Genomic DNA, 70,542 nt, shown 5'->3' with positions numbered 1-70,542 from the left:
AGATTTCGAGTTAGTTCGTAGCCATCTAAAGTTACATAGATGCACGAATTTTCTTTAGCCTTCATCTTATTTGTTAATAGAGTTAATCATAAAATGTAAAGTTGATTGCCCAAAGTCAGAGACTTCAAATTTAAAGTCTATTTTTTAAATTAAAAAATCTAGAACTTAAACTCTAAATGGTTATACTACAGTCTAAATGAGATTAATAGAGCCGAAGAAAAATTAGCAAAAATGAGATTTTCCGAATACGGCATGATTATCTCTAAAAATTTTTGACGGGCAGTGGAACTTTATCTATTATAAAGGATATTCAACGCCAATTTATGTGTTTTTTCCTCTATCCATTCGAATTTTTGAACTGAGTTCCAACTAGTCGAGGATGTGCATGAACACACACACACACACACACACACACACACACACTGACTGTATAAGTGCGCACATGTGTCTCCTCCTTCGTTATTGTTGGTTTTCTCTTGGGACGGGCTACCATGCGCATCAAATATAATGAAGGAAAGGACGGAGTTGTTCCTTGTTTGATTAGATGGTGGTGCATGTAGTAGCTAGGAGCCATTCGTTTCCTTGCTTGCCCTGAAACCCCTATATATTTTCTGTCAGTTCTTTAGAAATCTTGTTTTTTACTTTGCTTTTAGTATTAGGGTTTTATTGGAACACACGTCGAACAAAAAAGAATATATGTTTTCAAAAGGTATTGTTATTAGCATTTTAAGAATCATATTTTGTACTCCAAATTTTTTATACTTAAAAAAAAAAAAAACACTTGTGATGAATATAGAATAAATTTTTTAGAGTAATAATGATAGTTTTCTTTTAAAATACACTTCTTTTGCTTTTGAAAATTACACATACATTGATTTAACATCTTTTTAATTAGCTGGGCATACCACACTGCTTTGATAAGTCAACGGTTTTCCTAAGACCAAGTCTTCCCTAACAAATTGGAAGGTAATGTGAATACCACCAACAATTTACTCCCAATTTTTTGGTTTCAGTTGTTATATTTATAGAAGAGGTAAATAGTAAGAGTTATTTCTTAGACTAAGTTACACAATACTTAAATTTAGAGGATTATCTATGGAAGGTAATAACCCAAGTGTTAATGAACAATATACAATAATAAAAAAGCCCCATTCTTTAAGAGCCCCTCTCTGACAAGGAAAGAAACAAACTAATCTCAATTTTAAGACAAAATTGCTGTTCTCCGCTAATCACAAGGATATGGGGACTCTAAATTTCTTCTTCGGTGCCATTGGTTCGTTGTACAGTTTCCGAAAAGGAAAATGTTGTCGACCTAATTAAAATATAAGAAAAGAGAATAATTCATACTTTTTTTTTATTAAAAAACATTACACCTTACTACATATTATAGATCGCACACGTATAACAATATGCAGATAGCAGTGATCACAATCCGTAGGAAACAAACTATATACATATATGCATAGTTGCCTCTAACCAAACGATGTTGTTTTTGCAGTTTTATTTCTGTCGAAACTCACAACAATGCTTACACTGCATTAGTAACATGCATTACATATTCTAACAAAAAATATAATTATTGGCAGTTTAGACTATCTCAAAAGGAGATGTCAAATTATAAACATAAAATTTAAAGGGAAGTGTTATTGGCACTTCAAAAATCTTATTTTACACTCCTCACAAGTGTATTTTTTTTCCCAATATAAAAAGTTTGGAGTGTAGAATGAGATTTTTGGAGTGCTAATAAATTTGACAGCTTTTGTGACACTTTCACAACTTTTAAAATTTTACTCTCCACCCAATATGTCAAATTTTAAATATAAAATAAAATTCATATTTACTTTTTTGCATTGGTAATGAAAGGAAATGAAAGAAAGGGTATAAGAATATTTAAACATTGCATTGGTAATGAAAGAAAAGGAAAAGACAATATACATTTTTGAGAGAGTCTCCGTAGCATTTCCATTTAAACTAATAAAAAATAATAAAAAGCATTTAATAGTTAATTAAAAATTATTTGAAGTTGTTGTCAAATTTAACAGGTACAATCTTTGTTGTCAATCAATTGACATTTCAATTAGAAAACACTAAAGTTGTCTTTTTTTAACCGTTTTTGTCAATGCGGAAATTTTGACATCTCCTTTGGATATGCTCTTGAAAATTTAATTGTACACCTCTTATAAGAGTTTTTCTTCTAAATATAAAAAATTTAAAATTTACAGTTAGATTTTTAGAATGACAATAACAATTAAATACTTCTCAATAAAAAATTCAAGTTTCAAATGAAGCATTACTATATCAATGAACGCCCTGAATATGACAACTGTTAGATTATATTTAAGGAAGAATTGTTTTTTTCGAGTGTTATCTATTTCTAGATAAAAAAATGTTACTTTTACCACATTTGTACTATTTCTCTAATAGAGATGTGATCCGCATGTATTGGTAGAACCTACATAGCTATTAAAAAAATGATACAAATATAGTATAAATATGTGATAAGTGTAACATTACTATATGAAAAATGTGGTAATTACTCTTTCTAAATGCCCATTTTTTCCTTGGAACAGATTTCCGAGGATGCACATTAATTTGGCAAAGAAACCCTCTTTATGTTTGAGCGGTTTTGCTTATGCATTCACAGATCCTCTCGTTCTTTTTTTGTTGTATCCTCGTCACATCCTCACAAATTAAGACAATGGTTTCCCAAAGCCCTTCTTATTTAATCAACATCATTTGTAGACAAAATGACAACACACATATCCCTCTATAACAATACCTTGCTCTCCCATCATAACCAAGTTTTCATCGTCCACCTCTCTTTGTCTTTCCTCGTCAATCTTGATTGAAAGGCAAGAAATATGAGAGAGATGGACAAGATGAGGCCAACTTATGGTTCAACATATATGCCTGACGGTGACCATGATCACGAAAGTTATCCGTGGGAAAACCGAAAGTATTCATGCAAAGCATCTTCAATCTACAACTTCGGACACTCAGAGGTCAAGAGACAACGTCGGGTGGCTAAGTACAAGTCCTATGCCGTTGAAGCCAAATTCAAGACTGCTTTAAAGAATGGGGTACGTTGGTTCAAGAACAAATATTATGCGCTTGTGTACGCGTAGTTTGAGAGAATGCAAAGGGATATATCTCAGATTTGAGGTTTTCATGAAAATTCTAGCTAGTGAGCTTTGCATGCATTTGGCTTTGGCCTCAAATTAAGATTGTGTTTAATTAATTCTTTCAATTTTTGTGGGATTGATCGATCTATCCATTCATGTTTTTCTGCCTCTCGATTTATTCAATTTATGGTTAGTAACGTGAAAATCTTGAGAGACATTTGTGATCTATTTATATGCGATGAATGGCCTGTTCTTTTTTTTTTTTGAAATTCTCGCCGAGTCTTCTTCTTCTTTAGTAATTTTTCCGGATCTGGAATGTTTACCTTAACAATGTATATATAGGATTTTACGTATAAACTATGACCCAAAAAACACGATCGAGTTTAATAATTTTTCAAACACGAAACGTTTCTAATTTGTCCCCACTCTTGATCATGAATTCCATGGTGTTACCAGTAAAGATTGACTTATAGCTATAAATATTCGATCTTTGTGTGAAACTGTCATTGGACGTTGTTTCTAAGTTTACCTTCTTCATTTGTTTTTATTTAGAGTTATTAATAAACACTTATTATCGTCCATGAGATTTGAATTTAAAACTTTTTCCAATAACTCTTAACAAAATAGATGGAATGACATTAGACTAAATGATTATGACCGGTTCCACTCTACTAGTAAAAAGGAGAATCATAATATATACGTTCAACACTTCATTAGAAGATGGGTCCTTATTTACCAAAAGAAAAGAAGGGTCATTCTGTGCTATACCTCAGTAGTTTGCATGTCTTGAGTCATAAAAATATTTGTTACACTTCAAAATAAGCGAAGAAGAATTTCTACTCTTAATTTCTATGAATGTGTTGGAGTTCCCTAGGTCGAAACACTAATTTTTTTTTCTTTTTAACAACCATCGTACATAAAATTTAAGTTGGAAATTTCTTCTAACAAACGAAGACCGACGATTTTTGTTCTAATTAAATAAATATAAATCTTACTACTACAGCAACGACATGCTAAATTAACCAATCGACTTTTAGCACTTCTCTTCTTAATAGTTCAAAGGAGGTTTAAATTTGACCAGTCCCTCATTATAAAAAAAACCAAGATATAAAGAGTATTAGAGATCAATTATATATTCTAAGCCGTAAACCGAGACAACTAAAATTGGGTATCAAATTTATAATTTGTGGACGTCGATCCTGACACTTTCGATTTTTTTATTTTTTATTTTTTATTTTTGTGTGTGTGTGCGCGTGTGTTCAAATGTCACTTTCGATTTATAAATGAAAAAAATTCATTAACGCCCAAGGCCCAACGACAGAAAACTAAAGTATGGCTCCCGGGTCGTAGCCCAACATGCACCGGAGCTTCATTTCGTCTTCTATTATTTGACTTTTGAAAAACCACTATCCTCACCGAAGTACGTACAACGAATTACATACCCTCTCCCCATTCAACTGCCACGTACCCGTCACCTCACTTCCCACGTCACAAACCCTCATCCTCCGCATGCAGTGCCAGGTAACTTTATCTCGCTGCCTCACTCCAACGCCCACATTTGGAATTTGAAATGAAGCCCCTATCTAAAGAGACGTTAGAAAATTACAACCTTTTCTGCATTTTACTATATTTTTTAATTTTCAAAAAAAAAAAAAAAAAAAAATTTATGTTTGTATAAAAAACAGTAGAGTCCCACTGTCTATCCCCATTTATTCCTTCGAACTACACAGGGGGAGTCAGTAAATGAGTTTCTGGACGAAGACTCTGACCTCTGATAGAAAATAAATGAAAGATTTTTCATTAAATGTGTTTCCTCCATCCTGCTGAATCTTTCATTGCTTCCTTCACTTTACTTCACTTGTTAGAGAGAGAGAGAGAGAGAGAGAGAGAGAGAGAGAGAGAGAGAGAGAGGCTGAGTTGATTCCTGCCCACTAGTTCTTGTAAGTTTTTTACTTTGAATTTCAATAAAAGTTGGAATCTTTGTTATTGGTTTTTGGATTTGTGGATTGGGTCTGATTTGTTTTGTATCTTGTATTGGGGGGAGCGATTGGTTGCTGGGAAAATGTTGCATATTCTACGTTTATGTAATTTACTTGAATTATTTGGTTGTTGGGAACTCATTGAGCTGAATGTTGATTTACGGTTATTTATTTGCAGAATGGATCTCTTTTTTCATAGTTAGGTGCATAAAGAATCAAAGATGCAAAATTTTCTTTTTATTTGTCTTTTGGATTTGTTTGACCTTATTTAGATCAGGGACATTTGGGATTTTTGTGTTTGATGATCTTCTGAATCGGGTTATGCAATTTGTTGATCCTATTGGGTTTAGAAAGCTAGGTATTTGAAGAGCATATGATGCAAGGGTAAATTCGAGTTGCATGTCTTAAGTTGAAGCAGAAAGGTCAGTGTTTGATTCAGCTTATTGAATTTCATAGGCTAGTCTATGCTTGAAGATACCGAAAGCTAGAACAATAGTTCTCAGCATTGTCTTTCTTGGTGAGGTTCACAGTGTCTTGATTTCGAAAGCTAGAACGATAGTTGACTAGTAATTATTTACCATAGAAATAATCTTCCCTGAAGGTTATATAGGACTCACAACATTTTAGATCATCTGATACAAGATTATCATTGTTTGGTATGATTTGACTTGCTAAGAAAAAGATTGATATGCAGGATTGTGTACCTGTGATCTTTGAAGAAAATGTTTTTCTGAATCATGAAACAACTAAACTAAGTGAAGGTTTGCTGCTTAGGACTTCCGTGCTAATTACCATTTTAATGGGTTATGTTATACTTGTTACGTTTCATAAAATTATTTTGTTCTGATCAAGTGGAATAGAAATTGTTTTCCTCCTTGATTATTTTACTTAATTGTTGATGTGTTCTTATTTTTTCCATCAGGACAATGGGAGTTGAGAGAGAAGGTTCGAAAAGTGGAGCAGGTCATGTGGGTGGTTTCTTTCATCTATTTGACTGGACTGCAAAGTCTCGAAAAAAATTATTCTCTGGCAAGTCGGATTCACCAGGTACAGCATTATTGTATCAGCGTACGCATACAACATATATGTTTTTCACTTTTGGTCTTGTATCATTTTCCTATTCCATGGTTGGTTGTTTTGAATTTTGATTTCTTCTTTTTATTTAGAACGCTCAAAACTGGGAAAGAAAAGCCATGGGAACTTGCCAATGACGCGACAGCATCTGGTGGTCAGTGTTCTAGAATTGCTTATTTCTTTAGTCCATTTCGGTATGGAGTTTGGACTAATACTGTTTACACTTCTTGTTTTATTTCTAGGTAGACGAGGATGAAACTGGGGCAGCGTCAAGCATCAGAGGTAGCAGCGATTATAGTTGTGCTTCATCTGTTACAGATGAAGAAGGACTTGGAGCGAAAGCCCCTAGTGTGGTAGCCAAGCTTATGGGATTAGACTCCTTACCCACATCCAGTTTTTCTGAGCCTTACTCTACCCCATATTTTGACACTCAATCTCTCCAAGATGCTCGTTATCACAGGAGAAACGTCGAGTGCTATTATGATGATCAGTTAAGGTATTCTGGAAATCCCATAAAAAGGATGGATGGCCCTACCAGGAATTCTTTGGAGCCAAAGGCCCAGAATGTGCAAAGCACGCCAATTGAGAGGTTCCAGACAGAAACATTGCCTCCTAGATCAGCTAAGTCTATTCCGCTCACACACCATAAACTTTTGTCTCCCATTAAGAATCCCGGCTTTGTTTCCACTAGGAATGCTGCTCACATAATGGAAGCTGCTGCAAAAATTATTGAGCCTGGACCTCCAGCCACCGCCAAGGCCAAGATGCCTTTAGTAGGGGCCTCTTCTGTGCCCCTGAAGGTTCAGGCTCTCAAAGAAAAGGTGGAGGCATCCCGAAAAGTTCCACTGGTTGGGTCTTCTTCAGAAACCTTGAAAGATCAAGATTTAAAAGATAAAGTTGGAGCTGCTTACAAGAAAACGAAGCCTTCTGCGGTGTCCCGAAAGCCTGTTGAATCAAATGCTGCTAAGTCTCTTCAGGGACAGTCTTTGAATAAGAGCTGGAATGGATCTCTCGATTTGTCATTCAGGGCTTCTTCGGAGATGGAAGAAACTAAGGGGAAGTCCATTTCTCTTGCAATCCAAGCAAAGGTCAATGTTCAGAAAAGAGGTCAGAATTTAAGTAGAAATATAAGCTCGGTAGGTCAGAGAGAACAGAATGAGGTCATCTCAAACCAGCCCATCCGGACCCAACCGAATGTTCAAAAGAATCTGCACAAGAAACCTTCTACACATAATGCTTCTGGTGCTCTTAAGCAGAATAACCAGAAACAAAATGGTGTAGTTGATAAAGAGAAATTACCTTCAAAGCCTTTGGTTTCCAACTGGCAGGGTAGAAAAGTGCTGTCTGGGGAATCTTCTTCTGGTCGTCACAAAAGCTCAGTTCGAAGTAGTGGAAATTCCAAAATTGGATCCAGAAAGTTGGGCTCAGAGGCAACGGATAGTGAAAAAGAAGTGTCCTACTCGAACGAAGGGAATTATCCGAGGAAGAAACGATCAATAGATGGAAACTTTCAGTTTAACAAAGATCGTGCTGTTGATGATATGTTGAGTGACAAAAATCAGAAGCGAGTTCAGTCTAATCCAGTTAGTGACAGGCACTATAATTGGGCTGAAGATAGCAGAAAGAAAGGCATGGATGTTGTTTCGTTTACATTCACAGCCCCACTTACACGATCACCGCTTGGCACCGACATCTCAGCTCTGGTTGCGCAGAAGAGCAACAGTCTTTGCACAGATCACCGAGGTAAACGGTTGTTGCTTGACACAGACAGTATGAAGCCATCCTCAGTGGGTTACAATGTGATAGGCGGTGATGCTTTGAGTGCTCTTTTGGAACAAAAGTTAAGGGAATTATCCTATGGAAGTGAATCTTCTAGTCGTGAAGCTGCAAAAGTATGCTCAGCTTCAACTGCTTCAAATTTGGACGTGAAACCCAATTATAATGCAGTTAGCTCCATGCAAAGGTTAAATGACCAGAGAGACCAACATCTGTTGGTTACCGAGAAATCGGGTGATCGATTTGAAGCTGACACTCCTCCTGCATTCAGATTGAAACACAAGTTTCAGGTTGGGCCGACTTTCACTATTACTAGCTAATTCTGTTGATAATGCTGGTCTTTTTCTGTGGAATTCCCCTTCTTTTTATCCTTTCATTTTTCCACTTTTGTTTATTCCTTTTCCCACAAAGTTATGAGATTACTGGTGGTATAACTTTGCACTTGATCTGACTGTAACTGACAAAAATTCAACATTTTCAGGGAGTCGATAAGGCAGACGAATATAGCAGCAGTCCTATTGAAGCTGGACAGGTGCATTGCCGGCATCCTAGTCCAGTCTCTGTTCTGGAATCTTCTTTTTCAAATGAAAGTTATGACTCTTCCATTACCACTGATAGTACAGAAGGTATAAGATGCTTATGTATATATATTTTTTATTATTTTGTTTCCACTCTTTGAATTTTGAAATGTGTCTTATTTAGGTTGCCTGAACACATTTTTTTGGTTTCTTCAGCAAGCAGGTTGTGCTCATCCGTCCAAGCTCGGGAAGTTAATGTTTTCAGTTGTTCCAAGAAGTTCCATTTAGTAGAAGCTGACACCGAGTTATCAGATTCCGCTTCTTCAACATATACAGGAACTGTGGCAAGAAACCAAGCACTTACAGTTCACATAAAAGAATCTTTGAGATCAAATGAGTGGGAATTGGAATACATAAAGGAGACACTATGTAATGTCGAATTGATGTTTCAAGACTTTACATTGGGCCGGGCCAGGAAGATCATAAACCCTCATCTCTTCAATCTGCTGGAATGTCGAAGAGGACAGTTCGAAATTGATGGTGGAGAGTCCAGGGTAAGGCGAAAGGAACTATTTGATTGTACAAGTGAATGCTTGGACTTGAAATGCAGGCGTTATGTGGGCGGGGGATACAGTGCATGGGTCAAAGGAGTAGCAATGGTGAGGAGAAAGGCGTCTTTAGCCGAAGAAGTGTACAAAGAACTCTCATGTTGGAAAGGCATGTGGGAATGCATGGTGGACGAGCTCGTGGGCAAGGACATGAGCAGCCCCTATGGCAGATGGCTGGACTTCGAAACCGATGCATTTGCACTAGGAGTAGATGTTGAGGGTCAAATATTTGATTCTTTGGTAGATGAAGTGGTTGCTGATATGTTGCAATTGTAATGCCTGAGACATGTTTATATATCAGCTCCACCTTAGTTTCCTGCATATGTTTCTTTTGCCGATCTTGTTGTATTTGGGTACTTGTTAGTATTCAAATCATTGGTTTATTTTATACATATCACTATGTTTCTCTTGTTCATCACAAGTTGAGCTTTCAGTTTAGATTCTGTGTGGAAACAATATAAATTTAACTTAAGATGGACATGAATGATTATAAGTTTGATCACTATGTTTCTCTTTATACATCACGTTAATTGATGTTGAATGAGTGTGATTAATCTACCGACTACACTAATCTCGAAACTTTAACTTATCTAACGGAAATTATTATGATGGTGATGCTCACCATCACTTAAGGGTGGTGGATAGGCGCAGGGAGACGCATCCCAAACTCGAACCTTGGATTACAACGAATGTTGTAAAATTTTTTAAAATCGATTGGAAAATTGTTACGGAAAAAACTGAAATTTTTAGCTTTAAAAAATATTTTGTCTCGGAGTTAAGGAAAATGTTGCAAGATGTTTAGACGTGATCCTACCGTTTATTAGGTCTCAAAACTATTTTTTATTGATTCTTAAAGTTGAAAATTACAAAAAATATCTTTAAATATAGGTTTTAAATCGTTGATTTCAAGTGTTTAAATATGAATTATAATAGGTTTTGTACAGAAAAATATATTTTGAAGAACATGAAAATTATAGTTTGTTGTTATGGTAAGAGAAATAAAAGAAAAAAAAATGAAAATGGGTGGATCGGTATGTAATTAACGACTTAGTTCATGTAATGTCGTTACATACTAGCAATATTGTCGCTAAAATACTAGCAACTACTAGTGCAAAGGATCGGTATCAAAGTACCGATCGTATCCTTTTCTATTTTTTTCACCTTTTTTCTTTTTCCATTGAATATTTTTTTCTTCCTACATTACTTTATTTAGATTGAAATTCCTTTAGATTAAGATTAATATCCTTGTTTTCAGATTTTTTGACATGGATTATAAGAAAATTTTCATCAAAAACACATTTTCTATCACATGAAGATGATAGTTTGGTGTTGTGGTATGGGAAAAAACAAAAACTAAAAAATAAAATAAAATTAATGGTTTAGGCGCAGGGAGATGCATCCCAAACTCGAACCTTGGATTACAACGAATGTTGTAAAATTTCTTAAAATCGATTGGAAAATTGTTACGGAAAAAATTGAAATTTTTAGCTTTAAAAAATATTTTGTCTCGGAGTTATGGAAAATGTTGCAAGATGTTTAGACGTGATCCTACCGTTTATTAGGTCTCAAAACTATTTTTTATTGATTCTTAAAGTTGAAAATTACAAAAAATATCTTTAAATATAGGTTTTAAATCGTTGATTTCAAGTGTTTAAATATGAATTATAATAGGTTTTGTACAGAAAAATATATTTCCAAGAACAAGAAAATTATAGTTTGTTGTTATGGTAAGAGAAATAAAAGAAAAAAAAACTGAAAAAGAAAAAAAATGAAAATGGGTGGATCGGTATGTAACTAGCGACTTAGTTCATGTATTGTCGTTACATACTAGCAATATTGTCGCTAACATATTAGCAACTACTAGTGAAAAGGATCAGTACCAAAGTACCGATCGTATCCTTTTCTATTTTTTTCACCTTTTTTCTTTTTCCATTGAATTTTTCTTTCTTCATACATTACTTTATTTAGATTGAAATTCCTTTAGATTAAGATTTATATCCTTGTTTTCAGATTTTTTGACATGGATTATAAGAAAATTTTCATCAAAAACACATTTTCTATCACATGAAGATGATAGTTTGGTGTTGTGGTATGGGAAAAAACAAAAACTAAAAAATAAAATAAAATTAACAGTTTAGGCGCAGGGAGACGCATCCCAAACTCGAACCTTGGATTACAACGAATGTTGTAAAATTTCTTAAAATCGATTGGAAAATTGTTACGGAAAAAATTGAAATTTTTAGCTTTAAAAAATATTTTGTCTCGGAGTTATGGAAAATGTTGCAAGATGTTTAGACGTGATCCTACCGTTTATTAGGTCTCAAAACTATTTTTTATTGATTCTTAAAGTTGAAAATTACAAAAAATATCTTTAAATATAGGTTTTAAATCGTTGATTTCAAGTGTTTAAATATGAATTATAATAGGTTTTGTACAGAAAAATATATTTAGATGAACATGAAAATTATAGTTTGTTGTTATGGTAAGAGAAATAAAAGAAAAAAAAACTGAAAAAGAAAAAAAATGAAAATGGGTGGATCGGTATGTAACTAGAGACTTAGTTCTTGTATTGTCGTTACATACTAGCAATATTATCGCTAACATACTAGCAACTACTAGTGAAAAGGATCAGTACCAAAGTACCGATCGTATCCTTTTCTATTTTTTTCACCTTTTTTCTTTTTCCATTGAATTTTTCTTTCTTCCTACATTACTTTATTTAGATTGAAATTCCTTTAGATTAAGATTTATATCCTTGTTTTCAGATTTTTTGACATGGATTATAAGAAAATTTTCATCAAAAACACATTTTCAATCACATGAAGATGATAGTTTGGTGTTGTGGTATGGGAAAAAAAAAAAACTAAAAAATAAAATAAAATTAAGGGTTTAGGCGCAGGGAGACGCATCCCAAACTCGAACCTTGGATTACAACGAATGTTGTAAAATTTCTTAAAATCGATTGCAAAATTGTTACGGAAAAAATTGAAATTTTTAACTTTAAAAAATATTTTGTCTCGGAGTTATGGAAAATGTTGCAAGATGTTTAGACGTGATCCTACCGTTTATTAGGTCTCAAAACTATTTTTTATTGATTCTTAAAGTTGAAAATTACAAAAAATATCTTTAAATATAGGTTTTAAATCGTTGATTTCAAGTGTTTAAATATGAATTATAATAGGTTTTGTACAGAAAAATATATTTGGAAGAACATGAAAATTATAGTTTGTTGTTATGGTAAGAGAAATAAAAGAAAAAAAACTGAAAAAGAAAAAAAAATGAAAATGGGTGGATCGGTATGTAACTAGCGACTTAGTTCTTGTATTGTCGTTACATACCAGCAATATTGTCGCTAACATACTAGCAACTACTAGTGAAAAGGATCAGTCCCAAAGTACCGATCGTATCCTTTTCTATTTTTTTCACCTTTTTTCTTTTTCCATTGAATTTTTCTTTCTTCCTACATTACTTTCTTTAGATTAAGATTTATATCCTTGTTTTCAGATTTTTTGACATGGATTATAAGAAAATTTTCATCAAAAACACATTTTCTATCACATGAAGATGATAGTTTGGTGTTGTGGTATGGGAAAAAACAAAAACTAAAAAATAAAATAAAATTAAGGGTTTAGGCGCAGGGAGACACATCCCAAACTCGAACCTTGGATTACAACGAATGTTGTAAAATTTCTTAAAATCGATTGGAAAATTGTTACGGAAAAAATTGAAATTTTTAGCTTTAAAAAATATTTTGTCTCGGAGTTATGGAAAATGTTGCAAGATGTTTAGACGTGATCCTACCGTTTATTAGGTCTCAAAACTATTTTTTATTGATTCTTAAAGTCGAAAATTACAAAAAATATCTTTAAATATAGGTTTTAAATCGTTGATTCCAAGTGTTTAAATATGAATTATAATAGGTTTTGTACAGAAAAATATATTTTGAAGAACATGAAAATTATAGTTTGTTGTTATGGTAAGAGAAATAAAAGAAAAAAAAACTGAAAAAGAAAAAAAATGAAAATGGGTCGATCGGTATTTAACTAGCGACTTCGTTCATGTATTGTCGTTACATACTGGCAATATTGTCGCTAACATACTAGCAACTACTAGTGAAAAGGATCGGTACCAATTTACCGATCATATCCTTTTCTATATTTTTCACCTTTTTTCTTTTTCCATTGAATTTTTCTTTCTTCCTACATTACTTTATTTAGATTGAAATTCCTTTAGATTAAGATTTATATCCTTGTTTTCAGATTTTTTGACATGGATTATAAGAAAATTTTCATCAAAAACACATTTTCTATCACATGAAGATGATAGTTTGGTGTTGTGGTATGGGAAAAAACAAAAACTAAAAAATAAAATAAAATTAAGGGTTTAGGCGCAGGGAGACGCATCCCAAACTCGAACCTTGGATTACAACGAATGTTGTAAAATTTCTTAAAATCGATTGGAAAATTGTTACGGAAAAAATTGAAATTTTTAGCTTTAAAAAATATTTTGTCTCGGAGTTATGGAAAATGTTGCAAGATGTTTAGACGTGATCCTACCGTTTATTAGGTCTCAAAACTATTTTTTATTGATTCTTAAAGTTGAAAATTACAAAAAATATCTTTAAATATAGGTTTTAAATCGTTGATTCCAAGTGTTTAAATATGAATTATAATAGGTTTTGTACAGAAAAATATATTTTGAAGAACATGAAAATTATAGTTTGTTGTTATGGTAAGAGAAATAAAAGAAAAAAAAACTGAAAAAGAAAAAAAATGAAAATGGGTCGATCGGTATTTAACTAGCGACTTCGTTCATGTATTGTCGTTACATACTGGCAATATTGTCGCTAACATACTGGCAACTACTAGTGAAAAGGATCGGTACCAAATATCCGATCATATCCTTTTCTATATTTTTCACCTTTTTTCTTTTTCCATTGAATTTTTCTTTCTTCCTACATTACTTTATTTAGATTGAAATTCCTTTAGATTAAGATTTATATCCTTGTTTTCAGATTTTTTGACATGGATTATAAGAAAATTTTCATCAAAAACACATTTTCTATCACATGAAGATGATAGTTTGGGGTTGTGGTATGGGAAAAAACAAAAACTAAAAAATAAAATAAAATTAATGGTTTAGGCGCAGGGAGACGCATCCCAAACTCGAACCTTGGATTACAACGAATGTTGTAAAATTTCTTAAAATCGATTGGAAAATTGTTACGGAAAAAATTGAAATTTTTAGCTTTAAAAAATATTTTGTCTCGGAGTTATGGAAAATGTTGCAAGATGTTTAGACGTGATCCTACCGTTTATTAGGTCTCAAAACTATTTTTTATTGATTCTTAAAGTTGAAAATTACAAAAAATATCTTTAAATATAGGTTTTAAATCGTTGATTTCAAGTGTTTAAATATGAATTATAATAGGTTTTGTACAGAAAAATATATTTTGAAGAACATGAAAATTATAGTTTGTTGTTATGGTAAGAGAAATAAAAGAAAAAAAACTGAAAAAGAAAAAAAAATGAAAATGGGTGGATCGGTATGTAACTAGCGACTTAGTTCATGTATTGTCGTTACATACGAGCAATATTGTCGCTAACGTACTAGCAACTACTAGTGAAAAGGATCAGTCCCAAAGTACCGATCGTATCCTTTTCTATTTTTTTCACCTTTTTTCTTTTTCCATTGAATTTTTCTTTCTTCCTACATTACTTTATTTAGATTGAAATTCCTTTAGATTAAGATTTATATCCTTGTTTTCAGATTTTTTGACATGGATTATAAGAAAATTTTCATCAAAAACACATTTTCTATCACATGAAGATGATAGTTTGGTGTTGTGGTATGGGAAAAAACAAAAACTAAAAAATAAAATAAAATTAAGGGTTTAGGCGCTGGGAGACGCATCCCAAACTCGAACCTTGGATTACAACGAATGTTGTAAAATTTCTTAAAATCGATTGGAAAATTGTTACGGAAAAAATTGAAATTTTTAGCTTTAAAAAATATTTTGTCTCGGAGTTATGGAAAATGTTGCAAGATGTTTAGACGTGATCCTACCGTTTATTAGGTCTCAAAACTATTTTTTATTGATTCTTAAAGTTGAAAATTACAAAAAATATCTTTAAATATAGGTTTTAAATCGTTGATTTCAAGTGTTTAAATATGAATTATAATAGGTTTTGTACAGAAAAATATATTTTGAAGAACATGAAAATTATAGTTTGTTGTTATGGTAAGAGAAATAAAAGAAAAAAAAAACTGAAAAAGAAAAAAAATGAAAATGTGTGGATCGGTATGTAACTAGCGACTTAATTCATGTATTGTCGTTACATACTAGCAATATTGTCGTTAACATACTAGCAACTACTAGTGAAAAGGATCGGTACCAAAGTACCGATCGTATCATTTTCTATTTTTTTCACCTTTTTTCTTTTTCCATTGAATTTTTCTTTCTTCGTAAATTACTTTATTTAGATTGAAATTCCTTTAGATTAAGATTTATATCCTTGTTTTCAGATTTTTTGACATGGATTATAAGAAAATTTTCATCAAAAACACATTTTCTATCACATGAAGATGATAGTTTGGTGTTATGGTATGGGAAAAAACAAAAACTAAAAAATAAAATAAAATTAAAGGTTTAGGCGCAGGCAGACGCATCCCAAACTCGAACCTTGGATTACAACGAATGTTGTAAAATTTCTTAAAATCGATTGGAAAATTGTTACGGAAAAAATTGAACTTTTTAGCTTTAAAAAATACTTTTTCTCGGAGTTATGGAAAATGTTGCAAGATGTTTAGACGTGATCCTACCGTTTATTAGGTCTCAAAACTATTTTTTATTGATTCTTAAAGTTGAAAATTACAAAAAATATCTTTAAATATAGGTTTTAAATCGTTGATTTCAAGTCTTTAAATATGAATTATAATAGGTTTTGTACAGAAAAATATATTTTGAAGAACATGAAAATTATAGTTTGTTGTTATGGTAAGAGAAATAAAAGAAAAAAAAACTGAAAAAGAAAAAAAATGAAAATGGGTGGATCGGTATGTAACTAGCGACTTAGTTCATGTATTGTCGTTACATACTAGCAATATTGTCGCTAACATACTAGCAACTACTAGTGAAAAAGATCAGTCCCAAAGTACCGATCGTATCGTTTTCTATTTTTTTCACCTTTTTTCTTTTTCCATTGAATTTTTCTTTCTTCCTACATTACTTTATTTAGATTGAAATTCCTTTAGATTAAGATTTATATCCTTGTTTTCAGATTTTTTGACATGGATTATAAGAAAATTTTCATCAAAAACACATTTTCTATCACATGAAGATGATAGTTTGGTGTTGTGATATGGGAAAAAATAAAATAAAATTAACGGTTTAGGCGCAAGGAGACGCATCCCAAACTCGAACCTTGGATTACAACGAATGTTGTAAAATTTCTTAAAATCGATTGGAAAATTGTTACGGAAAAAATTGAAATTTTTAGCTTTAAAAAATATTTTGTCTCGGAGTTATGGAAAATGTTGCAAGATGTTTAGACGTGATCCTACCGTTTATTAGGTCTCAAAAATATTTTTTATTGATTCTTAAAGTTGAAAATTACAAAAAATATCTTTAAATATAGGTTTTAAATCGTTGATTTCAAGTGTTTAAATATGAATTATAATAGGTTTTGTACAGAAAAATATATTTTGAAGCTCATGAAAATTATAGTTTGTTGTTATGGTAAGAGAAATAAAAGAAAAAAAACTGAAAAAGAAAAAAAATGAAAATGGGTGGATCGGTATGTAACTAGCGACTTAGTTCATGTATTGTCGTTACATACTAGCAATATTGTCGCTAAGATACTAGCAACTATTTGTGAAAATATCGGTACCAAAGTACCGATCGTATCATTTTCTATTTTTTTCACCTTTTTTCTTTTTCCATTGAATTTTTCTTTCTTCCTACATTACTTTATTTAGATTGAAATTCCTTTAGATTAAGATTTATATCCTTGTTTTCAGATTTTTTGACATGGATTATAAGAAAATTTTCATCAAAAACACATTTTCTATCACATGAAGATGATAGTTTGGTGTTGTGGTATGGGAAAAAACAAAAACTAAAAAATAAAATAAAATTTATGGTTTAGGCGCAGGGAGACGCATCCCAAACTCGAACCTTGGATTACAACGAATGTTGTAAAATTTCTTAAAATCGATTGGAAAATTGTTACGGAAAAAATTGAAATTTTTAGCTTTAAAAAATATTTTGTCTCGGAGTTATGGAAAATATTGCACGATGTTTAGACGTGATCCTACCGTTTATTAGGTCTCAAAACTATTTTTTATTGATTCTTAAAGTTGAAAATTACAAAAAATATCTTTAAATATAGGTTTTAAATCGTTGATTTCAATTGTTTAAATATGAATTATAATAGGTTTTGTACAGAAAAATATATTTTGAAGAACATGAAAATTATAGTTTGTTGTTATGGTAAGAGAAATAAAAGAAGAAAAACTGAAAAAGAAAAAAAAATGAAAATGGGTGGATCCGTATGTAACTAGCGACTTAGTTCATGTATTGTCGTTACATACTAGCAATATTGTTGCTAACATACTAGCAACTACTAGTGAAAAGGATCAGTCCCAAAGTACCGATCGTATTATTTTCTATTTTTTTCACCTTTTTTCTTTTTCCATTGAATTTTTCTTTCTTCCTACATTACTTTATTTAGATTGAAATTCCTTTAGATTAAGATTTATATCCTTGTTTTCAGATTTTTTGACATGGATTATAAGAAAATTTTCATCAAAAACACATTTTCTATCACATGAAGATGATAGTTTGGTGTTGTGGCATGGGAAAAAACAAAAACTAAAAAATAAAATAAAATTAATGGTTTAGGCGCAGGGGGACGCATCCCAAACTCGTACCTTGGATTACAACGAATGTTGTAAAATTTCTTAAAATCGATTGGAAAATTGTTACGGAAAAAATTGAAGTTTTTAGCTTTAAAAAATATTTTGTCTCGGAGTTATGGAAAATGTTGCAAGATGTTTAGACGTGATCCTACCGTTTATTAGGTCTCAAAACTATTTTTTATTGATTCTTAAAGTTGAAAATTACAAAAAATATCTTTAAATATAGGTTTTAAATCGTTGATTTCAAGTCTTTAAATATGAATTATAATAGGTTTTGTACAGAAAAATATATTTTGAAGAACATGAAAATTATAGTTTGTTGTTATGGTAAGAGAAATAAAAGAAAAAAAAACTGAAAAAGAAAAAAAAATGAAAATGGGTGGATCGGTATGTAACTAACGACTTAGTTCATGTATTGTCGTTACATACTAGCAATATTGTCGCTAATATACTAGCAACTACTAGTGAAAAGGATCAGTCCCAAAGTACCGATCGTATCATTTTCTATTTTTTTCACCTTTTTTCTTTTTCCATTGAATTTTTCTTTCTTCCTACATTACTTTATTTAGATTGAAATTCCTTTAGATTAAGATTTATATCCTTGTTTTCAGATTTTTTGACATGGATTATAAGAAAATTTTCATCAAAAACACATTTTCTATCACATGAAGATGATAGTTTGGTGTTGTGGTATGGGAAAAAACAAAAACTAAAAAATAAAATAAAATTAACGGTTTAGGCGCAAGGCGACGCATCCCAAACTCGAACCTTGGATTACAACGAATGTTGTAAAATTTCTTAAAATCGATTGGAAAATTGTTACGGAAAAAATTGAAATTTTTAGCTTTAAAAAATATTTTGTCTCGGAGTTATGGAAAATGTTGCAAGATGTTTAGACGTGATCCTACCGTTTATTAGGTCTCAAAACTATTTTTTATTGATTCTTAAAGTAGAAAATTACAAAAAATATCTTTAAATATAGGTTTTAAATCGTTGATTTCAAGTGTTTAAATATGAATTATAATAGGTTTTGTACAGAAAAATATATTTTGAAGAACATGAAAATTATAGTTTGTTGTTATGGTAAGAGAAATAAAAGAAAAAAAAACTGAAAAAAAAAAAAATGAAAATGGGTGGATCGGTATGTAACTAGCGACTCAGTTCATGTATTGTCGTTACATATTAGCAATATTGTCGCTAACATACTAGCAACTACTAGTGAAAAGGATCAGTACCAAAGTACCGATCGTATCTCATTCTATTTTTTTCACCTTTTTTCTTTTTCCATTGAATTTTTCTTTCTTCCTACATTACTCTATTTAGATTGAAATTCCTTTAGATTAAGATTTATATCCTTGTTTTCAGATTTTTTGACATGGATTATAAGAAAATTTTCATAAAAAACACATTTTCTATCACATGAAGATGATAGTTTGGTGTTGTGGTATGGGAAAAAACAAAAACTAAAAAATAAAATAAAATTAATGGTTTAGGCGCAGGGAGACGCATCCCAAAATCGAACCTTGGATTACAACGAATGTTGTAAAATTTCTTAAAATCGATTGGAAAATTATTACGGAAAAAATTGAAATTTTTAGCTTTAAAAAATATTTTGTCTCGGAGTTATGGAAAATGTTGCAAGATGTTTAGACGTGATCCTACCGTTCATTAGGTCTCAAAACTATTTTTTATTGATTCTTAAAGTTGAAAATTACAAAAAATATCTTTAAATATAGGTTTTAAATCGTTGATTTCAAGTGTTTAAATATGAATTATAATAGGTTTTGTACAGAAAAATATATTTTGAAGAACATGAAAATTATAGTTTGTTGTTATGGTAAGAGAAATAAAAGAAAAAAAAACTGAAAAAGAAAAAAAATGAAAATGGGTGGATCGGTATGTAACTAGCGACTTAGTTCATGTATTGTCGTTACATACTAGCAATATTGTCTCTAACATACTAGCAACTACTAGTGAAAAGAATCGGTACCAAAGTACCGATCGTATCATTTTCTATTTTTTTCACCTTTTTTCTTTTTCCATTGAATATTTTTTTCTTCCTACATTACTTTATTTAGATTGAAATTCCTTTAGATTAAGATTTATATCCTTGTTTTCAGATTTTTTGACATGGATTATAAGAAAATTTTCATCAAAAACACATTTTCTATCACATGAAGATGATAGTTTGGTGTTGTGGTATGGGAAAAAACAAAAACTAAAAAATAAAATAAAATTAATGGTTTAGGCGTAGGGAGACGCATCCCAAACTCATGCCCAAGCCCACAAACATTTTCTAGAATATGAATATAATATATATATATATATATATATATATATTTGTATATATTATATATCTCGCTTTCAGAAGTGCGATAATTCCGAGTTTGTATCTTGAAATTCGTAAAAACCTCGTAATTGTCCGATCATTACAAAGAGAAAATAAAGTTACCAGCATCCCTTCAACACCACTAATGCCAACTCTAATATCAGCTTCTTGAAGCATGCCAACGTCATTTGCACCGTCACCAACAAAAATTGAAATACAACTGTAACAAAACGTGACAATATTCGGATAGGAAATGGAACCTCTTTGGATCCCTTCCACCAAGTCCACCAAGGCCATAAATCCGGAGCTTTGAAACTTGATCCAACGGTTAAAGTTATTATTACTTTTAAAGTGAACCCCTGTTTGTTGCCGTTTGATCAAATTTCAAAGACCCGGATTTGTGGTCTTTGTGGATTTGGTGGAAAGGATCAGGAAAGGATCCTTATGTAATGAAACGTGACGGTATTCAGATAGGAAAGGGATCATCTCCGGATCCCTTCCACCAAGGCCACAAATCCGAGCCTTTGAAAGTTGATCCAACGGCTAAAGTTACTAAAATTTTTAAAGTGAACTCTTGTTTGTAGCCGTTTGATCAAATTTCAAAGGTCCAGATTTATGATCTTTGTGGATTTGATAGAAGGAATCCGGAAATGATCCCTTTCAATTTGGATAAACTAGAATAATGGTGTACCAATATGATATAAATTGATGTCATTATTGGGACTCCTATTGGCGTTTGTTTTCGATGTGGTCTGAGCTTGTAGGGAATGAAGGCAACGTAAGGTTACATGAAGATCGGTCACAATCTTTGCCCGCACACGTGGCTGACTGTTCTGCTTTCTTGAGTCCCTTCTTCCTTTTGGTCAAACAAAAGTTAGAAAGTTAGAACCGTGCATAGTCATCACCTATGTCTTCTAGCTTTTGGATAACTTTGAGGGAATATTTCGTTGGAGTATTGTGGTCGTTGATAAAAACCAAAAAGTTATTTCTATGTTTGGAAGAGAAAAACTACAGAAAAATATAAAACACTAAAAAGAAAAGCTATTGTATAGCATTCTCAAAAAGACAAAAATTCCGAAAATATAAGGCATTCTCATGTGGGTGGGGTTGTTTCCCACTTGAAATCAACAATGGGCCTACTCTTTGAGTCTATACATACAGTCCTCGCATTTGAGGATTTCTTTAAGGTATCCGTCAAGTTCATATATTGAGATACTTTGAAGACTTCTATTCTGACTCATTGGTAGCCTTTTGTCTCTAAATGTGAGGACAATGCTGTTGTAGGAACTCCATTTAGGGTTCCCATTGGAGATGCTTTTATATTTTTGCCAACGTTGTTATAAGCGGTTTTGATAACATTACTCTTCAACGTTAGAATGTGAGCCACTATACCGGGTATACCCTAAAAACTAATTGGCAATGTTCCATAACATACTCAATCCAGATACGAGTGTTATAACAATGCTAAAAAATTACCAGTTAAAAATTTGGTCAGTTTGAGTATACGACGAGTTGTAAACTCTTGTCTTTTTATAATGAAGAAATATAAAACGTATTTGATGGTTAATTAAAATTTAACTATTTGTCTAACTCACTAATGTTACAGAAGGTAAATGTAAGATACGTCTGCCAACAATAGGTGGTGCGATCCCTCTCATATTAATAAAAAAAATTAAATGGACCGTACATACTAACACTTGCCGGCCGGCCCAAAAGGAAAGCAGCTTCACTGAAATAGCCCATCACATTAACTAAATTTGAAAGAAAAGAAAAGTAAAAGTTGACAAAAACGACATCGTGCTTGGAGAAAGTACGAGTAGAGCAAAAGACGGCCCGACGGCAGGGAGAGAGGACTGAGAGGGGCGGAGCTGAGAGTCTGAGATGGCGAGAGCACAAGTACTGAACGCGTACAAAGCTTTGCTACGAGCGACGCGGAAGTCGTTCGCCGGAGACGTGACGATGCTGAACGGCGCGGCGGCGGAGGTCCGCAAGAAGTTCGAAGAGAGCAGGCACGTGACCTCAGACGCGGAGATCCAGAGTCTCCTGGAACAGGCAGGCGAGGCCTGCCGTTTCATCAGCGAAATGATCGTCCAGGCCAAGCTCAATTCCCGCGGCGGTTACGGTAAATCTTCACTTCCAATTCATCTCTCTCGTAAATCCGTTCCGTTGTTGAAGTTGTGGGAAGTACGTGTTGGAGAAGAATCGATGGCGTTTGAGTGCCTTGAATGTGTTTGTTAAAATGCTTGTGTGGGCTGCTTTTGTGTGCATTTTCTGTTAAATTTCAGTGATTGGTTTTTGTTGTGGTGCCGAAATCTGATTTGCTTTTTGCTTCAGCGAAGCTCCAATAAAATGGCATTAGTAAGTTAGTGTAAGGAATGATTGAGGAGAGAAATGTTGCTACACCCGATGTCATTACAGCGGTATCTCAAGTCATTCACGCTACCTTTCTCGCATACTAGTTTTTCATATGCCAGATCGCGTGCTTGACTTGGGATACCGCGACAGAGACGCAGGATGTTGAGATTGGTGAGTGGTACATAATGTGTTTGCTTCTGTCATCAACAGCATTCCAAAGAGATTTGTTTAACGTTCAAACTCTGATTGAATTTTGCAGAAGTGAAGCCGGATAAAGATCATGCGGGAGCAACACTTGAGGTTCCTTCCGAAGAGCTTCTTCGCACCAAGTCTTGACTCGAGCAATGGTTTCTGCAAGTTTATGGCGGCGTGCTCACTGGTTTTTTGAGGGTTCAGGTGCTTTTGGGGGGGGGGGGGGGGGGAGTGGGTTTTGTTCCATTTGATTGCTACCAAGTTTTCAAGAATTAAGTTAAGTTGAACCCTTGTTGTTGAACAATTTTGTTCGTTTTCGATTAAATTTGTAACCGGTATTCTTTGTGCGCAGTTTTGGATTTTCATCCTTGCCAATCCATCAAATGAGTTGAACCAATCAAAAAGACTAAATTGCAGAAAGCAAACAATGCAATTGCAAATGAAAGAAGTAATGTGAAGTGATTGGATCCTCAAAACATATGCATTGATGGGTGCATCAAAATTTCAGTCTTTTAATAGACTGCAAACACTCAAATTGTTGACGATTACAAACGGAATATCAACGTATAACAGGAAAGACAGCTTCTGAAATTGTTAGTCTTCGTCGATATCTTCACCATCTTCTTCATCATTTTCCTCATCTTCATCATCAATTTCTTCATCTTCGTCATCGTTTTCCTCATCTTCATGTTTGTCTTCCTTTTTCTTCCCATCGCCATTTCCTAATCAAAGAAAAGGATAAGCATATAATTGTCACTCGTCTTCTCTTAATCATAATGTCATAGTGCAGACTCTGTCAAAATCACAAGAAATGTAGGACAGGATAAGATTAACATACCATATTCACTGAAGATGACTCCACCGGTGCACAAACCTTCCTCAATCTTCATGAGTTGAAGAGTCATTCTGGGTCCTATCTCTTGAAGCTTGACGGCACTTTTAGAGGAAGCCCGATTAACCCTACCTAGATCATTAGCCAAAGTCACAGTCGCTGCCTCATCATCTGCTTCACTTTCTGATCCGTAACCAGCCCTTCGGAATAAGATAAAAGATCAAGTTTAATCCACTTTCAAAATGCAAACCCAATAATAGAAAACTAAATAACTAAAAAATTAGAGAGAGCGGGGGAAAGGAGATCAGGGACTTGATGGTTCTGAACAAATCTTCTTAATCTCTGGGAGACACCCACAGGCTGTAATCTTATGGAGTAATGCCGGAAATCAATCAGTTTTGTGTCCTTGTTGTAATTAAGCAACACTATTCTTTGGCATGAAGAAAGTTTCACCTGAAACATTCACAGCAAGACCACACTCAGCGGGGAACATAAATCTGACAACTGGTTGGTATCATTTCGTGAACTTACAGTGTTAACATCAATGGCTGGAAAGATGTTCTGAAACAGTATCGTTGTGAGCTTCAAATGTTGCTCTCCAGTCCCAAAACCAGAAAGAACAATCTATGAAATAAAAACCACTGTTTGTTAGAACCCATTTTATGATATCCTTTTCGTGAAACCTTAAACAAGATGAATTTGCCTAAGCAGCCGTTCGAGAATGAAAGAGATAAAGGGGCATTTCAGTCTACTTTTCTTTCTTGCATATTGTGATAGACATGTAAGAGCATCCCCAGCGTGGGGTTTTGCTCGGGGGAAGGGGTCCAAAACGGAAGCCCGAGGGCCGGTGGCGTCGCTCCAGCGTGGGGGAGGCCGAAGGCAGGGGGAGGCCCGAGGGCCAGGCCCGTGAGGGATTGCCAGGCCTTGAGCCCGAGGTGGGGCTGACGCAAGGCTGACGCCAGGGTGGCGTTAGCGCATTATTTAATTTTTTTTGTGTCAGGCGCGTGCACCCCACCCGCGCGTGGGGGCGCGTCGCCGACACAAAAAAAATTTAAAAAAGCAATTGTCAGTTACCGTTGGGAAGCCACGTGGCTTCCCACGGTGCATTAGATCTTAACGGTCACTTAATGTGGACCGTTAGATCTCAACGGTAAAAAAAAAAAAAAAAAAGTCAGATTTAATATCCACCATTGATCTCAGATCGAACGGTGGATATTAAAATGCTTTATAAATTAAAAAATAAATGAAAAAATAGTTTTAAAAATCTGAAAAGTTACCGTTGTGACACGTGGCACAATCTGGAGCGTTGGAATTCAAATTTTTTTATATCCAACGGCAGAGATTAATTAATTGAATAAAAATTTAAAAAAAATTGTAAAAAATTCAAAAAAATATCTGAAAAATCTGAAAAAAATTGTAAAAAAAATTGTTTTTACTTTTCTATAAATACCTTCTCATTATCATCTACCTTACACAACAATTTCATATTTTCTCAACTACTTTCAATCACATTCCTTTCTTTGTCTCAAAGTTTGAATCCATTTTTTTTCAACAAAATGACACGTGATTGGTTAATAATCTTATCAGAAATCCATCACCAATAATTTTATTATTTTGTATTATTTAATAATACTTCGGATAATGACACGTGGCGCAACGAGAACGATTAAAAATCTTATCCGATATTACAATTAAAATTATTTTGTATTATTTTATAAATAAAAAAAATACTAATATTTTATTGCCTATTGCCAGGGCTATTGATGTGTAACGGTGGAGATACAAATTCTATTACCAGGGCTACTTACTGTTCATTAGGTGAATTGAATAGTGTATTGCCAGGGGGAGGGCTCCAACGCTAGAGTTGATCTAAGATTACCAAGGGGGCATTCTTAAAAAGATCTGCCGGGCATCTAGGACGCTTTTGAGACCGCGCAATATCAACCGCCAAAGAGTACTCCTGTATCTTAAATGTAAGCGTTGGGCCTTGAGGTGTCCTCGCAACCCTAACGTATGGTGCAGTTGGAGTTTTCGACAACATGAGGAAATGTGTAACCCCCATAGGCCCGGCCACATTCAAAAAGTCTCTAAGATTGTTCCGCCTCTTCTCCTGCAAAAACATTGCGGAAAAAGCTCAGCTCTTTACTTCATTCTTCTCATTTTCATCAGCTCTTCAAATCAATTGAAATTTAAACAAATCAAATATCATAAAGCATTGTGAAATATATAAAGACGGAACGAATATTTGCATACCTTAAGCTTAAGGGCGGTGTAGGGAAGCATGAGCTTCCTCAAATCAGCTTGAAGCTGCCTCAGAGGACCAGGCAACTTGCATCTGGAAACACACAAAGCTCCTTGGGATTTTATCCCCTGTGATATGGTCCACATTAGCCTGCTTCTTCGTCGAAACCGGCTTCACAAACACCTTCTTCTTCTGTTTTCAAATTTTCAAAAACACAACAATCAACTACGTTTCCGAGAAAATTAACAACAAAAAAAAAACCTATTTCATTCAATTTTCTCGACATCCAAACAGAAATCAAAATTTCAAGCTTACATTATTGAAGCGAGCCATCGATTTCAAGAATATTGAGTTTCAGCGTTTGCAATTTCAGCTTCGTATCTTTGTGATTAATACTGCAAAAAATTAAAACAAAAATAATTATACGCATTTAGAGCACAGAGAGAGTGAATTTATGCTAGGGACTCGTCAGATAATTAAAACTAATTGAAAAATTAAACAAAATTACCTTTGGGCGTTTAGGGTTTTGGGGGAGCTCGGTCTCTGTGTGAGGTTTTAGACGAAGGAAGGTGATGACCGAGGAGAAACAGCGACGAGGACGCCCGAGGCAAATTAGGTTGTTTATTAGGCGCATCCGAACCGTTGAATCATACTAAGGAAATCAAGATGCAACGACGTCGTTGGGTTCCTTAGGAGCGTTGGGATTGGTTGGGCTGCTTCGGGGTTAACCCCTAGTAACATGGCAGGGTGAATGTTGTTGGCTTAGTATAGTCTCTACCTTTACCCTATGGTAAAAAGTAAGGGAAATAAGAAAGTTGAAAATTTGAATAATGCGGACCTTTTGTTCTTTTCAATCAGTGGTGGAGGGGAGAACTTAACCTTTTTTAACTTTGAGAAAGCAAAATTAAAAACTAGAGTGAAGTGTGAATTTAGTTTCTGAATTATTTTTTTCGATAAAGTGAGTTCTTAAATTGAATAAAAATTACTAGTTTTTTCTCTAGTATTATATTCAAATTTTCGTCAACTTAAGTCACTTAACACACTTTAAAGGGTAATACCATTATTTTCTCGCCTATATGCCCTTAACATTGAGTGGTACTAAACTCATCCCATTGTCTTATCTTCTCACCCACATTATATTCTCATCCACTATAAAAAGGTAAATAATAACATCACTCTTTTTCCACCCACCATGATTCCAATTATAACCTTTTAAATATCTTTAAGTTCTTTAAATTTTATTTTCTGTAATATGTATATATAAATATGTATGTAAATATTTATCTCAAAAAAAAGCAACCATGGGATGAGATAGCATGCTGTTTCCCCTGTTCGTCTTGGATAGAAAAAGCCCATCTTACTCATAGGAAGAGGCTCATGCTACTAACATGATACGAAACCAATTTTCAGAGAAGACGAAAGGGCAAGTTCAGTAGAAATCGAACCCGATTCTCTAGGAAGCATGACTAATCTCCGTTGTTGTTGACACAGTTAGTTTGGCTACTGTACAAGCGATCAGGCAGGAAAAGGGTTTCGCAGGTACGGGTGCAAAACGATTAGAATGGTCTTTTTCTTACCCATGGTCGCTGTCAATGGCTTCGACCGAATAGACTCAGACAGCAGCACAGAGTGTTCTACATACACAGTAGATGGAATTTGAAGAGGGAGGAGCTGTCATCGATGCCGCCGTGCAGGTGTGGACTCGGTGGATTTTTAAATTATTTTTTTCTTTTTTCTTTTTTGCTATCTCAACTAATGGTGATGTGGCAAAATATTAGTGGTTATTGTTTAAGTCCTTAAATGTCATTTTATAAGAGGAGATATTTGTCATTAGAATTTACATTTTAAAGTGGATGGAGTGATAAGACAATGAGGTGGGCTTAACACTACTCTTAAAAACTACCAATTTACTTTTTAAAGTTAACTCCAGAATATTTCTTTATGAAAAACTATTAATTTATCCTATAATATGTATCACATACAAGTAACATAATTTAAATTAACGAAAAATTGAATATAATAACTTTGAATATAATATTAGGGATGTAATAGACAGATTTTTATAATTCAATGATTGTTTTTTTGGAAAAAAAAATAGTCTAGGAAACTAATTTTCACTGAGATGATAATTCAGTAACTAAATTGATAGTTCATACTAAAAACTAAGTGATATATATATATATATATATATATATATATATATATATATATTAAAATTCAATACAATCAGAGATAATACGGCGAGTGAGTCTCACATTTGCGTGTAATATTATCCACCACAAAACAATGAGTGAGTGATGAATGGTGATCTCACTTTTTTATCCTTGTTGTAAAGATTGATTCATGTCACTCCACGTTAACTATTCCAAAATAGTCGCAGAAAGATCTGCAGACGTTTTTTCTTTTCTTTGAATGATACTTGAAGTTGGTCGAGCAAAAGATACTGAATTGTAATAAAAGTGACGTGGATTGGATGCTATAACGAGGAGAAGATAGCCATTAATCTTCCTCTGATGCATGATGATGATGGAGATGCCAGAGTTGGTAAAGCCTTTTAACTTGGACAAAAAGCATAATATTGATATGAAATTTCATGAATAGTGGAAGCTGGATGGTCCCCTCCAATCCAAGGATACGCGGGCAAAGTAGGAAGTGGAACGAGCTAAAAAGCCTAGGACTCGTTTACTAATCTGTAATAAAAATAAAAGAAATTTAATTGATGAGAAGTTGGAATGAGGTAGAATCAAAATCAGATTCATGTTAACACTGTTTACTAACAATTTTAGGAATCGGAGTAGGAATAGTACTTAACCATATAAGTTGTTTATTAATTTACATGAATCGGAATGAAAATCAATGTAATTACTAAAATGCTCCTATTTTAGTAATTTATTTTGTTTATTTATTTTCGGTAAAATGTGACATCTCGCATCGCTCAGGGGAGTGATTCTTAAATGTATATTCCCATCCTTACCTAGCACGAGGCCTTTTGGGAGCTCATTGGCTTCGGGTTCCGTAAGAACTCCGAAGTTAAGCGAGAAAGGGGCTAGAGCAATCCCATGATGGGTGACCCACTGAGAAGTTACTCGTGAGTTCCCAAAAACAAAACCGTGAGGGAATGGTAAGCCCAAAGCGGACAATATCGTGCTATGGTGGTGGAGCGGGCCAGGGAAGTGATCCGTCCTGGGCTGGGATGTGACATTTGGTATCAAAGCCTAACCTTGGTCGCGTGTGTGCCGACGAGGATGTCAGACTCCTAAGTGTGGTGGATTGTGACATCCCACATCGCCCAGGGAAGTGATCCTTAAATGTATATTCTCATCCTTACCTAGCACGAGGTCTTTTGGGAGCTCACTGACTTCGGGTTCCGTAGAACTCCGAAGTTAAGCGAGAAAGGGGTTAGAGCAATCCCATAATGGGTGACCCATTAGGAAGTTGCTCGTGAGTTCCCAAAAACAAAACCATGAGGGAATGGTAAGCCCAAAACGGACAATATCGTGCTGCGGTGGTGGAGCGAGCCCGGAATTCTTTTTATTTTATTTTAAAGAGAAAAACTTTAATTCTTTTTTATTTTTATTTTTGATTTTTTTTTACCAAGAGAACAAAATTTGCTGTTGGCTTAATGCAAAAGGCAATTTTGAAATATTAGAAGTAAGTGAGGGTATAATGGGGAAGAAAAATCCATTCTGATTCCCCATAGTAACCCGGAATTCAATTCCCACCAAATTATAGGGAATCCAAATCCTCCAAATTATTTGAAATAGGATTCCAAAATTTGCATGGGTTCCACTAAATTTTTTAAGGAAAACTAATGAAAAGGGCTTGAAAATTTTTAATTTTAACGATATGACAAAATAAAGGGTAAAGTCAATAATACCAAGATTGACTTTTTAGTGTAAAAATGTGGTTTTTCGTTAAAGTGAACAATATCGCGGGTTTTTTGTTAAAACTTTCAATTTTTTATTCCCTAATATTTGGTAAACACCAGAATTCCTTACGTAAATGTGCCATAAAAGTATTTCATCCAAGACCATCTCTAATGGTGGGCTAAATGCTAAAATTTTCCCCAAATTCCCCCCCACCAAACACTCTCCAACCCATGCTAAAACTTTGAGCTAAATGCCAAATGCTAAAACTGGGCCAAATGCCAAAGCTGGGCCAAATACCCCCCCACCAAAAATTCCCCCCCCCCCATGCGAGTGGACTCGCGGGTTGTTGGGTCAATCTCGGTCCACCCACGCTCCAATGTGCCCCATGCGGTGCGCTTGTAAAGGTTTCCCGACAAGGGTGGGCCCTGCCGTCAGGCGTGTGTCGGCCACCCACAAAAACCCAACGACTATAATTTTGATCCTATGGCTGGGCTTTAAGGAACGTTGGTTGATCCAAAGGTCCATATTCAAATTTAATTTTTTTTAGAATATATTATTTTAAAATACATCGAATCCAACAGCTGACATCGAATATAATCAAATCTAACGGTAAAAAAAAAAGATCTAACAGCCCAAATTTAAATCCAATGACTAAAATAATTAAAAAAAATTATTTAAGTCAAAGTTCATCCAAAAACTCTATAAATACCTATGTATTTGTTCAAACATCCATACAAAACTTAATTTTCTCTTGCAATTCTTGCAATTTATCTTTCTACCATTTCTTTCCATTTCCAAATTGTTGAACGGTTGGTGAATTGAAAGTTAGCCCAAGGTTGAAAGATTGGTAAAAGTTGAAGGCTTGCTTTGTGAAAAATTAAGTGATTTTTCAATATTTATCGAAATTTAAATTTTTTTTGATTAAAATGTTCATAAAATTAATTTAGGATAGTTTACATATTTATTTCTTTTAAAAAAAATTTTAATTTAAGAAAAAAAATAGTCTAAGTTCATTCTTTAATAATCCCGGGCTAAAATTTTAGGCCGGAACGGTTGGAGTAGAAAAGCTGTTTTTGCGCTAAAAGCTAAATTTCCCGGGCTAAAATATTTGGTTTTTAACCCAACCATTGAAGATGGTCTAATTAGTAGGGAAACCCTAGACTGTTTTTAAGTTAAGGGTATTCTGAACTTTTATATACGTCTGAAGGGTCGGAATGTCTTTATCTTAGATACTCATTCAAGAATCATGTTCGCCCCACAAAAAAAAAAAAAAAAAATTCAAATCTTGTCATCTATAGTATGTAAAAAATCATGGTTCGCTAAATAAAGTTGAAATGCGATGCGGGCAACGAAATAGCTAAATAAGTGTTGACTTATTAGTCAAAATTTAACATGGATAATCCTTAAAAACGAATATAAAAATTAAAGATTCTGATTATTAACTGCCACCATGAAAATAGGTTAAGGAAGTTAAAGACACCCTTAATATAGAAAGCTTGTTTACATCTGTATATGTATATATATGCTCGCCCTAATAAGGCAGTAATTAATATTGTCGTATTGTCCAGTTTGGGTGTACTCTATAATATTTCTCCTGATCGAACCAATTGTTTTTTATTGATTTTATACAAAATCATCCTTGTCAAAGCCTATTTTATCTGACTAAGGGAAGAGGGCCGGCAACAAGAAGAGAAAAGAGAAAAGAGATGTGTTTGTAGAATCATAGGGGAATGTGTGTTAAGGGATGTTCCATTCCCCTACGCAGTGCCTTTATTTATAGTAATAAGAGAGAGAAGAAATCCTTCATCCCCAAGGAATACAAGTTCATATAGGAAAAAATAACTAGAATTAAATCTAATTTAGGATTTACACAATCACACATAAACTAGGAAAGTTCATAACCCTCCTCCTTAATTGCGTAAATACTCAAGGTAAATTCAGCATCATGCAGAACTTGAGGAAGTCGATTCGTCGGCTTTGATTCTGGAAACAACGCTTATTCTCAATAAGGTAGGAACTTGCATAAAGAAGCAAGTCTCACTAAAAAAAACCCTAAGGCTATGGCAAAAACCCGAGTAGGGACAAAATCCATAGTCTAAGAAAAAATACGTGAGTAATGCAAAGTCAAATGAAACGTCTACGGGACGTCATCTGGGATATGATCAACCCAAGTGGGTGTCTCGTTAAAACCTAGTTAGGTAGCAAAAACCCAGCGGAAAAAATGCTCCTAATCGTAGGGAAAAAAAGTACATTAAGATCAAGCAAGTATACTTTAGGATACTCCCCCCTGAGTTTGATACAATTCCAAAGAGAAATAGCAATGTTACAACTTAGAAAGTTTATGCAAACCAATTCCATGAACAAGCTTCTGAAACGTCGCCTTTGGTAGTGATTTGGTGAAGAGGTCGGCCAGATTGTCTTGTGAAAGGATTTTTGCATGACTTCATTCTTCTGATGCTCTTGTTGTTGATGTAAGAATAAGAACTTCGACGCAATGTTCTTGGTGTTGTCTCATTTGATGTAACCTTTATTGAGTTGTTCGATGCATGCTGTGTTGTCTTCATAGATTGTTGTCGGGACATCCACGATGAGGTAAAGATTGCAAGAGCTTCGAATATGGCCCACAACTACTCTCAACCAATAGCATTCTTGAGTTGCTTCATGTAAGGCAAGAATTTCAGCATGGTTAGACGAAATGGCAACTAAGGTCTATTTAGTTGACCTCAAAGAGATTGCGGTGCCTCAAACAGTAAAGACATAACCCATTTGTGAACGCGCCTTGTGTAGATCAAATAAGTATCCTGCGTCGGCATAACCAACAAGGCAAGAATCAACTCAAGAAGCGGGGGGTGTGGCATAACTCAAGGATCCATAGGGATATAACAAGCCCAAATCCGTAATACCTTTAAGGTAGTGAAAAATGTCTTTAACACCAGTCCAATGTCTGCATGTTGGTGCATTACTGTATCTTGCCAAAAGATTAACATCAAAGAAGATGTCGGGTCTATTGCATTGAGCTAAGTACAATAAAGCGCCTATCATACTTAGATAAGGAACTTCAGGCTCCAAAATATTTTCATCATCCTTCTTCGAACGGAAAGGATCTCGCTTTGCATCTAGCGATCGAACAACCATAAGAGTACTCGAAGTCTTCGTTTTATCCTTATTAAAGCGGCGCAACACCTTCTGGGTGTAGTTCGTTTGATGTACTAAGATTCCATCCAAACAATGCTCGATCTCAAGATCGAGACAATATTGAGTCTTTCCTAGATCTTTCATCTCAAATTCCAACTTCAGGTGCACGGCAGTTTTCGCAAGCTCTTTAGGAATTCCGATAAGGTTTATATCATCGACATATACTGCAACTATCGGAAAACTGGAATGTGACTTCTTAATAAACATACAAGAGCATAGTTCATTGTTCACTTATCTCTGACTAGTCAAATACTCACTCAGACAGTTATACCACATTCTTCTGGATTGCTTCAAACCGTAAAGTGGACGTCTTAGCCGAATTAAGAGTGTGTTTCGAGGTTTAGAAATATTTGATCCAGTCAAAGTAAGTCTTTCAGGAACTTTCATATAAATTTTCGTATCAAGATCCTTATAGAGATACGCAGTTACTATGTCCATCAACTGCGTAGTCAGTTTTTCAGAAACTACCAAACCGATAAGGTAGCGAAAAGTAATCACATCCATAATGGGTGAATAAGTTTTGTCATAATCAATCCCAGGGTGTTGTGAGAAGCCTTGCACAACAAGATGAGGTTTGTAATGCACAATTTCATTCTTCTGATTACGCTTCTGAACGAAAACCCACTTGTAGCCAATGAGCTTCACAAGTGGAGGAGTAGGAGCTACAGGTCCAAACACTTTATGTTTCGCAAGTGAATCGAGTTCAACTTGGATTGCTTGTTTCCAGTTTGACCAATCGGTTCTACGTCGACATTCATCAACAGAACGAGGTTCAATGTTATTGCTCAACATGATCTTAGTAACTACTGCATATGATGATGCATCGTTGACAATCATCTTATTTCTACACCACACATCATCTAAACTAGCATAATAAATTGGAATCTCACGATTCTTAGGAGGTAGATTCGTATCTTCATTGATGTTTCCGTAATCTAGAATTTCCTCATGATTTGGATAGAGTGAGTAAACGACAGTCGGATTCAAGTTAGGCCCTTCAGAAGCTTGTGTCGTGGGTTTCCTCTTCTAGGGGTGTGAATCATTTGAACCAAGAGGTCTGCCACAGTTATGTGTAGGGGCAGATGACTGGCTAGCTGTTAATGTACATAGATCACCAAAGTTGGCTCCCGAGCCTTCATAAGGGAAGTCCGTCATACATTTGGTACATCCATCTTTGTGGGCGTATTCGTAGCTGGAATATGCGATCTTGTCACCTGCGCTAGATCGATGAAAACATCTAGCATGCTCTAAGCTATGCTTTAAAGATATAATATGCGCTGCACTTCAGTTTCAGATAGCGATACGGGGATTTAAATGAGACAAAGTGGGAGTCATCCATGATAATTCGCGTCGTTCTTCAGGAACGTTGACGTTATTATCTGCCCCTAATGACGGGAATATTGTCTCATAGAAATGATAATTTACGAAACAAGCGGTAAACAAATCGCCTATCAAATGTTCTAAGTAATGAATAATTAAAGAAGAATCATATTCGACATAGATTCCCATCATTCGCTGAGGCCCTATTTTTTTACGTAAGGGCGGTGAAATAGGCACATAGACCGCATAACAAAAAACGTGCAAATGCGATATGTCAGGTTCGTATCCGGTAACCAACTGAAGGGCGTTATATGGTTGGGTCGCAACAGGCTTCAGGCAGACCAACATGGCTACGTGCAATATTGCATGGCCCCAAGCAACGATTGGGAGCTTGGTACATATGACCAACGATCGAGCAAGCATTTGTAAGCACTTAATGAATGCCTCTGCCAAGCCGTTCTGGGTATGAACATAAGGTATTGGATGTTCAACTTCAACCCCAGTTGACATGTAATAATCATCAAAAGTTTTAGATGTGAATGCTCCAACATTTCCAATCGAATATATTTGATCGGATAATTAGGGTGGTGAGCCCTGAGCTTGATAACCTGAGCCAATAGTTTGGAGAATGCAGCATTCCTTGTAGACAACAAGCACACGTGTGGCCAACGTGTGGAAACGTCAACCAAAACCATAAAATATCTAAATGGTCTGCATAAAGGGTGAATCAATCCATAAATGTCCCCCCTGAATCCATTGTAGAAAAATAGGAGGATTCGAATGAATCTTGTCATAAGAAGGCTTAGTAATAAGTTTTCCCTTATATCATGTTTGATATGCGATTCCTTAGATCAAACCTAAACTTCGGGTTAGTAGATGCCCGTGTGATGATTTGAGAACACGGCACATTACTATTCATCCAGGATGCCCCAAATGATCATGCCAAAGTGTAATTTCGTGCGCGGTCCCAGAGGTAGGGCTAGTCACATAGTGGTTCTCTATGGGGCGTATGTTCGTAGTATACAGACCACTCGGGATACGCTCAATCTTTTCTAGAATACGCTTTTGACCATAGTTGTAGGAAGTTATGCACAGAAATTCAACTCCGTTTTCTACGTGGATTTCAGCTTGGTAATTGTTGTCTCTAATGTTAACAACGTTCTTCAGGAACGTAGAGAATAAAGTGCCTCATCAATGGTCAAGATTGCACCATTAGACAACATTATATGTGCCTTACCGTATCATTCGATCAGGTTGGATGGGCCTGAGAAGGTTGTTAAAGGTACATTCTTAGGTATGAAGTTAGTGAAATAGATGCGTTCACGCAAAATGGTGTGCATGGTTGCACTATATGCCAGACAACTAACTTCCCCACTAGTTATACCTAGAATGAAAAATTAATTTGAATCGGTCACATGCATAAAATTGCTAAAAACGAATATCCATTCAGAATAATTTTAAGTATTAAAGGATGGTCACTACTACAAAACCATTTAACGAGCTGAGATTCATTCAGAAAATGGGGTCGAATCTCTTCGAAATGCGCCTGCGAATCCGAAATCAAAGCCAAACGATAAATTAGAACAGGGAAACAAAGCAAAACGACGAATTTCTCTGCAACTTCCATTGAATTGGAAAGACAGATAAATATATTTGAAAAAGAAAAGAAAAGACAAACCGAAAATTTGTGCAGACTGGTTAGACACCCCATGCTTCGTGGCAACATTAAGGGCTTGAACCAGAAAATTTCATCTACCTCCAGATGTCATAGGTTGCTTCTCGAATTGTTTATCCATGGTGATTGAAGTGAGAATGAGAAGGGGAGAAAAGAAGGAGAAGGAAATGAGGAGAGGAGAAAAGGGGGAATGGATAAGGTACTGGCGCAAGGAAAAGATGGAGGGGTTTTATTTTGGAAAATTTTCATTACTATCGGTTAAAACCGACAGAAACATTTTTTTTTTAAATAAAAACCAATAGAAAATTTTCATTACTGTCTGTTATAACCGACAGAAAAAAAAAAAAAACGGCAGCAAAAATCCCCCCAAAATTTTAAATCCCCCTCCCCCCCCCCCCAAAAAAAAAATTGTTACGTTTTAAAAAAATAAAATAATAATTGTTTGGTTTAATAAATAAATAAATAATATGTATTTAAATAGCATACGTTTTTAAAAATTAAATAAATAATTGTTTGGTTTAATAGATAATAACTCATGTAAAATATGCAATAAAGAAACAAAAAGATAATTGTACAATGAAAATGTCATCACACAAACTAAATAATGTCTAATCAAATACTTGAAAAACATAAATAAAATTTTAGCACAAATTACTTTTCTCACTTCAAAATTTAAGCAAATTTAATGAAGATATGCATTCTACGAAACTAGTTTCCATGATATAACAGTCAAACTTGTTTGTAGATACTACAACATCGCATATGTAAAAAATAGCAAAAAAAAAAAAAAAAACATTCAGAGATTAGGTAACGAAACAAAAGTTTTCGACAGTTATAAACGAAAATTTACAATTTAACGGTTATTTTAGCTCCAGTTTTAATGATTTTTTTTACAGCTATACTTCTCGACCCTATAAAAATGCAATGAATGAATTCGATCTTCAATTTAAAATATTTATACTAGTGGATACCACAAATCTTATTTTATACTTAATGGAATTATAATATTAACTCTAAATGTCTGTTTAATCTACCGTTTTGACGCAATATGCATTCCACGAAATTTTTTTCAACGATCCAACCGTCAAACTTATTTGTACACACTCCGAGATTGAATACGTAAAAAATCATAAAAAACAAACATTCAAAGATTATGTAACGGAACAAAAGTTTTCGATAGTTAAGAACGAAAAATCACAATTTAACAGTTATTTTAGCTCCAATTTTAATGATGTTTTACAGCTACACTCCTCGACCCTATAAGAATGCAATGAATAAATTTGATCTTTTACACTAGTGGATACCACAAAATCTGGTTTTTATACTTAATGGAAGTATAACATTAACTTTTAAGTATTTGTTCAATTTACCATTTTGACGCGATACACAATCTACGAAACTTTTTTCAATTATCTAATCGTCAAACTTATTTGTACACACTCCGAGATCACATACGTAAAAAAATCACAAAAAACAAACATTCATATATTAGGTAACAAAACAAAAGTTTTCGACGGTTATAAACAAAAAATCACAATTTAACGGTTATTTTAGCTCTGATTTTGATGATTTTTTACAGCTACACTCCTCGACCCTATAACAATGCATTGAACAAATTCAATCTTCAATTTAAAATATTTACACTAGTGGATACCACAAAATCTTATTTTATACTTGTTGGAGAAGTATAACATTAACTCTAAGTGTTGGTTTAATCTACCGTTTTGATGCGATACGCATTCTACGAAACGTTTCAACAATCCATCTGTCAAACTTGTTTGTACACACTCCAAGATCACATACGTAAAAAATCACAAAAAACAAACATTCAGAGATTAGGTAACGGAACAAAAGTTTTCAATGGTTATAAACGAAAAATCACAATTTACTGGTTATTTAAGCTCTGATTTTGATATTTTTTGTAGATACACTCCTCGATCCTATAAGAATGCAATGAATGAATTCGATCTTCAATTTAAAATATTTACACTAGTGGATAAATCTTATTTTATACTTAATGAAAGTATAACATTAACTCTTAAGTGTTTGTTAAGTTTATCAATTTGATAGGATATGCATTCTACGAAACTAGTTTCAACGATCTAACCCGTCAAATATGTTTGTATACACTCTGAGATAACATGTATAAAAACTTGCAAATAAAAAACATTCAGAGATTATTCTGGCGGCCGTCCAAAATTTTGCTTTGTTCATGTCGGTTATATCTGACAGGGCCATGAGTGAAAAAATATATATTTAAAACATGTGTTTATTTATTTATTTTTAATCAATATAACATTTTAAAATAATAAAATCAGACATGATAGAGTACACCAAATGTTCATGTGTGTGTATGTGCCAAACAATGTGCTTTGTGACGCATTAAAAAAATTGTTTGAATTTCTTTGTATCTTGTTGCTTGCCTACGAGGCAGCATAATCCTTATTACAAAAATGATAGAGATTCGGATTGTAGTCTGTTGTTATTATTATCTTAGAAAATTTATGGCTGGTGGGAATTGGATTCATTAGACTTTAGGGTCATGAGTGAAAATAAAAATATTTAAAATATATGTTTATTTATTTATTTTTAATCAATATAACATTTTAAAATAATAAAATTTTCATTTATGTTGGTTATAACCGCCAAAATACTAAAATAATAACCACCAGAAAGTAACAATTAACTTAAAAACCGTTAGAATATGTCAAAAATATTTAAAAAAAAAGATTCAAAAATACTGTCGGTTATAACCGACATGATTTTTTTGACATCCGCCACTAAATATCCGTTAGGACTTTATATCGAATATAATCGACATGATTTTTCTAATATTCACCACCATCATCTGCCACCTAAAGCTAATACTGTAGTAGTGGGTAATTAATGAAAAACTTAATATCCAAAAAATAAATCACCAACAAATAATCTAAATATAAAGGAAAATTGTTCAAAATTATCCAAAAAACAAGGAAGGGGTTTGGCCACTACTGTGGAATTTGGCCCCAATGTCTTATTTTAACTAGAAAAAAGTTTATGTCTAAGATTCTAATATTCCATATGTGTGGTATCCTTTTGAAAGTCAGAAACCTCCATCTTGGTACTCTCCGATTCGTCCACTTGTTCAAAGTTTGATTCAAACTTCTTGTGACGAGAATGATATTCAACTATAACCTTCTGGGGAGCACAACAAACATGGGACCAATGGTCCTTTGAACCACAGCGATATCACATATCCGCATCCATGTTTCAGGTGCTTTGCCCATATTCTTGCTTTGTGTTATAATGTGCTTCAGGCACATTAGTCGCCCTAGTAGGTCGAGCTTGATGATTCTTCTTCAACAGCTGATTCTGTTTTTCAGCGAGAAGTAAAACAGAGATCAAATTAGAAAACTTGGTGAACTTCTAAGCTCTATATTGTTGCAGTAGGACAATATTAGTAACGTAGAAGGTCGAATAGGCCTTTTCCAAGAGATCATTTTCGATGAAAGTTTCATTACAAAACTTGGGAAGTGATCAGATTTGATAAACTTTAGAATTATATTCATTCACAGACTTAAAGTCTTGGAAGCGCAAATGCTGCTAGTCATGTCTTGCTTCAGGCAAGAAGATGTCCTTGACTCTGTTGACTTTGACGGGGTGGCTTCTGGCCGCCCCTACCACACCTATTTTGGTGTTTTGGGCATTGGTTTGTGCTATAATGTACTTCAGGCACATCAGTCGCCCCAGTAGGTCGAGCTTGATAATTCTTTATCAACAATTAATTATGCTTATTAGCGAGAAGTAAAACAGAGATCAAATTCGAGAACTTGGTGAACTTCTAAGCTCTATTTTGCAGCATGATAATATTAGTAGCATAGAAGGTCGAATATGTCTTTTCTAGGAGATCCTTTTTAGTCAAAGTTTCGTTACAAAACTTGAGAAGTGATCGGATTCGACAAACTTTAGAATTATATTCATTCACAAACTTAAAGTCTTGGAAGCACAAATGTTGCTAGTCATGTCTTGCTTCAGACAAGAAGATGTCAATTTGGTGATCAAAGCGATCAGCCAAAGCGACCCACAGTGCTCATGAATCCTTCTCAGCAAGATACTCAGTTTGTAGTGCGTCATGAATATGTCTTCAGATGAAGATCATGACAGTGGCTTTTTCAGTTTCGCCAACCAGGTTATCCGTCTCATCTGCAATGGTGGGATGCAAGTTCTTTGTAGTGAGGTGGAGCTTCACATCTTGGACCTACTTGAGGTAGTTCATTCTAGAGACCTAAAAAGCGGTGAAGTCGAGTTTGTTCAAATTCGACATGTTCCTATCACAAAATAAAGGATAAGATGTGATTAGTGCAATAGAGAAAAAAAAATCAATTCATTCACATAGGAGTAGAATATTCAGGTTCTAATAGACATGTATTGGTTAAAATTCGCATGAAAAAGCTTCGGGTTTTCATGGGTGATGTTTTTTAAGGAAAACTTCAGGTTTTCAAATAAGACATATTTTTAGAAACTTCAGATTTCAAAATAATTATGAACATTAGGTTCATATATTCCTGCAGACAAACGTAAATATATACACAAAAATATGCAACAAAAAAAATATGCAAATAGAACTTTAGGTCTAAAGATTATAATTGAATTAACTATTTGGACTTTGGGCCAAATTTAAAGTGTGGGTAAAAAAAATATAAAACTCATTGTCGGTAAAAAAAATATAAAACCCATGGCGTCGTTTTGGTTTTCATAGAAAGAGAGAAAGTTGTTAGCTCTCGGCTTGTGGCTCGGCTTGGTTCAGCCACACAGTTTGCAGGCCTGGGGGAGCGGCTAGAAGTCATGGGTTCGAAGAACCTTAGTGTCTGTCGATTGTTGTTTTTTTTTTTTCATTTATTTTTTTCAATTCGATGCATATCATATAATTCAAATAATTTAATGCATGGACATATATTTGATGCAATTCATGGCAATATCAAATTCACATAATTCAACAATTATGAATATAATGCATACACAATTTATGTAGAATCTAAAATTCAAAAAACGTAAAGTTGGGTCATGCATTACGGTGAATGTTCATGCTATCAGGGCTGCAAAAATATCGAGATAAAAACCGTTGTTTTGGAAGAATTTGATTGCGTGATGATATGGATGAACTGGTTTGATGCAGAAAAACTCCTCGTTAAATTCCTAAGCGCAACGGTAGAAGTATGCTGATAACGTGTTGTAGCCTATTTTATCTGACTAAGGAAAGGAGGTCGGCGGCAAGAAGAGAAAAGAGAGAAGAAATGTGTTTAAGGGATGTTATATTCCCCTACGAAGTGCATTTATTTATAGTAATGAAATCCTTCATCCCCAAGGAATACAAGTTCATATAAGAAAGAATAACTAGAATCAAATCTAATCTAGGATTTACACAATCACACATAAACTAAGAAACTTCATAACAATCCTTGTTTTTTATAGGTCATAATCATCCCCGCGCAAAAACTAAAAACGATTAGTTTTAACCAAGTAGAATAGGGGTGTTTTGAAGACAGCCAAAAGTTCAGCAAAGAACAAACTTCACAATGAACTGGAAGACTCTTATATGCAATAGTAAAGATACACAAGATCACAAGTCTTATTACTGCAAATGATTTCAGCAATGCAGCTGTGAACACTTGCATACAAAGTGCTTCACAGTGCTATACATATATAGTACTTCTAACTTCCAACTCACCTTGAACAATTTAACAAGGATTAATTCTTGTACAATCTTAATTACTTTTCTTAATTGCATAAAACCACACCAAGTTACAAATTCTGTCACAGAATCAACTCTCACAGTAAATTTCTATATTGTTTTTTTATAAAGAAATTAGGTAGTTTGTGGAAGAATATTCTAGACTCATTCATTAAGTTTTGGTGTGTCCACTTTTTTTGCATCGGCAGCAACATTAGTGTCCTTCACTAGTACTGCCACTTTCCCACAACCAAGCTATCCTCTCCCCTTCATCCCACCATTCCAGTTCACCATTGTGACACTGAAGGCCACCACCTGCCCAACCCCAGTTAAGCCATTCATCATCAAAGCCTGAATTCATTGATGAAGAGAAAGAGAACAACTCTCCACCACCACCGCCACTCTCAGCTGCATTTGATGAGCTCCAATTGCTTGTACTTTTTCTCCCCTCACTTTCAAAAATATTATTATTAAGGCCCATAATGTCTACACATTCACAATATGGCCCCAAAACCTCCTTTTCACCACTATTATCACCACGTATTGCAGTTGAACTAGTTGTAATATTGTTTTCTTTATTCCCAAGGCATAATTGTACACCTTTCTGCTCACCACAAGGATTCAGGTTAATCATTTCCGCACTGTCCAAACGAGAACGTTGTATCCCCAACATTCCTATTGCCCCACCATCTCCATTCTTTCTTGGGTCCCAAGACTCAAAAACCATTAATTTGCTGTCCTCGTCACCCACTTGCCCTAAATTAATAGTGGTGCCCGTTGGTAGACTAGGTTTTTCAAGTTGAGGCTTTGCTTCTGATTTTATTGGGTTAAATGGGGCCAATAAATTCTTGTTCTTGCTCTTGTTGTTCATGGTAGATCTGCTCGCTTGAGCGCCTCTACGACGCTTGTTGCATGAAGTTATCTTCTTCTCATCATTCAGAATGGTGGGTAGATAATCGTTTCCCATCTTGGTAAAGCTGTAGATTTTTCGACTCAAATGAGAGTTCCAGTAGTTTTTGATCTCATTGTCTGTTCTTCCTGGTAAATAAACAGCAATCAATGACCACCTGCCACAGTGCATTCAAAGTTTAATTGTATATATTATCTCAAACAGATTTATATTAATACTTACAACTGCTTAATTAAATTAGCATTGGTTTAGTTCTCTGGATGGTGTTTTGAAGAGTATTGGGGTTGTCCCAAAGAGAAATTAAGAACTTGATTAGTATCCCAAAAGGTTAAATTAGCAAACCCTATACTTTAGAAAAGTTGAGCGGGGGGCAATAGTAGTGTTGTATCTGGAAGAACTATTATCCATAGCTTCTGGAGAGGCTTGTGCATGTAATGTAGGAGTTATAGGGTCCCTTTTTGTATTTCTATATAAGGTTATTATACTTAATTATATGTGGTCAACTGCATGGGTTTTAAGATTTAGGATTGAGCACTTAGGCTTTAATTAAAATTTATATATTTGATAGATGACTAAAATAATGAAGTTCTGGAGATAATTAAGTTGCCCAAAATTTAATTCATCTGAGATGAACACTTGAAGAAACATGTCAGTTTTGGTAAATCAAATACTAATCCTTCTTCACTTGGCAATTTCCCTATATCACAATCCGGTCATTAAGCAAATCGAATTACATTGTTGGTAGAAGGGTGATGCTATCCACACACCCATTTTCACCTTCCACACACGTCTGTTAATTTTTGTCATTTGATTATTTTCAATTCATTCGATCAGACGGCCGGAAATTGAGAAGAGTGTGGAAGGTAAAAAAGGGTGTGTGAATTGCGCCACTTTAACGGAATTTAAAATGGACATAAATCAGAGTTGTTCTTGATCAGATTTCCAATTACACAAATTCTCTAAAGCTTGAATTAATCTAGCTGCTAGCATAACCAAGTTGAACAACGGTCCAATTATAAAAGATTGCACTAGAACTCTCAAACTAAAGAATGAATCAATGATTTCACACACATAATACAAATATATACATAACAATACAAATATATGTATACATACATATATACATATATTATAGGGACATTTTGGATGTGGTCCCTAGCTATCAATATTCTTTAATTGAAACCTTATTTGTTTTTAGTTTTTTTTTTTTTTTTATCAAAGTCACATTAATGTAATAGTGTAAGTTACTATATTTTTTAAAACAAAAATTGAAATTTGTATTTGTTTATATTAATGAGATTTTAAATATAACCCACAATTTGTGGGATTAAAAATAATAAAATATAAATTATACTCTCTATTATATTGTGTGTGTGTGTGTGTGTGTGTGTGTGTGTGTGTGTGTGTGTAAATATGGGTACATTCATCAAAATTAACAAAAAATAAATAAATTGTACCAAAAAAACATGGGTACATACTCTTCAAAACACAAATAAAAAAGGAGATATTAGGCTTAATAACATTAGAAATTTTCTTCGATTAAACTTGATATAGATACATTCTCAAATCAACAAAACAGAATGTACCCATATAAGTTTAAAAATAAATTTAAAAAATTTGAATGGATTTTATATTAAAAAATTCGACACATTTTATATAAAAAATATTTGTACATTTTATATTAAAAAAAAGGTACATTTTTCATATAACAAATTGTTATATTTAAGAATAGGTACATTTAAGATTTAAAAAATTGAAAATTATATGAATGTGTACATTTAAGATAAAAAAATTGAGAATTTTTTATAAAAAAAAAAACTAATGGATACAAACTTATTCTAATTTATTTTTTTATTTATTTTGGAAATGTTTGAATTGAAAATTAATTAGGAGTTTAATAGAGGTGTGAGTATTAAAACCCTAAATCAATTACTAATTTTTATTTTAAAAAATATATAATAAACATGTAAATTGGCATAATCACATTAATGCTATGGATTTCAATTAAAATTTGAAAACTAATAATGTCTCAGTCAATGAACATTAGTAACTAGGGACCGGGTACTAATTTTTTCTTATATTATATATATATATATATATATATATTTATTACTTCATTACCTGTATGTAACATCTCACATCGCCTAGGGGAGTGGATCCTGTAAGTCTTATATGTATATTCTCATCTCTACTTAGCACAAGGCCTTTTGGGAGCTTATTGGCTTCAGCGTTCATCGGAACTCCAAAGTTAAGCGAGTTCGGGCTAAAGCATTCGGTGACCCACTAGGAAGTTCTCGTGTGAGTTCCCAGAAACAAAATCGTGATGGTGTGGTTAGGGCCCAAAACAGACAATATCGTGCTACGGCCCAAAATGTGGTGAGGGCCCACGCTGGGATGTTACAATTTGGTATCAAAGCCAATCCCTAGCCAGAAGTGTGCTGACGAGGGCGTCAGGCCCCTAAGGGGGGTGGATTGTAACATCCCACATCACCCAGGGGAGTAGATCATGTAAGCCTTATACGTATATTCTCATCTCTACCTAACACAAGGCCTTTTGGGAGCTCACTGGCTTCAGAGTTCATCGGAACTCAGAAGTTAAGCGAGTTCGGGCGAGAGCATTCCCAGGGGGTGACCCAGAAGTTATCATGTGAGTTCCCAGAAACAAAACCATGAGGGCGTGGTTGGGGCCCGAAGCATACAATATCGTGCTACGGTGGAGTCGAGCCCAGGATGTGGTGGGGCTTGGGCCAGGATGTGACATTGTAGGTATTAAAAATAGATAAAATTCATATTTATGTGAAGCACTTCCCTTATAAAATGTACGAAATTAAGGAGCATATATATACCTATTACCCAAAGCAGTGTGCAACTTAACAATGATTTCTTCCTCCTCAAAAGTGATGTTCCCTCTCTTTAAGTCAGCCCTTAGATAATTTATCCACCTCAATCTGCAACTCTTCCCACACCTCTGCAATCCTTCAAAACGCACACCAAATGTATACACATATAAATGAAGGATCTTAGTGTGTTATCATATGTGAAGGCTAGCTAGCTACTATACATATGTGTATGCGCGCGCGTGTGCCTGTGTTTTATATAAACACGAACCTGCATTCTTGGGCAAAGATCTCCAAGAGCCTTCTCCATGAGCTTTAATGTGGTTGGTCAAGATTTCATCTTCTTCAGCTGTCCATCTTCCTCTTTTGACCCCAACTTTCTCACAGCATGGTGTTGGTGTTCTTCCCATATCTATGGGAATTTAAATGGACTACTACTCAGAGAAAATAAAAAATAAAAAGATATTATTGAAAGGGAGGCAAGGTGAGGCTGTAGATATACAGCTATAAAATTGTGCCACTTCTCGTGTAGTATTAATGTAGCAATAGCTGGGGTTGTGAGTGGTGGCTAGGGGCCCGCGGGGGGTGGTGTGGGTGGGTTGGTTGGTGTTGGGTTTGTCCTGCGTGTGTCCTGACTCCAGGTTGATTTGTCGAGCTACAAATTGGCTGTTATAGTTTGGTGAAATCTCTTTAATAAGGGGCCAATATTTGTGGCAGTTATTCTTCATTTCGTTAGAGGAGGTCAGAGTTATCAAATAATTATTTTTCGTATTACATAGTCAATTTGCTTCCTGCCATTCATTTTTATTTACATCTGATCCGATTTCTCATTAAAAAGAATTATGGGCTCGTATGTCAAGTGTTTTTAAAAGATTAAAAGTGTTTTAAATAAAATGTTTTTTAAACTATTTTTTTGTAAAAATGCAAGTTAATTATAAAAAAAGCGCTTACTCAAAATTATTTTCTCTAAAAACATTTTCGTTTAAAAGCACTTGCCAAAAGAGCTATATATATTGGTCATTAAATAATAGTTACTAACTATGACATTTTTAAAGAAAATTTCGAAAACATGAATGTAGGATGAAAATTAACTATTTATCATAGTTTGGGGAAAATTGATCAAAATAAAAATTGAGTAAATTGTAGCAATGGTCTCTCAACTTTAACCTAATTGGAGAAATTAATGGTCCATCAACTAAAAAGTCATTACCATTGGTCCCTTCAGAGCATCTACAAAGGAGATGTCAAATTGTCCAAATCAGCAATAATGGTAACAAAAGACAGCATTAATATTTACCAACCGATAAGCCAAATCTGATGTGGTATGACATGGATTGACATCTTTCCCCCTTGCTGCCAAATTTGACAGCACCTTCATATTTTTTAATTAATTATTAAATGCCTTTTATTAATTTTTTATTGGTTTAAAGCATTATTCTTTTGTTTATTTTCATTCACAATGCGGAGAAATTACATATGAATTATTATTTTATGTTTAAAATTTGATATATAGGGTAGAGGACAAAAGTTTAAAAATGCCAAAATGCCATGTAAGCCTTCAAATTTAAATTTTAGGTTTAAAATTTGACATCTCCTTTGGAGATTGTCTCAAATCATCAAAACGTGAAACTATAATATTTTTCGTCAACTCCGTTAGAACTTCTGTCAAAATGAGTCACGTGTCATGCACGTGAGGTGAAATCAAGGGGCAAATATGGAAAATCAAATAAGAAAAATTGTATCAATAGTCCTTCAACTTTAATTCATTGGAGAAATGATCCTTCAACTCTAACCCAAATTGAGCAATAGTCCATCAACTTTAACCCAATTGTAGCAATGATCCTTTCAACATAACTCATTTTAATAGAATTCTGACATAGTTGACAAAAAGGACCATTGCTCCAATTTGATTAAAATTAACAGACCATTGTTACAATTTACTTATAAAAGTTCGACAAAACCAATGATGAGGACCATGAGGTACAAATGTATGGAGAATCAATTTAAATAATATTTAATAAAAGGACGAAAAGAAAGGTTCAGTAAATATGAACTGGATAAATATATGGAATTTTTAACATAACAATAATGCTATTTGGGTTTACTCTTTAAATTTGGAAAGTGTACATATTAAAATTTTCATTATTCACCCTGTTTTTTTAGAAAGAAGGAAAATAAAATCTTTTATTCTCATAAATCTCAGTAGATGTACCTCTGTGAAAAAAAAAAAAATCATATTAAAGCACTGAAAATTAGATAGGTCTCATTTTATTTTTGTCTTAAGCCCCATTTTACATTAGGAAAGCGCTTTGATTTTAAAACATAAAATAAATACATGTGCCACTTAGTATTACGATTTAGTGGTATTCATTTTCACTCGTAAGTGAGAGGTCTTCAGTTTGATTCTCGCCAAATACAAAGTTGAACCATATTATTATGGCAAGCCCATTGTAAGGTTTAGCTTACTCCCCTATCTCCTTAGTGTAAATACTATTGTTTGTTAAAAATAAATAAATAAATACTTGTAATTAGCAAGGGTACATTCAACAAAAATAAATACATTACAAATTAAATTAAAAAATATGGGTACATAAAATTTAAAATTATGTGCACAAATCAATTTCTTTTTTAAACATGGGAACAATTAGAAATTGAAATATATGGGTATAAATTAAAATAAAAAGAATATCGATACAAAAATAAAATATGGGACAAGTTAAAATAAAAATATATTTAGAAATGATTAAATAAGTTTTCAGTTTTAAAATTGAAATATTTTTTTTTTAGTAAGAAAAATAAAGCATTAAAGAGAGCGACAACCTGTAACATCCCGCATTACCCATGGGAGTGGATTCTGTAAGCCTTATATGTATATTTTCATCTCTACCTAGGACAAGGCCTTTTGGGAGCTCACTGGCTTCGGGTTCCATAGGAATTCCGAAGTTAAGTGAGTTCACGCAAGTGCATTCCCAGGATAGATGACCTATTGGGAAGTTCTCGTGTAAGTTCCTAGAAACAAAACCGTGAGGGTGTGGTCGAGGCCCAAAGGGGACAATATCGTGCTACGGTGGAGTCAAACATGGGATGTGGTGGGGGTCCGGGCCGGGATGTGACACAACCAATTCCTACACAATCGAAGAGAAAGACAATTCTTGCCACAGACAGTCCAACATGAAAATTGTTAAAATTAAATCATGTCCTAATGATTGCATCGTCAAGAAATTTGCTTCCATGTAGACACAGCTCCATGAAATGGTATCGAAAATTGTTGCCAACCATTTGATAGGTAATTGAAATATGCTAACATGTAATTTATTAGTATTCACATAATGATGTGGATAAATGTCAAAGGACTTTGATAAAGAATAAAAAAGAAATAAAGTTTATATAATGAGAAAGAAAGAGAACCTCATTTATCCTATGGAAAAATGCGCTCTATAAGAAGTGACTAATTTATTTCACTTTCAATATAATTTCAGAGGTCCAACATATTATTATTGATCCCATAGGTTTGGCCAAACGTTTGAGCCCTAAATATGCTAGCCTGAGCGTGACAATCCGTTCCTAATTTTCATTGTAATTTTTTTTTTCGTTTGTATAATTTCACGTATTTACCCTTTTTGGGGAAAAGTGTAATCTGACGTGGACTTTGTTTTCAACTGTTGTTTCATTTTTCTAGTCTCGTACTTAAATTATACTGGTTACTACAAACACGTGAGTGCGTGTTAAACTCGAATCGGATCTGTAACAAAAAAGTTACGCTCTGTTAAAATACGATAACCACGGGTATTTTGTACATACAAATTATCAATGTTTGAAACACTGTACGAAATCAGATTTCATATCCCTAAAAAGTGGATCCGTGTCTCCCAACCAACAACAAATTAAATTTGCCTTCAACCTTGCCGTTTGCTGAAGTAGAATAACCTTAATTATCAAATAATTAGGTGCCTCACTTAAATCCAAATCCGTGAAATGTAAAAACTTTAGAACGCTTATATTCATACATCTCAAATTACTTATTTCACACATTTTTAATAATTTTTTAATATTTCTCTATTAAATGTTAATGATGTGTATTTATTAAAAAATTAAAAAAATGTGAGAAAAGTAATTAAATATGTGAATATAATTCTCTCTAAAGTTTTTACATACACGGATTGGGATTTAAGTGAGGCACCTAGTTATTTGATAATTAAGGTTATTGTTCTTCAGCAAACGGCAAGGTTGAGCGCAACATATATTAATAGATTTTTGGGACCATCACCTCAAAACGTCAATGTCATGTCGAAAATTAAATTGAATCACATGCACTGTTGAACTGCAAACAAAAGTTAGGAAAACTGAATTTATAGTGAGAGAGAATCTTCGGATGCTCTTTGAGGATTTCAAGAATTCTTTAATCACTTCTAATTATCGTACATTAATTTTCGTTAGGATTTCGAGAATTCTCTAACTATATCTGTTTACCATGCATTGTTCGATCAGTTTTTATTATTTATATTTAATTTTAAATAAAATAATAATAAATTTTAATTTATTATCCCCAAATTTTACGGTTTTCAATATTTTGTACATAAATTTTTTTTGTTCTAAAGTTATACATAAAATGTTAATTTTGAAACAATCTCGCACATCTGTTAATCTAGCTATTAAATCTTCCGTTAATTGATGACATAACGTTTATGTGGATAATAACTAGACGCCACGTGTTATTAAGGGGTGCACGAGAAAATTCAAAATTCAAAAAAAAAAATTCCTCTCTTCCTTTGATCTCCACCGTCTTCAAGCCCAACAAAGGGTTCCTTCTTTGTTTTTTGCAGGATGGCCAACGGATCAAGGATTTCCTTCACACACACACACAAAAAAAAAAAAAAACACTAATAATTATACACAATCACAAATCAGAGCATTCAAGTCAGCCATCCACCAAAAGTTTCAGATCCGTGCTCAGAAATTGTGGAGACATGGAGGCTGCGGCTGGGGTTTGTTTTGGGAGACATGGGGTGGGGGAATCGGCGATGGAGATACGTGAGAAGGCGAATCGGCAGCGGATTGCAGCTACGGAGTTGGGGAGGGCACTGGCGGAGAGAAAGAGGATGCGGCACCGACTATAACCCCAACTGCAACAAACGCCGACTACCACCCCTTCGAGGTCATGGCTGCCGGAGATTCAAGGCTGCTGCATGCACCTCGTATCAAAGATCGGCTGCCGGAGATCCCTGTCACGACGCCTAAACAAAACCCAGTCACGCCGCACCTGCAACTTTCGTGTTTTCCGGTGGTGCAAGGTCTAGAGCAAAAACTCCAACTGGATCGGGAATTGGTGCCTGGGTCCAATTTGCCGTTGAGGGCGGTGGGAACTTGCGGGATTTGGGTTTGATGGGTGAGGAGTGGGTTGGGGTGCAGGATAAGGAGGAGGAAGGGGTTAGGAGAGGTATGATGGAGATAGAAAGGGGTAGTCGAAGATGGAGGTTTACTTTTTTTAATTTTTAAAATTTTTTTAATACCATGGCATCCAGTCATTATTCATATCATATAAACGTTATATCATCAGTTAATGAGAAACTTACTAGTCAGACTAAAAACTGTCCCATGCTTAACAGATGTATGAGACTGTCCCAAAATTAAAATTTTAGGTATAACTCTAGAACGAAAAAAATTTCATATATCAAATGTTGAAAACCATGAAACTTAATGGCAGTAAATTAAGATTAACCCAATAAAAAAATTTACAATAATTTTATACTGTACAATGTATAATAATAAACATGAGAATTCTCCAAATCCTAAAAAAAAAAAGATCAGCGAGAATCCTCATTCTTTGTAGTTGTTCATGTAGCGATTTAAAAGAGACGGAGGAGAGAGGACAACCCTATAAATAGTAATAAGTAAATCTGATCGGATTCAGATTCATAGGATGATAGGGAGGAGAGAAGAAGTTAAGGTCCCTCTAATATTATCGTCATATATGATTCTCTTTAAACAAAACATATATGATTCTCTTTGTATTATAATGTTTTATCTTTAATGAAATTTAATTGTTTGATAAAAATAAAAAATAAATAAAAACATAAGTTTAAATAAATTTTCTCAATACTAACCTTTGATGACTTTTTATTTTTCTTAAAGAGAATAAAATATATTAAGAACAAAAAAATAAAAAATTACGCATAATTGACATATTAAATATGGTGGGAGCAAATATCTTATTCAAGAAAAATCACACGGGAAATTCATGAAGCATGAATAAGAGACATGCATACAAAAAGAAACACTACAACTCTAAAATTGCAAACTAATCAGAAATATAATATAATTTCTTAACCACGAAGAGACTATATTTAACCAACAAGAAAGATAACACACATAAGGACTGCTTGCAATTCGGAGAGCCCCTGTAATGGCACTACAAAGAACAAGGCCGCACCATCTAATGATCTTCCAATTGTCTACAAATAAAGCCATGTTATGAGTCACCTCTATTAAATGTCGAGATTTCTCCTCACGCTTCTTTGACAAGTGCACAAACCACCAAAGAGAAAGGGCAAAAGGAAAAACACAGATCCTCAACATTGGGAGAGAGGTACTACAATCACTAAGGCTCTCTTCAGCAGAATGAAAGAGCGACCACAACCAATAGATGGTGATGGTTCAAAGATAAAAGAAGCAAAGTGGAGAAGAGACCGGGAGGGATTTGCTGCCACTCAAGGTCAAAGGCAAGGGTCGATGATGAACAATTTTCTCTCTCTAGTGGCTAGTACTGCAACTCTAATGACATGTTTACTTGAAACCAAAAAAATTGTAAAATCTTAAAAAAGAAAGAATGTTTATGTCATTGAGAATGACTACCCCCGTCTAGTACCTCATTCTTGATTTTTTTAGTGTTACGTCATAAACCCTCTCTAGTCGATTTAATTTCTGGTTTTTTAACTATTAAATTATGGATTTTAACGTGAAATCCTTGGGATTTAGGTTAAGGTTAAAGAATATTTTTTATGCTAAGATTTTGATAAGTCAACGAAGAGAATTTGTATTGCAAGCAATAAGCTGTTTTATTTGTGAGCGTACCAAATGTTGGGTAGTCGGGAAGAGCATAAGCCAATTTTATTGGACAAAGAATAGCACCTGGGTCTATAGGTTGTAGGCATGCCTCAAATATAGGCGGCTTTCCTTATTCCGGCGAGTAAATATAGGTGGTTTTCCATCAAGAGCGAAGTTAGAACCGGTCGATAGCACCCAAACAGAGAAATTCCTGCAGAAATGGAAGCATAGAGGGGTGCTTTCTTTCTGTGAAATGCAGTATACAGTATGATCCCTGGAGTTATGCTATATTTCAATCAAATTTCGTATTAAGAAACCACTTGAATTTACAATATAGTTATTGGATGAAGAGATAATTACTGTTCCGTTTACATATTTACCAACGTTAATCTCAAATTTTCCAGTTTAAGGGGCAAAGAGTCAAAATCTCACCGCAGATCGACAACATTAATTCTCAGATTGGAGTTTATAAACACATGAGAACAATGCTCATAAATTGGGGTTCCATCTGAGGGCTCTTCATGCGGATGAAACCCACGCTGATCACAGTTACGAATTACAGACACACCACCTGGGTCGGATAGATGAAATATGCCGTGTGGACTGCAATTACATGGGAGACAACTTATCATGCCGATTATATTATATGATAAACGATATTATCAATTTTGTCAAGAGTTAAACAAACCCACCTGGATGTATCTGTTGGAGCCATAACGATTGCAATTGCTTCTGGTAACATAATCTGAAACAAAACAAACCATAGCAACCCCCCTTTATATATAGTGCAATGACACCTTGGAGAACACGAGCAAATAGTCAAAGGATTAATAATAATATAACAAATCCTTCACAGTAGAGAATGTATTTCCACAAAAAGAACTAAACCCGCGAGGAATTAAAAAAGTAAGTCAATAAAATACATATTACCAAAGAGTGAGGATAGAGAAAGGGGAGGGCTAGACTGTCGTGAGCCTAAAATTCATAAAAAAATGAAATACAAGAAAAAGAAAGGTGATTGCTTTTTTACCTGGTATGAGTAGTGAGTGTGCAGATCAACGGACGACATGAAACAGGTCTGTGATGGGTGTGTCTGGTGCATCACACAGATATGAAAATCAAAATAATTACATTTACAAGAGCAAGAATAACAACCAAATGCGCATTGAAGCGACTGAAGCTATTGAGACACTTACATGAATCCAGCCAAGTGGAAAAAGAGATAATCTGTCTTGAACCTCAAATATTTCTTCCTCATTCAACGTTTGGCACTGAACATAAAACAAAGATAATGTTGTTAATAGAAATAGACAAAACGCACTTTTAACTTTTGAAAAGATGCACATATAAAATTGAGAGATCGCATTCAAGATAATCCACTGAGTTTACATAAAAATGCTTCTTTAATTCTAAATGATAATTTATTTATAAATGGGATGAGTATCTTCAGCAAAATTGGTCATCTAATTTATTTGGTACATAGTTTGCAGCTCGACGTGTAGAAAAACAATTTAACCATCAAATGATCTCAAGAAGGAAAATTCAGTATGATCAACCAGCACATGGAAAGGCAAATCACAAGTTAACATGTGATGTATCCTACCGAATCAGAGGTCGACTCTTGCTTTGGGACTATTAGCGTGGTGATATGGAAAACCTTGTTTTTCTGCAGCCACAAGAAAAAAACGAAAGAATAAGAACCCAAGGGAATCAAATTATGTTATGTTAGTTTCCTCATAAAGAAAAGACCATTATATTCTTACCAATGCACCAGCAAGGATACCACATGTCTCTAAGTTTTTTTCTGTATTAGCCCTAGCCAATCTCAAGAAATCATCCATCAATTTTACTGGCTGCAAAACAAATTAAATGACAACATTCACCATTAGAAGCTAGAAAAATAATTTCTCATGGATTGTAAATCGACAAGAGATAGATCAAGTGTTTCCATCTATAAGAAGGATCAGAAATAGGAAGCTTACAACATGTAAATGTTGATATGAATTAGAGCTTGGCATCCCATCCAGAGAAGGTTTTGCAAGTCCTGGCCTTGGATCTGCCACTTTTGATAGAGGAATTGGAGTATATTCCTGCTGCACTTGAGCAAGTACAGGAGGAGGAGAAGGCTGACGGATGAGCAACTTGAAAGGATCTTCCCTTGCTCCATTAATCAATGAAGGACTTGATTCCTGAGAAGAGCGTGGCCATGCACCATCATCCAAGGAGAGCACCGACTCCATTGTAGATTTAATTCCTCCTGGGTCACCATCTTGTAAAGCCACAATATCATTTTGTACAGCCTGATTCAGGCTATAACCATGGATGACATGAAAATGAATATATTAGAAGCAGCCAAAACTAGTAGGAAAGTTCATCAAAGATAATCAAGCAAGCTTTGATTAAATACATGCTGAAGGCAAAACATGAAATAAATATGCAGAAAAGGAGCACAGTTACAAGGTTTAGACTTTAGGCAAGAAGTATTGCATGAAAAACTCACTCTGAATTATCAGTAGGGATTAAATCAGTACTGGTTGGATACTGAACCTGCATAGCGAATAGGTTAATTGAGTTCTGCTAGCTCAGGAATAAATAAAATATAAAAAAAAGATTTGAAACTGCACTTAACAGTTTACCTTAACTTTTCCGCTAGGTCCTAGCCACTGGCCCTGAAGACCATTTGGACCCAAAAAGGAGTGTCTAGACAAAGTCTCTTTATTGGGAAGAGGTAGATTAAAAGATCTGCAAATTCAAGGAACTTTTGTCATAGTTCAAATTATGACCTATGGATATCCATATACTATATACGGCTAGAAGAAATACACTCACAGCTTCTGGAACTGCTTGTCAATTTGTGTAGTATTTGTTGATATCTGTGAATAATCATTTCTATACTTCCATGATGACGGAGATGTCAAGCTACCAGGCTGCATGTATTAAATAGGATGGTAATTTAGTAATATCGATAGTCTTCCAACAAACTTCAAATAAACTAAAAATATTACATGCAGGCACAACAAGATTATGACACATCTTCTTAAGTGCTTTACAACTTAATGGAATCAATGACTAGATAATGAGAACAAGCATAACTAATCCCATAACATCAATAGAGCATTAAGTACCTGCCTAACGCTTAGGCTCAACGATTTATTGTTCACAGAAGGCCACTCTAAAGAAGACGTTGCCAAACCATTTGAAGTGCCTTCTAGGCTTTCAAGTTGAGGTAGTTGAGCAACTGCTTGGGCCTCGTTAAGTTTGCTCACTAGGCGCAGGGCTTCTGGCTTTAAAGATTCAAGCTCATCTAGTACTTTTAGCAGTTTCTGCAACGATGATACAACAGCCAAATCAGAACAGATGAAACGACAGCCAAATCAGAACAGGTTGAAGCACATTGAACAAGAAAGAAGTAGTCAATTAATCACTATCTAAAAGAACAAGCATACTTTTACCTTTCTATATAGAGTTTTCTCTTTCGAAGGATACGTCTGGTAGTCTCGATGACACGGTATAGTTTCAGACACCAAACTGTAAAATTTTAACAATAAGGTTACAAATCTAAATTATTCTGCATGCTATTCAATCCCACACAATGTGAATCATCTAACAACACTATCAATCCCACAAAAGGGGATCACAACGAAGCTCTTTACGTACCTTGAGAATCGTAGAAGTATAACGTACAAATCTAGGATGTTTTTCTCCTCTCGGTAAATACTAGCCTGAGCATTTGAAGAGTACATTCAGAAATCAAAAACAAAAAACTGAAATTTTTAAACACACATTAGCTGCGGGATACTCATCAGATGACTAGATTAACACATAGCATTGCCATATTAGGTCATACATTCCTAATTAGTAAGGATTAAACAAATTTTTTGTGATCACAAACCTACTGTTTCCAAATTTCATACAGAACTCAGCTTCAATTTGAAGAATACAGACTTAATTTTTAGGGTGATTTGGGAGTCTTAGAGCTAATAAAAAACCCTTAAACAGCTAATTTCAATCAAAGCATGAATTTTGGCACCCTAATAAAGTCCTAAGTAGGTAATTAGCATTTCACAATCAAATTAAACCCTAATTACTCTAAACTCGATTACAATGAAAGCGAAAGAGAATCGAAAGAAGAGAGAGGAAAATCAAAAGAGAACCTGTCTGAGAAGATTATCGGCGATTCGGAAGTAAAATCGGAGAGGATAGCGATTATCGACCTCGACTCGCCGAGCCATCGAATTGATGCTGATCTTCATCTTCTCCGGCGACGAATGCCAGTTGGACAAGCGGTATCGCGCGCAGAGCTTCAGGGAGGGAACGGAAGCGGAACGATGTTCTGAGCGTGCGAGTAAAGTCAAAACTCGGTCGTTTTATGCGGAGAACTGTCGTTTTAATTTTTTATTATTTTTTTTAATTTTTTATGTCGACATGGTGAGGTTACAGAGTATGGTTTTCATTACGTGCAATGCTGACTACGGAATTTCGTGAACCGACCAGTGTTACTAGAAATTTTTTATTGTGATCGAATACAGGTAGTATATTATGTGTTTTTATATAAGTGATAAAATATTTTATTTTTAAGTTATTAATTTTTTAACACACATATCATACTATTTTTATAATAACACGTGATATATCATCTTGTATTCTGATTACACTGACAAAAATCATAGGGATAGTTGAGGTGAAATTCTTGTGACAGTCATATCCCATGGACTGTTCCACCGACTCACAAAATATTGAGTATTTAAGTAATGCTTGATGTCATGCACAGCTCCTTCAACGATCACATGTAATTTAAGTAGTTCATCTGATTCGGTTCAGACACAATAATTTTAATACTACAAAAGTAATTTTGTTATTCATTCGTTTATTTTGTAACATAACAACAAAATATAAGACTGGTTTTTCTCAAGGGTGTGCACGATATCGTCTTTGTACATGGTCATCTGTTGTAAAGTGGAGCCTTCAAATCAAAGTCTAATCTTATATTCATTCGCCCCTTCATTTGTCATTGGCCAAACGATGAAAGAACTAGGGATGAGGATAACATATAATTTCTAATACAGAAAAAAAAAAAAAAAAAAACGCTCTTAATTACTTAAGCTATAAATCTCTTGAAATTTTATATAATATATGTCCTGCATATATATGGTAACATTATTATGCTATAGTGTTATGGGAATTAATTAATTTCGGCATCATACATATTGGAGGTTAGTACAGTAATCCAGTCCCCGCAATCATCAACACAATCCCAATTAGAATCTGGTTTACAGCCTTGTGTGCTTTGCTTCCTTCAGCTCTCATGTGCTCAACCACATCGAATTTACCTGCAGAAATTGCAATTTAATGACTGATTATACAAGTAACAATTGACATTTACTTAACCAAAACAAAATATGATCTCTTCACACCACCATGACTAGGTACAAATCAAAGGTTACCTCTTTCTTCGCTGTGGCCGCATCCGGCATGAATCGTGTCTCGAACGTCTTGAATCGTGGCCTTGTTGTAAAACAGGAAGCTGGTCATGACGTTTTCAAGACAATCGAGCAAAAGGTGTGTCTCCGTCAAGCAAGGACCATTGCAGTATTCATCAGTTTTTTCTGCAGGTACCTTCAGATTTCCACCCTCATTCAATCTGTAAGACTCTTCACAGCTGCTGTAAACCTGAACGTTTCTCGAAACCATTACATATATTTCCATGACAATTGTGTTTAATTACGTCCACAAATAACAATTTCTAACGTTTCTATGAGCTTTTTTTCCTAGTGTCACACGTAAACACTTGGAAAACTTTTTGTGCATGACATTTGTTCTAATAATTAAGTGATGGTGTGCATCAATATTGTCAAAAATGGATCTATAACGTGTTTGTATATTTTGTGGGCAATAACAGTATCTGACATATTACACATAGACAGTGCGTATCTGACATATTAACGAGGTGTGACTTACATATTTATCATTGAAACACAGCAAGGCTTTGTCTACAATTTGAGTTGGATCCTGGAGTTCAGTGCCTTTTTCTGGCTCATAACCTCTTTCAGGTGTATAATCATCAGCCATCCCTGTAATATTTTTGCACAAAAAAAAAAAGTTCCATTTAACATTTTATTGGAGGGGAACAATAAGTAGGAAAATAATATATATGTTTCTCTGTAACATATATACCAGTTCTGCAGCAGAAAAGAGAGATGCAGATGAAAGCTGCAGCTAAAACTGAGAGTTGGTTCATCGTTAATGCCATGACAGAAGCTTGCAAACTAGAGCAACTACCTTGGAAGAAAAATATAGCTATTATTGGAGCTAAATCGAAATTTATACCGATGCAGTGTTAACGACCGTAGCAATATAATGGAAGAAACATATAACAACCTTGCCTACCATTCTACTTTCTTGAACATAAATCTTATTTCAGCTGTGATTTTACCAAATTCTCTCATATACATGCATTGATTGTCACCTTGAACAAACATAAGAACTTAAGTAACTATTGTGGATGGGAAAATGCTGTAAAAGTAGATGTTGGTAGATTTTAATCGGAAGAAATGAAAACCGATTGATGGGTTTGCTCTAAAATAGGTAAAAAATTTGGAGAAATGCCGACGACTAGAAGGAGAGAGCAGTTGGAGTGCAAGTCACCAACTTCCACTTGCTGAGGACTTTTTCTTAGAGTGTCAAAAATCAAACCTAAAAATTTGCATGAGCTAGCGTTATGCAATTGCCTAACTTGCACTACAAGTAAAGATGGTGTTCCGTTAGAGAGAAAATTAAGAGTTTGAGGTTTAGTTCACGGCCTAAGTAATACCGTAAGAGAAGCAATATATATAGATTGGTAGGGAGACTTGTGGCGAATTGGCAATGAGTTACTATTCACAGAATGTACTGTTGTAAGTGGCTAGCGCACAGTTTTTTCTCTTTCAAACGTGGAAAATTGATGTTTCCATTTTACATCAGTTTTCTCTTTTCTTTAAGGGTGAAAATATGGCTTTCTTGTAACCAAAGAATATTGCACTTTAGAAGGGTAAATTATATTTTGCACCTATGTGATTTACAGAACAATTTGGTCCATATGCTATACAAATATGAGGGCATTCAAATAGCAAATTGTTACACCACGGTCCTCTATCTGCCAAACTATGAAAGTTTATTCTAGTTAGGAGCTCATTTCACCTATTTTTCACTTACATGGACGCTCAATTGAATATATCTAAAATTTAAAATTTTATGTGGAAAGTTATTATTTGTTGTTCATATGGCATACATCTATTAATCTATTCTCATCAATCTAGCATCCGTGTAAGCAAAAAGTGGACCAACATGACAGTTGATTGGCAGAGAGGTAATGGTGCAAGGATATTTGTAACTTCTTCTCCAATATTTTAAGGACATGCATGGATCAAACCGTTTGTATGCCCTAGCGGTTGAGGCAAGTGTTATCTAAAAGAAGTCGTTGTCGTAAAATACCAGTTTTGGTTAGGGATTCAACTCAAGTTGGAATCACAAAACTAACCACGAAATTAATAGAGAATGCCTAACTTTGGAGAGAAGAACTACGTACTCTTATTATAAAAAGCTAATAAGTGACAATTATTACATTCAGCCAATTTCAATGCTTAATTATACATATAGCTTGGTAATCAACATTAATCCTCTCAAACAACAAACTACTCTGAGCCCTCGACGAATCCATGCTCCCTGCAACATCATAAACCAAAGAATAACAAAACATTAAATGAAGATTAGTATAACATACTACGAAGATGACTAATCGCATTTGAACTTACGGGAGGCTGTATATCATTCATGACCAGATGTACAAGCAGGTCGTCGGGGGTAGCTGCTGGTGTGGTGTTCTCTGCAATATTTTCACGTAAATTGGGTGTTTTTATCAATACAATCCTAGTTAATTACATTATTGTAATGAAAAACACAAGAAAATTGTATAAACTTCTTAATTAGACATTGACATTTTGTTAGGAATTATCTGTTGTCTTGCCCCCACTGAAATATTAATATATATGGTTTTCAAGGTAATGGACTCGTTAGATTTTTCTAAACTTCAACGAAATTGACAATAAAAATTGTCGCGTTCCCGAAAGTAATGCACTTATGTGTAGTTATAATTCTATACCTGGAGTTTCGGTCGTAAGGTCTCCACTGCTGCTGTTGATTTGGGATTCACCCCTGCACCTTGCTGTTACACATCCATGAATTGAATTTTTATTTTATTTTATTCATAGAATTGAATGAGCAAAAAGTAAAAAGATAGAGAGTAAGAGAAAAGAGGTTAAGTTTCTTTTCTTTCTTTTCTTTTTTTTTTTTTTTTTGGTAGGGATTAACAATACCTTGCATAGTGCCCAATCTGCTGAATCAAAGAAGGCACGTTCATGATCCTGCATGCATGCACGCACACACACAAATTAGGGTTTCGTTCGATGGGTTCAATGAAATATAACAGAAAAAACAGAACTGACTGAATTTTTTGAAGTGGTAATCTGTAATCGGTTTACCTTTGAAATCAAAGGCTTCTTCTTTGGCGCAAGGCCTCCATATTTGTTGGCAGATGTTGCCTGTAATTAAAACCATAAAATAAAATAAAAAATAAAAAAAAAACAGAATTGTCAATACTGATTGGTGAGACATTTGGTAGGTATTCCTACACAGTAGTTTAAGAGTAATATTATTCATACCATCTTTTTATACCACATTTCTATACCATCTTAGATGACATCTGATGTGGACAGCCATATCATTTGAAAAATTTGCAAAACCCAAGGAAATGAAGAAAAAAGACTCCTCGTATATCACAATCATAATTTAATTAACTAGTTTTTCTTAATTATTAGTTTATTAAATAATGAACTAAATTTAAAAATCTGATTAATTCAAATGATGTCGTTGTCTACATTAAATGTCACTTAAAATAGTACGAAAATGTGGTACAAAAATATGGTATGAATATCATTATAGTTTAAGTTACAACCACTTCACCACTCCCGACATTTCGAATAGGAAAGGTATATATTCCTGTCGTGTCAAAATAATAGCCGTTACTAATATCCTCAATGTAATGCGTCCCACCCACCCAAATCTAAATTTGCATTTTTGGGCCCAACAATTAGAGGTCTCAACCTAGCGGGCCGGTACAAGAACGGCACAGACACAATCCACTTAAATAAGGCATAGCACAGCTTAAGTCTATTTAATTAAGATACGGCACGTCATGATTTGTAAGAAGTGGTGGAGCCGGGCCTAAGATTTAAGTTCAATGGCCGACCGGCCCACAATTTGTTGGGCCAGTCATAACCCAAGCACAACCCGAGATCCTGGCCCATTATAAAAGACCTTATTTTTATTATTCTTAATTACAAGGTTAACAACACTTAGTATTAGTGATATGTAGCTTAATAACATGTTCAAATAATTTTTTTTTTTAATTTTAAAATAACTAAAGTTTGTTTTGCTGAAGTCGGTCCAATTAGCGACCAGGCTCTGCATGGCCCAGGTATTAATGGGCTAGGACTGTGGGCTGAGCTGTGCTTAATATTTTATTAAGTAGGTCAACCCAAGCAAGCGCAATTCGTTTAATAAGCGAGTTGGCCCAAGCATGGCCCAAAGTGACTTTAAATGGGTCGAGCCATGCCATACCGACCCATTTGATACCTCTACAATAAGCTAAGAAAATTACATTTTTTAAAATCTCACATATAAAACTTCCTCAACAGATTATAGTACATGCCTTTTGGCACAAAGATGACGTAATTTTACAGATAAAATTAGAGAATTATCAAAGTTTTTTCTTATAAAAAAAAAAAAAGAAGAAGAATTATTATTCACTTTTTTTATATTAAAAAGATGTTTTAAATTCAAATCTCGCTATTTTGTTGTGTTTTGTTTTTAAACTGACACAAACAAGTAAGTTTCAAATTTTGGCAGTATTTGTGGTGTCTTGACAAGAAAATGGAAGCAATTAAAGAAACTATATATGGTAGCATAATTATTTTTCCCTATAGTAAGAAAAATATTTTTTTTTCGGTGTAAAAAGATATACAGTCAAGATGTCGTGTATATAAAGTAAAAGACCCTTATGGTCAAATTTTCCAATCTTTTAAAATTCCATTTGATTAATTAAAATACCAAAGGAGAAAATCAGTTAGTATAAGAGAATAAAATATTAAAGTAAAGAAAATAATAAAATATGAAAGTAAAGAAAATCGTTTTTCTCCTGATCCTCACAAAGTGGAGAGTTTTGTTGGCTTAGGATCATCCTCTAAAGATAATCCGAAAAGAATAGACCTATTCTCACCCACCAACCTCAATATATTAGTTCAAATTATATGTTGGGCAGAGAAAATCTATAGATAACGTAGGATAGAAGAAACTTATACGCTAGTAAATTAGTAATTAATAAATAAAAATAGGAATTGTTATTAGCACTCCAAAAATCACATTCTATACTCCAAACTTTCTATATTAGGAAAGAAAAATACACTTATGAAGAGTGTAGAATGAGATTTTTGGAATGCCAATAACACTTCTCATAAAAATACTGCCACCAACTTTATTTGAAATAAAGTGGATGTTGGAGCGTATCACGTGACCCATGCAGTACCGATTGTAGATACGACCACGAAAGTTCTTAGTTTTTATACATTAGAACCGACACCATGGAAATAGCCTACGGCAATTTGAATTTTTGTATTTTTTTTTTCCTTTAAATCGTCTAATTAAACTCAATAATTTAGCAAATAATAAGTTGGAATTACGAATAAGAGAGAGAATACCTCATGGTCTTGGGCAGAGAAATAGTCTTGGCCTCTGTTGCAATCCTCCATCTTGGCTCTCCTGCACGATCATGGATTCTAATCAATCATGGGAACAAAATTAAGAGCTAATTAACAATGAAAACCAAAGGGAATATAGAAGAAATTTGGCATGAAAATTGAGAATTAAGACATGAAAAGAGAGAGAGAGAGAGAGAGAGAGAGAGAGAGAGAGAGAGAGAGAGAGAGAGAGGTTGCTAACAAGAACAATGCCGCTGCAAATAGCAGAAGTATTGAAATGGGGTAGGAGTAGGTTAATCTTAGTAATATATACATGTAAATATAATATATATATATATATATATATATAGAGAGAGACCAAAATGATAAAAGAAACAATAAGAGAAAGATATATAAAAGGGATCTTGGCATTACCTTGTGGATGAGCAAAGTGAGAGATGCAAAAGGGAACCAAAGGATAAAAAGAAAGAGAGAGACGAGGAATGAGGGTTGAGTGAGAGGTAAGATAAGAATGTATTTGTATTTATTTCTCTGTCTTGTATTTTAGTATTTAATTTTGATTTGAGAAATGCATATCTCATTTTCTTTTTTTATTTTTCTTGACGTGCTGTCGAATGATTCTAATTATGCACAATTAAGTGATTCTCATAATGTATAAATGATGTCATGTAAATAATTCTATGCAGGAAAAAGAAATAAAAAGAAAGTATGTTCAAACCAAGCCTGATATAAAGTTTGATTTATATCGTAAATAGATAAAACAATGGGAACTAAATCTCCCTAATAAACCGTATAAGATAGCGTAGCTGAGGCTGAGGTTAATCGAATGTGAGCAAATTCTCAAATTCTATTGGACTAGGGGGAGAGCCATCGGGTGGTCCATTCAAAAACAAACGGTACAATAGTACATGTGCAATTTATCCACTTTACGTACCGACAACCACTGCAATTTTTGTTGGTTGTTTTCTTGTATGGATTTGACATGCCATTGTTGCAGTCTTGCATAGATGACATAAGAAAGGGAGTAGCGTCTAGTAGAACTGGCAGTTTCTAACACGACATGATGACACGATACGAAAATAACAGATTTTAGATTAACACGATAACTAATCGGATCATTATCAGATGACCCGTTAATAACGAATTCTTAACGAGTATTCACGCGGGTAACAAGTGGGTAATCATTTTCAACTCATTAAGAAAAATTCATTATAATTTTAAAGTTTAAATACTAAGAAAGTTATTATAAAATACAATAGTCATATTGTATATATTAATATATTTTATATTAAATATATATTTTTGCATTATTATTCTATATAAGTTTAAAAAATTAAGTTTTATTCATTTATTTATTTTTATTACGAGAGTTTCTTATTATCATTAATAGGATAAATTTTACTTAACATGTTGTTATCCAGAATTAAAATCAACTAGTATAGTATTATTATAGGCAATAAGACATCCCTATAAGTGAAAAATGTGAAAGAATATATAAACACTCGTGATTCAACATTCCTCCACGAGTAGACAATGGTTACCCTTACATTATAGTTTAAATTTTTAAAACCCTCCAAACCGTCATGAATAGTGTTTTTTATTTGAGTGTAAAAGTAATAAAATTAATAATAATTATTGTTGTCACATCTTGACCCAGGGTCCACCACATTCCGAGCCCGCTCTACCGCCATAGCACGATATTATCCGCTTTGGGCCCCGACCACGCCCTTACGGTTTTGTTTCTGGGAACTCACGCCAGAACTTCCCAGTGAGTCACCCATCCTGAGATTGCTCTTGTGCAAACTCGCTTAACTTCGGAGTTCCGATGAAGTCCAAAGCTAGTGAGCTCCCAAAATGTCTCGTGCTAAATGGAGGTGGGCATGTGTCACGCCCCGAGCCCTGAAATATTTATTTTCGGGAAATAGTTCCAATGATAGGCCCAAATCAATTTTCGTGTTTGATTTATTTCCAAATTGTAACTAGAATTTATATATACAAAACATAAGATTTCCTTTTATAATAAAATTCTAAACTCCTTACTTAGTTCAATTTCTCAAGCAAAGCTTTGTCTCGTTTATTGAATCTCACTTATTGTATGGATGCATCTAACGTCTTGTTAGACTGCCTACGTACGCTAAACAGGGATCAAGCCATTTGTAGTTCACAATTCCAAAAATTAAAACCAAAACCAAATATATTTATTTAATCCAACATATACCACAATCGTATAAATATTCAAACCATAGCAGTTAGGTCTCAAAAGCATAATTAGAATAACGAAATTCGTATAAAAACACAATGTAGGCTCCTTGGCTTTGCGCCGCCGCAGGTGGTGATCGGCCGCCCCAACTCGCCGAAAAATTCAACTATTTCTATAAATTACAGAAATGAAGATCTCAAAGAGTAGAGTAAACTTTATACTTGAGGTCAAGTCCAATTTGGCTTGGAAAGGCTCCAATTTGGCCAAACCTCGTCGAAAACCCTATACATGTGTGACCTCGAATCATCACCTTTGGTGCTCCGCTGCCCCTACAGTTGTTTGGGCTTTGTTCTAGGCCTCCAGGGAAGTCTAGTAATGGTGGTAATTGGAGGGAAACATTTCATAATTGGTGGAATTCGGACAAGGGTGGCCACAACACCCACTGGTGTTTCGTCCCCAAACCACACCCAAAACCCTTATGTTTTTAGTAGAATTGAGAAATGGGAGGTAGGGTAAGTGTTTCCAAGTAATAGGTGGTGGCAATTTCGCCGTGAAACACCATGAAGGAAGTTGGTCTTTCTCGCCTAGTCGAGTCGGGAAAACACCTACACCCTCTTCCCCTTTCTCTCTCTCCTTTCCCTCCTTTTTTTTCTGATTGGCCCGTGACTCTCCCTTTCTCTCTTTCCTTTTCCATCACAGCCACACACATGGCTTCTCAGATCCTTGCTCCAGCAAATATGGAGCCTTCTAGAAATTGATTAAATGACCATTTTATCCCTAACTTCAATCTTTAATAACTTCTTTGTTATAACTCTGTTTTACGAACGGTTTGCGCCCACGCATTCGTGAGATCGACCTTAATTCAAAAATATAAATTGTGACCTCGAATGGTCTACGAATTTTAAATAATTAACTTCCAAACCTCAACTTTGTAACCAGTTTAATTTAAAACTGATCTCAAATAAATTAATATAATTTCTTGAAAATTAATATAAAATTTCAATAATACAATTACGTGAATTATAATAATTTCTCAATTCTATCTTCATAACCGTAAATCAATTTATTTTCGATTTTCTCCACATATTCATAATTATATTATCTAATTCATATCTTTAAATTTTTCAAGGCGTTACATTCACCCCCTGTTAAAATAAATCTCGTTCTCAAGATTTCAACCGTCAAGTTACGAGAAGGAACTAACACTACTTCCACCATTTCTTTTATAGTGAAATAAACTTATAACATCCGTCTCCAATTTTATTCAAGTTACAAAAATAAGTGAAACATCGAATTATAATCGTGATTATTACTCACACGCTCATATTCCCAAACACATTCATTGGCAAAATACATATAAAAAATCCTAACCACACCCATTGGCAAAATAAATATCCACATTAACCCAAAATTTTTCATGGCCTTCATTGGCTATACACAACCGTTACCCTAATCCTTCTTCTAAATTTTTAGCTACCATCACTGACGATACCAACATCAGAAAATACTCGATATTGGTAGCATAATTATTCTAAATTTATAGCCATAACTATTCTCGGCCAATTAAATATCAAAATTCGAAATCATCCATTAGTAACCTAGTAAAATCTCAAAATTTCAAGCCAAAGCTTTATAATTGGCAAACCAAACATCAAAAATTTCAACCAAATTCATTGGAAATTTCCAATCACACTCACTGGTTAATGGAAAGAAGATTTAAACCAAATTCGCAACACCACTAATATAAATTCTCATTCTACAGTTCCTTCCATTTCTGCGATTAACTAAATTGCCCATAGTAAAATTTTAAAGCCTTTTAAATCTTTCTTTCGATCGTTTTTTTTTTTTCTCAAAGTACAGCCACAAATATAATAAATAAGTGACTCGCACCTTCAGAATACCATTCACATTTCATCAATTAAAAGAGAAAATTTAAATAGGTTACACTATGTTGGCCAAACATACTAAACTTTATTTATCACATAGCCACGAGGATAAGTGCTCGTTATTAAATTGGTTCGCATCATAACTGTGGTAACCAAACCCATCGAGATTATAATTACAGACTTCCCCATCAATTCTAGCTGTGATCGTCAGTGGCTAAGTAAATATCACAATGTCAAACCAAACAACTAAAATTGATAAATCAATTAGCAAGGTTCCAACCAAAATCTTTGGAATTCCAACCATCATTACTTGACACTAAAATAAAGATCTGCAATTTTCGTTACCATGGAATGAAATCAAAATCTCATTCCTTGATTTCCTTCGTTTCGGCAATTTACTCAATTTCTCAAGGCAATATTTTAAAAACCTTATCTTTTCTTTTCTTTCTTTTCTCTCATATTGGTAAGAAAATAAAAAGAAGTAAATGAACATAAGGCTTATGGGTTTCCATACACCCAAATTTGTCATGAAACCACATAACACACCCAAGTTTGTCATGACATCACCTAACACACTTTCGCATGTCAAGAGACAACAAATTGTGCAAAAAATGAAGCATCAATGAATCTCTTTTAAACTACTAGTGGTCCAATTGTTTTCTCTCACATTGACAAATCGAATATCAAATTCTGAGTCATGACTATCGTGGCTAACAAAATATCATAATTTCACACCATAATTCATTAATGGCAACCCAAACCAATCGAAATTACAATTATAAACTTTTCTAGCCAATTCTTGTCATTAAACGAAAAAAAAACTCAACTGAGAAATCATTTATATTAAACAAACTCAAAATTTCATTTCATAGTTTCATTCATGTCTACCCACCACTCTAATTATAGTAGACAACCACAACCACAGTTTAAAATTTCATTCCCATTCGGTAAATCACCATATCTTCCATAAATATTTAAAATTTCCAATCATAATTATCGTTGGTCATAAGATTTTTCAAAATTCTATCCACACTTAACATTGACAGAACAATGATTTCACCATCATTTTCTTTTATTTCAATCAGTGACTAGTAGGCTGGAAAAGATTGTATTATACTTGGCCAATACACATCACACTTCCTTTTTCTTTTCTTCTTCTTCTTTTTTTTTTTTTTTTTCATATCTACTGGCCTTTTCCGCCCAATTTCACATTCACGGGTCTTTCTCGCCCAAGTTCACATTCACGGGCCTCTTTTTTTTTTGCCCCATTTCACATTCACGGGCCTTTCTCGCCTAATCTCACATATCCACCCTTATATCCATGGGCCTTTTAGCCCAATTCAATTTCTCAAGTGCCAAGTATAATACAAATTCTCCATCTACTTATCACCACCTCACAATCGCCTTAACATTCAACATTTTCATAATGCATAGCCTAATATCGATTCAACTCAAGATTAATCCAAAACTTTAATCAAATGCTCATCTTCAAAACTATAACATGAATACGATATTCTAAAATTTTCCTACTCCCATTCAATTCAATTCAAAGCATCATAATTCACAATATATGCATTTCACATAATTTCCGTCATACTCATAGAACTTATGAAATCATGCAATGTCAATACAAGTCATAATTCACACCCACAATTCAATAATATCTCATACTACATAACATAATGTCAATCCAATTCATTTCACTTCATGATAATTCTCAACACATATATATTTCACATAACTTTCTCATTACTCAAAAAACTTAGAAATAATGCATTATAACCGCAAATCACAATTCCTATTAAAGAAACCTTCATATTTACCAAGGAAATTGCACCACAAACATAATACAATTTATATATGCATTTTACATATAAAACATGAATGCCACTTTATTCCTAAAACTATGAATTAATGCAACCACAACGCATGTCATAATTCACACCAACAAGACTCAAGAATAGTGCATCTCGTAAAATATGATCATTTGCTCTGATACCATTTTGTCACGCCCCGGGCCCCGAAATATTTATTTTTGGGAAATAGTTCCAATGATAGGTCCAAATCAATTTTCCTGTTTGATTTATTTCCAAATTGTAACTAGAATTTATATATACAAAACATAAGATTTCCTTTTATAATAAAATTCTAAACTCCTTACTTAGTTCAATTTATCAAGCAAAGCTTTGTCTCGTTTATTGAATCTCACTTATTGTATGGCTGGATCTAACTTCTTGTTAGATTGCCTACGTACGCTAAACAGGGATCAAGTCATTCGTAGTTCACAATTCCAAAAATTAAAACCAAAACCAAATATATTCATTTAATCCAACATATACCACAATCGTATTAATATTCAAACCACAACAGTTAGGTCTCAAAAGCATAATTAGAACAATGAAATTCATATAAAAACACAATGTCGGCTTCCTGGCCATGCGCCGCCGCACCCGCCACCGCGGGTGGTGGTCAGCCGCCCCGGCTCGTCGGAAAATTCAACTATTTCTAAAAATTACAGACATGAAGATCTTAAATAGTAGAGAAAATTTTATACTTGAGGCCAAGTCCAATTTGGCCTGAAAATGCTCCAATTTGGCCCAAACCCGCCGGAAACCCTACATATGTGTGACCTCGAATCATTACTTTCGGTGCTCCGCCGCCCCTACAGTTGTTTGGGCTTTGTTCTAGGCTTTCAAGGGAGTCTAGTAATGGTGGTAATTGGAGGGAAACATTTCACAATTGGTGGATTTCGGACAAGGGTGGCCACAACACCCACTGGTGTTTCGTCCCCAAGCCACCTCCAAAACCCTTATGTTTTTTGGTAGAATTGAGATAGGGGAGGTAGGGTAATTGTTTCCAAGTAATGGGTGGTGGCAATTTCGCCGTGAAACACCACGAAGGACGTTGGTCCTTCTCGCCAAGTCGGGTCGAGAAAACACTCGCACCCTTTTCCCCCTTCTTTTTCTCATTTTCCTCATTTTTTTTTCTTCTGATTGGTCTGTGACTCTCCCTTTCTCTCCTTCTCTTTCCATCATAGCCACACACATGGCTTCACAGATCCTTGCTCCAGCAAATCTGGAGCCTTCCAGAAATTGATTAAATGACCATTTTATCCCTAATTTCAATCGTTAATAACTTCTTCGTTATAACTCCATTTCAC

General features: G+C 34.3%; 5 protein-coding genes, 1 non-coding gene and 1 pseudogene across 12 annotated transcripts; 2 read left to right on the top strand and 5 right to left on the bottom strand.

Moving 5' to 3' along the window:
* The first annotated feature begins 4,752 nt into the window (after positions 1-4,752).
* LOC137732390 (uncharacterized) lies at positions 4,753-9,498 on the top strand. 2 transcript variants are annotated; one of them, XM_088688310.1, is made up of 7 exons: positions 4,972-5,062; positions 5,796-5,862; positions 6,024-6,148; positions 6,268-6,329; positions 6,418-8,241; positions 8,433-8,577; positions 8,686-9,498. In XM_088688310.1, the coding sequence occupies exons 3-7, from the start codon at positions 6,028-6,030 to the stop codon at positions 9,351-9,353; spliced, it is 2,820 nt and encodes a 939-aa protein (XP_088544436.1). In that variant the 5' UTR covers positions 4,972-5,062; positions 5,796-5,862; positions 6,024-6,027; the 3' UTR covers positions 9,354-9,498. The 2 variants fall into 2 exon arrangements, with proteins under 2 accessions (XP_068327799.2, XP_088544436.1); XM_068471698.2 differs by lacking the exon at positions 5,796-5,862 and having other exon boundaries at positions 4,753-5,062.
* Positions 9,499-22,075: 12,577 nt separating this feature from the next.
* On the top strand, positions 22,076-23,223 carry LOC137732493 (mitochondrial zinc maintenance protein 1, mitochondrial). Of its 2 annotated transcripts, XR_015957426.1 has the most exons (3): positions 22,076-22,447; positions 22,660-22,851; positions 22,940-23,223. XR_015957426.1 is itself a non-coding variant. In XM_068471810.2 (2 exons), exons 1-2 carry the CDS (start codon positions 22,207-22,209, stop codon positions 23,014-23,016), a joined length of 318 nt encoding a protein of 105 aa, XP_068327911.1. In that variant the 5' UTR covers positions 22,082-22,206; the 3' UTR covers positions 23,017-23,223. The 2 variants fall into 2 exon arrangements, 1 of the variants encoding a protein (XP_068327911.1); XM_068471810.2 differs by lacking the exon at positions 22,660-22,851 and having other exon boundaries at positions 22,082-22,447.
* Positions 23,224-23,334: 111 nt separating this feature from the next.
* On the bottom strand, positions 23,335-26,612 carry LOC137732494 (peter Pan-like protein; annotated as a pseudogene). The gene is made up of 8 exons (XR_015957427.1): positions 26,455-26,612; positions 26,262-26,341; positions 25,958-26,138; positions 25,584-25,814; positions 24,236-24,328; positions 23,970-24,157; positions 23,711-23,904; positions 23,335-23,594 (listed from the first exon to the last, which is right to left on the bottom strand). The product of XR_015957427.1 is annotated as a peter Pan-like protein (transcript).
* Positions 26,613-41,595: 14,983 nt separating this feature from the next.
* On the bottom strand, positions 41,596-45,974 carry LOC137730519 (transcription factor MYB11-like). Of its 2 annotated transcripts, none has more exons than XM_068469510.2 (3): positions 45,734-45,974; positions 45,472-45,601; positions 41,596-42,782 (listed from the first exon to the last, which is right to left on the bottom strand). In XM_068469510.2, exons 1-3 carry the CDS (start codon positions 45,870-45,872, stop codon positions 41,930-41,932), a joined length of 1,122 nt encoding a protein of 373 aa, XP_068325611.2. In that variant the 5' UTR covers positions 45,873-45,974; the 3' UTR covers positions 41,596-41,929. The 2 variants fall into 2 exon arrangements, with proteins under 2 accessions (XP_068325611.2, XP_088543410.1); XM_088687284.1 differs by having other exon boundaries at positions 45,472-45,593; positions 45,734-45,928.
* Positions 45,975-52,792: 6,818 nt separating this feature from the next.
* LOC137731982 (AMSH-like ubiquitin thioesterase 3) lies at positions 52,793-56,928 on the bottom strand. Of its 2 annotated transcripts, none has more exons than XR_015957949.1 (14): positions 56,661-56,878; positions 56,164-56,228; positions 55,959-56,034; positions 55,632-55,829; positions 55,336-55,433; positions 55,143-55,248; positions 55,007-55,053; positions 54,489-54,816; positions 54,270-54,359; positions 54,110-54,172; positions 53,703-53,777; positions 53,537-53,599; positions 53,199-53,303; positions 52,793-53,109 (listed from the first exon to the last, which is right to left on the bottom strand). XR_015957949.1 is itself a non-coding variant. In XM_068471255.2 (14 exons), exons 1-14 carry the CDS (start codon positions 56,757-56,759, stop codon positions 52,935-52,937), a joined length of 1,536 nt encoding a protein of 511 aa, XP_068327356.2. In that variant the 5' UTR covers positions 56,760-56,928; the 3' UTR covers positions 52,793-52,934. The 2 variants fall into 2 exon arrangements, 1 of the variants encoding a protein (XP_068327356.2); XM_068471255.2 differs by having other exon boundaries at positions 53,199-53,251; positions 56,661-56,928.
* Positions 56,929-57,453: 525 nt separating this feature from the next.
* Positions 57,454-59,015, bottom strand: LOC137730536 (uncharacterized). 2 transcript variants are annotated; one of them, XM_088687408.1, is made up of 5 exons: positions 58,894-59,015; positions 58,681-58,781; positions 58,465-58,577; positions 57,951-58,176; positions 57,454-57,836 (listed from the first exon to the last, which is right to left on the bottom strand). In XM_088687408.1, exons 1-5 carry the CDS (start codon positions 58,983-58,985, stop codon positions 57,721-57,723), a joined length of 648 nt encoding a protein of 215 aa, XP_088543534.1. In that variant the 5' UTR covers positions 58,986-59,015; the 3' UTR covers positions 57,454-57,720. The 2 variants fall into 2 exon arrangements, with proteins under 2 accessions (XP_088543534.1, XP_068325626.2); XM_068469525.2 differs by lacking the exon at positions 58,894-59,015 and having other exon boundaries at positions 58,681-58,882.
* A 1,286-nt stretch (positions 59,016-60,301) lies between these two features.
* LOC137732120 (uncharacterized) lies at positions 60,302-63,664 on the bottom strand. The gene is made up of 6 exons (XR_015957583.1): positions 63,538-63,664; positions 63,297-63,357; positions 61,023-61,082; positions 60,858-60,905; positions 60,644-60,706; positions 60,302-60,367 (listed from the first exon to the last, which is right to left on the bottom strand). It is a non-coding gene; the product is annotated as an uncharacterized LOC137732120 (transcript).
* Between the last annotated feature and the right edge of the window lie 6,878 nt (positions 63,665-70,542).

Source organism: Pyrus communis, chromosome 16, assembly GCF_041283825.1.
Source record: "Pyrus communis isolate YQ-2024b chromosome 16, ASM4128382v1, whole genome shotgun sequence".
Classification (NCBI taxonomy): Eukaryota; Viridiplantae; Streptophyta; class Magnoliopsida; order Rosales; family Rosaceae; genus Pyrus; species Pyrus communis.
This window is presented reverse-complemented; position numbering and strand designations above follow the sequence as displayed.

What these genes read in the sequence shown, in the direction of transcription:
- LOC137732390 (XM_068471698.2), top strand. Translation starts at nt 6,028, where the DNA reads ATGGGAGTTGAGAGAGAAGGTTCGAAAAGTGGAGCAGGTCATGTGGGT. An exon ending in TGGCAAGTCGGATTCACCAG is followed by an intron (nt 6,149 to 6,267) that starts GTACAGCATTAT and finishes CTTTTTATTTAG; the next exon opens with AACGCTCAAAACTGGGAAAG. An exon ending in TACCACTGATAGTACAGAAG is followed by an intron (nt 8,578 to 8,685) that starts GTATAAGATGCT and finishes TGGTTTCTTCAG; the next exon opens with CAAGCAGGTTGTGCTCATCC.
- LOC137732493 (XM_068471810.2), top strand. Translation starts at nt 22,207, where the DNA reads ATGGCGAGAGCACAAGTACTGAACGCGTACAAAGCTTTGCTACGAGCG. An exon ending in CAATTCCCGCGGCGGTTACG is followed by an intron (nt 22,448 to 22,939) that starts GTAAATCTTCAC and finishes TGAATTTTGCAG; the next exon opens with AAGTGAAGCCGGATAAAGAT.
- LOC137730519 (XM_068469510.2), bottom strand. Translation starts at nt 45,872, where the DNA reads ATGGGAAGAACACCAACACCATGCTGTGAGAAAGTTGGGGTCAAAAGA. An exon ending in ATCTTTGCCCAAGAATGCAG is followed by an intron (nt 45,602 to 45,733) that starts GTTCGTGTTTAT and finishes TGCGTTTTGAAG; the next exon opens with GATTGCAGAGGTGTGGGAAG. An exon ending in CACACTGCTTTGGGTAATAG is followed by an intron (nt 42,783 to 45,471) that starts GTATATATATGC and finishes GCACTGTGGCAG; the next exon opens with GTGGTCATTGATTGCTGTTT.
- LOC137731982 (XM_068471255.2), bottom strand. Translation starts at nt 56,759, where the DNA reads ATGAAGATCAGCATCAATTCGATGGCTCGGCGAGTCGAGGTCGATAAT. An exon ending in AAGAGTCGACCTCTGATTCG is followed by an intron (nt 53,778 to 54,109) that starts GTAGGATACATC and finishes TTTTATGTTCAG; the next exon opens with TGCCAAACGTTGAATGAGGA. An exon ending in ACACTCACTACTCATACCAG is followed by an intron (nt 53,252 to 53,536) that starts GTAAAAAAGCAA and finishes GTTTTGTTTCAG; the next exon opens with ATTATGTTACCAGAAGCAAT.
- LOC137730536 (XM_088687408.1), bottom strand. Translation starts at nt 58,985, where the DNA reads ATGTTTGTTCAAGGTGACAATCAATGCATGTATATGAGAGAATTTGGT. An exon ending in TGTGTTTCAATGATAAATAT is followed by an intron (nt 58,177 to 58,464) that starts GTAAGTCACACC and finishes AGAAACGTTCAG; the next exon opens with GTTTACAGCAGCTGTGAAGA. An exon ending in CGGCCACAGCGAAGAAAGAG is followed by an intron (nt 57,837 to 57,950) that starts GTAACCTTTGAT and finishes CAATTTCTGCAG; the next exon opens with GTAAATTCGATGTGGTTGAG.